At 40.1% G+C, this 71,552-nt stretch overlaps 4 protein-coding genes across 7 annotated transcripts; 3 read left to right on the top strand and 1 right to left on the bottom strand.

Moving 5' to 3' along the window:
• The first annotated feature begins 1,338 nt into the window (after positions 1-1,338).
• mapk4 (mitogen-activated protein kinase 4) lies at positions 1,339-16,947 on the top strand. Its single transcript, XM_035167027.2, has 8 exons — positions 1,339-2,512; positions 3,140-3,315; positions 9,220-9,364; positions 10,915-10,997; positions 12,056-12,134; positions 12,373-12,586; positions 12,672-12,837; positions 13,317-16,947. The coding sequence occupies exons 1-8, from the start codon at positions 2,146-2,148 to the stop codon at positions 14,283-14,285; spliced, it is 2,199 nt and encodes a 732-aa protein (XP_035022918.2). The 5' UTR covers positions 1,339-2,145; the 3' UTR covers positions 14,286-16,947.
• Positions 16,948-17,504: 557 nt separating this feature from the next.
• Positions 17,505-30,338, top strand: me2 (malic enzyme 2, NAD(+)-dependent, mitochondrial). Of its 2 annotated transcripts, none has more exons than XM_035166046.2 (15): positions 17,505-17,662; positions 20,276-20,429; positions 23,874-24,007; positions 24,118-24,267; positions 24,414-24,489; positions 24,724-24,885; positions 24,980-25,193; positions 25,475-25,572; positions 25,909-26,022; positions 26,167-26,275; positions 26,599-26,741; positions 26,876-26,978; positions 27,131-27,201; positions 27,715-27,813; positions 28,047-30,338. In XM_035166046.2, exons 2-15 carry the CDS (start codon positions 20,316-20,318, stop codon positions 28,206-28,208), a joined length of 1,749 nt encoding a protein of 582 aa, XP_035021937.1. In that variant the 5' UTR covers positions 17,505-17,662; positions 20,276-20,315; the 3' UTR covers positions 28,209-30,338. The 2 variants fall into 2 exon arrangements, with proteins under 2 accessions (XP_035021937.1, XP_035021936.1); XM_035166045.2 differs by having other exon boundaries at positions 17,508-17,662; positions 20,273-20,429.
• A 3,949-nt stretch (positions 30,339-34,287) lies between these two features.
• On the top strand, positions 34,288-38,299 carry elac1 (elaC ribonuclease Z 1). The gene is made up of 5 exons (XM_035166313.2): positions 34,288-34,548; positions 35,402-35,602; positions 35,859-35,917; positions 36,219-36,429; positions 36,619-38,299. Exons 1-5 carry the CDS (start codon positions 34,392-34,394, stop codon positions 37,095-37,097), a joined length of 1,107 nt encoding a protein of 368 aa, XP_035022204.1. The 5' UTR covers positions 34,288-34,391; the 3' UTR covers positions 37,098-38,299.
• On the bottom strand, positions 38,155-47,579 carry mier3b (mesoderm induction early response 1, family member 3 b). Of its 3 annotated transcripts, none has more exons than XM_035166310.2 (13): positions 47,476-47,579; positions 46,600-46,624; positions 46,207-46,352; positions 45,529-45,651; positions 45,246-45,369; positions 44,454-44,527; positions 43,926-43,998; positions 43,677-43,825; positions 43,377-43,458; positions 42,408-42,502; positions 42,180-42,307; positions 41,359-41,507; positions 38,155-41,203 (listed from the first exon to the last, which is right to left on the bottom strand). In XM_035166310.2, exons 1-13 carry the CDS (start codon positions 47,482-47,484, stop codon positions 40,728-40,730), a joined length of 1,653 nt encoding a protein of 550 aa, XP_035022201.1. In that variant the 5' UTR covers positions 47,485-47,579; the 3' UTR covers positions 38,155-40,727. The 3 variants fall into 3 exon arrangements, with proteins under 3 accessions (XP_035022201.1, XP_035022203.1, XP_035022199.1); XM_035166312.2 differs by lacking the exon at positions 47,476-47,579 and adding an exon at positions 47,336-47,432; XM_035166308.2 differs by lacking the exon at positions 47,476-47,579 and adding an exon at positions 46,805-47,283.
• Positions 47,580-71,552: the final 23,973 nt, after the last annotated feature.

The following is a 71,552-nucleotide window of genomic DNA, read 5'->3' on the forward strand; positions in this document are numbered from 1 at the left end:
CAGGTCAAGAGTACAGTTTCATTTTCTGTTTTTACCTCCACAACCCAAATTACAGGCTATTCAAACCCAATTGTGTCATTTCTAACCCTGGTCACATTCACACCATATTTCATTGCACCGGATTGAGAAACTGTTAATAATTCTTATTCATAATGTATAATGTCGTTGCATAACCTGAAGAAAGATATGGAGAATAAATGGGAAAGAGAGAACAGCAAGTGCCATCTTCTGTGGTGATGCATTATTTATAAAGTTAGCCCAGTGCTGCACCTCCCACCCAGCACCACTGTCAATGCTCCCGCTCCCTCCCTGTCCTCACCTTACAGCCTCCGACGGACTCAGGCTAACACCAGTATGTTTGGAAGTTTGTTATAAAGCAGGAGTGCGGCTTCTTGGTGCTCGTTCCCCATTTCTAGCAAGAAGGACTATAGAGAGAGAGAGAGGAAATACTGAAGGTGGCCTCCAGGCCTTCGACAGCAACAAGGTTTGTTTTATGGATTGATGGATTGTTTGAGTTCTTGCAGCTCGCGGATCTGAGGGTGCAGGAGGTTCAAAGCTTTTATTTCACACCAGGAGTGGAAATATAAGAGCTGAAATACATCTGTGCAGATTCTCAGTCGTTCGGGTCACGGTATCTTCAGGAGTTGCTTGTGTTGCATGAAGACGTTTCCCCTCTCGTCCAAAAGGCTTCCTCAGATCTGCCTGTATGTCCACTGGTACCACTCCTGACAATAAGAGCTGAAAGGAAATGAACTAATACAAACTTGACTTTCCAATGACACAAATGTTACTGTGCTCCATTGTCTCTCCGCTCTGAAACATCCACAGCTTCATGTATCAGATATGAAAACCTCATTGAGCGGATGTGACTTCCCTCTCTGAGCACATTAAATTACTGGTGTAGATTAGGTTACACTGCCATTCAGTGTTATGCAACGGTAACTCTCCTGCGTCGCAGACCCTCATGACACACAGCCACTGTTGCTGTGTAACTTTCATCTTCCTTTGTCTCTCTGTTCTCTCTCTATTTCCTCCCCCAGGAGCAGCAGCAGATGCACTGAGCAACGCAGCTATTAGCAGCCTTATCTTTCCACGCCGGCCTGATGCTAAAATCCCCACATTCATGAGAAGGCAACAGGAAGCAGATTACTGAGGGATTATACCACAGATTCCGGATTTGCCCGCTGTCCAACCGTGGATCTCACTCTCAATGAACTTGTGTGACTGGGTGCCGACTTACTGACTGACTGAGACACTCTGGTATCATGGAGGAAGAGGAGGAGCCGACAGAGTCTCATTGAATCTAAAACGCACGACTCCGCCTTCTCCCCTCCGATTCTCCTGCCTCAGCATCGAAGGCTTCGAGTGGCCAATGAGGATTACGGAGTTGTAGCAAATAGCAGAGTGTGCAGAAAGGGAGAGGAGTGCAGAGCCTGTTGCTGTCCCATGATGCATCTACACATGAAAGAGCAGGATCAGCCACACAGAGGGCTGTTTCTATGGATACCCCTGCCCTGGGTAGTATTAATAAGACTCACTGATATTCTGACTATCTGTCCGTGAAGGAAGTACAGAGATTATTAGTGTCTCCCTGCAGCAGACTCCAGCGTCAGATAACATCCGTATAGCAGTGAAAGGCAAATTCATTCTTTTTAGAGTTGGACGTTCTGTAGATTCTTGAACAAAATATGTTCAAATCCGTAGGCGCACAATCATTGACTAAAGCAAATGTTAGAGATCGTTCCACTTGGCTTAATATATTTTGATCCTTTCTGAGGGTCCTTTTTGTTTGGGGCCCAGCCACTCCAGTTCAAATGTGAACATTGACAGCAAATGGTTTGATAAAATTGAGATTTAATAGGAATCTGCCCACACAGGACTCGAAGAGGAGGTAAAGTGATGCACAACTTGTTCTGAGGCCTGAGGAATGATTCAATTTCGGGGCTCCTAAAACTGCCACAATCTTTCGCCAGACTAGTCTCTGCATTGTATTTTTGGCCTTGGCTACATGATAATAGATCCATATGCACTCGCTACCCAAAGAAATGTCTAGTTATGATTCTGGACTCACCAGCAAGATGTGGCACCAGACGATAACACAGCAGTTTTAATTAAAGAAATTGTGGAGATCCAAACTGAGCAATCATGGCCAGACAGGACACTCCCCTCTTCCTCCATGGCTTTGACCTCAGTGGTCACTTTGTTGACCTTCGACCTCTCGGCACAGGTGTCACCGGCCTGGTGCTCTCAGCTGTGGACCAGCGCAACGGACAGCGCGTGGCCATTAAAAAGCTGGTGATGCGCGACGCCGTGACGGTGAAACATGCCCTGCGGGAGGTCAAAATCACCCATCGGCTGCACCACGAAAATGTGGTCCAGGTTCATGAGGTCTTGGCACCATATGGACGCCCGCTGCCCCGAGACCCGACCCAGCTCAGCGCCCTGTACATTGTCCAGGAGTGCATGGAGACTGATCTGGCTCGGCTGCTGGAACAAGGACCACTACCCACAGGTATGGGGACCAAAAATCTCACTTAAAGGTTCACCTAAAAGTTTTCCTCAAACTATGAGCTATGCTAAGATGCGATAGACACAATCCAATGTGCTAAAATACACCAAAATACAAAACAATATGATACCATATGATACAATAAAATACAAAAGCTTCAGAAAAGCCACTAAATGGACCTTGTGATTATTTCCTTGATTCCTCTTTCCAACGTCAAGAATGAACTTTGAACTTTGAAATCAATCTATACCCAAAAATATCACCACAGGTCTGGTATGATACACTTGAAACAATACTGGTCAGATAAAAATCTCACTTCAAGGTTCACCAATAGTTTTACTGGAGTTCTGACTCCAATTGACAAAGCAATACAATATGATACAATATGATACGAAACAATACAATAGGAAATTATACAATACGAAACGATACGTTACGACACAAAATGATACGCAACAATTCGAAACGATAAGATTAGATAAGATAACAGAGATAGGATACAACACAAAATGTATGGATATGATTTGTATTTTTTCATTCATTCTCTCATTCTTTTGAGTTATAATCACACGTTATAACTGTAAGAACAAGACGACAGTGTCCTTATATCTGACTTTTGTCCTTGCACAGGTCACGCCACTCTGCTGTTCTACCAGCTGCTGAGGGGCCTGAAGTTCATCCACTCAGCGAACGTCCTGCACAGAGACCTAAAGCCGGCCAACATATTCATCAACACGGACCAACTGCTGCTCAAGGTCGGAGACTTCGGGCTGGCGAGAATAGTCGACCCTCGCTATTCTCATAAGGTAAACGGCGAGGAGCGCAAAGAGAACAGACAAACACATAAACAGATCGTGTGAGGCGTGTACAGTTTATGGTTTATATAGTGTTATCTCTTGTCATGGAAATCTGTCTCAGGGAGGTTTACAGTGTTTTTACATGCATGCACTGCAGAGTCTCCTCTTTTAACTGTATTCTGATTTCAAAAATGTTTATGCATAAAACTTTCTAAAGTGTTAAAACTATAAATGGTTGGCTCAGCTGTATACTGATAATTGGGCGAGTTATTTTTTGAAGTGCTCATCCACAAGAAAAACACTTTTACTAATGAGCAGAAATGACATGCAAGCTGGAGCTTTAGAGTACATGCACAGACTTTTACAGCCGTAACCTAATTACTCTTACTCATCTTTTTTGGGGCATGCAAATGCAGCCCATGTGCCAAGTTCAATTTCTGACGAGAGACCAATAAATCCCTGTGATCGTTAATCTTATTTGGTTCACGCTCTCTTGACAAGTTTCATGTTTATTTTAGAAATGTACCATCTTTAGAGGATGAGCCAGCTTAAATCTTCAGATCTCTGTCCACGTACTGTTGGTTGCATTGATCTTGACATGTTTAAAAACTTTTTCATATTTGTTCCAAAAGAAAATCATACTGTAAATATTAAAGTAAGTATTACACTGAGATGTGTCATTCTCCTCTGCTCTGACACAGTGTGGGTTGCTCTGCTACTGATGAATGAGTCTATAGGGAGATTATTGTCATATTAAAACCTTATCTCTGGAAAGAGATAGAAACTTCCTCTGTAAGCTCTGTCCCTGTGTGGTTATCAGACAGCTGCTCACAAGCCCTTGTGTTGCAATGGAGACAGTACGAGGTGGAAACTGTAGAAAAAGAATCCTCTTGTAGAGAATCAGCAGGCCTGCACATCACTGGTCTGTATGTGACAAAAATAAAAGTTGTATAAAGTATACCTACAGCCTAATACAGTCAGACTTTAAAAATGTCAAACTTTGAAAAGTGTGTGAGTGCTGCAGCTCCTGAAGAGACTGAGAAGCCGTCTTGTTCTCTTTGACCAGTTTCTCCAATTACACATCCTCATGTCTAATGTAGCCGACCGGTGTCTTTCACAATGGGCCTCCTCTCCAGCTCAAACCCTGCTATGAACATCGTCCTCCCATTCCTGGTATCAAGTTCTGTGCTAATCAAACCCTGTGATTAGCCTGTCTAATGTAGATGAAGGCTTGTGAGAGATTAATGGGACAAGTTACTGCTCCGCTGTGCCGAGTCATTATGCAAGGAGATCCCACAGCAGTGCTGTTACACTGGCAGGGAAGGATGTGTGTGTTGATTGTCATTGTTTTTTGTGCTCTCTGGGTCTGTGCATGAGGAGAGGAGCCGTTGTGAAAGGCGATCTTTGTCAGCCCAGAGCACGGGACTGGGGGGACCAGCTGGGAGCAGACACAGGAGGTGCATTTGGAGGGGAGGGGGGAGGTTGAAGGGGAACGACTGGAGGGGAGGTACAAAACAGATGAGGAGCAATGGTGAGAAATTTTGAGTCGTGGAGGGGTGAGAGGAAGAAAGGTGAAAAGTACAAGAAGACACAAAGTGCAAAGAGGAAAAACAAGGAAAGGGAGGGAGGCTTAATACGTCGAGAGGGACGAGTTTGAGTTGTGCACGGCAACAGAAACCAGGTTTACACGCTGTGTGTGTGTGTGTGTGTGTGTGTGTGTGTGTTTGAGTGCACACACACTGTGTACCTACATAAACCCAGTCTGTCAGAGAACACAGTGTCCAGAGTTTACACTGGATAGATAGATAGATAGAGAGACAGATAGATAGACAAACAGACAGATAGATAGACAAACAGACAGATAGATAGATAGATAGATAGATAGATAGATAGATAGATAGATAGATAGATAGATAGATAGATAGATAGATAGATAGATAGATGTGTAGCAGTGTTTTTGATGATGTGTGTGTGTTTGTGTGATGATGTGTGTGTTGTGTAGCAGTGTGTTTTTGATGATGTGTGTGTGTTTGTGTGATGATGTGTGTGTTGTGTAGCAGTGTGTTTTTGATGATGTGTGTGTGTTTGTGTGATGATGTGTGTGTTGTGTAGCAGTGTGTTTTTGATGATGTGTGCGTAAGATGATGCTGGGGCTATTTGTGATGCAGTGTTGACACCAAAGCAGATGCCTGCAGTGAATCTGATAGCATCATTTCTTTTATTTAATAATGCAGAGCTGTGCTGCTTTTTCAGAGGTTTGTGGTAATGGATGAGCAGCTCTGACTACAGCTGAGGAGGATATTCATAAATAGTGGTAACTCTCCAATTGGGCTATAAAACAAGACCGGGCTCATTTATACTGCACTCAGATTGGTTTCAGATTGTGTCGCGTGTGACAGTAAAATTGGCTGGTGTAGATTTATAGTTCTCACCATGAACGATCTTTTTACTATTCCTGTAATTGCCCCAAAATTTCCTTTTCGGGCCTTTGCCATTTTTATACACTTTCTTATTGCCTCTACAGTATCTCACATGGTCAGTGTGTTCACAGCAGTTTTGTCAGCTCACTGTGACTCTGCAGTGAATTGAAATGAGGCTGTTTGACGAGCTGTCTCGAAGAGCGCCTCCGACTACACACAGACAAACATTTACTCAGGTGAGGGGATGATGGAGAGCAGGAAACAGAGGCACAGAAAACATTATTTGTGATGTTGTTTGCAGTCTGCGCTGGTGGGAGCTTATGGCGTCTCTCTGCAAGTGTGTGTGTGAATGTCACCTGCGGAGGTGTCGCTGAAGCCGCCCAGAAATAATTCATGACCTGGATGAAGGATAGAAGGATACGGGGGGGGGTAATAAAGTAGATGAGAAGAAGGGACAAACATAAAGACACAGCACGGTTAAAAATAAGCACAATGGAGCAGAAGCTGGCGAGAAAAGAAGAAGGGAAGAAACAGGAGAGAACGGAGGTGAGGCATGCTGGGTGAGGAAAAGTGAGAGATGGGGGGACGTGTGAAGAAAAGAGGGAGGGTAGCAGAATGAGAAACACTGAGGTGAGGGGGAGTTTAGATTGAGGGAAACGGATGGAGAGGAAAGTAGGAGGTAATGCGAAGACGGGTTCGTCTCTGCAAGACAGAGGAGGTGATGATGGGGCCGAGTAGGACGAAAGGAATGAAGAACAGGAAAGGAGGGGGGGGAAACCAATAAAGCTTTTTTATTCCTAAACATCTGTGAAAATAATGTGTGAAAAATTTCAAGAATATGTTTCTTTTTCTGTGCAAAACACTTTCCAAGCTGTTTTATGACCGACTTTATTATCATCAGTTATATCAAATAATACTCCAGCCATGAAAAGGAGCCATGGAACATTGCCTGTCCTTGAAAGTCACTGAAAGCAGAGCTCATATTTAGACAATGATCAGGAAATGTGGGAGAGACGGGGCGACACAGAAGACAAGGAGAGAGCATGTTTGTCAGACCTTCACTGAGCACTCAGCATCAGTTTCTGCTCTGTCATCTACTGGCACACACACTCACAGAGGAGAAAAGGCACAGTGATGAGGGAGGAACATGGGGGGGGTGCAGCGAGGGCAGAGTGGGCCTGGGGAGAGGGAGAGAGAGAGAGAGAGAGAGAGAGAGAGAGGGAGTTGAGAGCATAAAAGGAGTAGGTGAGAGACGCACAATGATGGGGTGAGGAAAAGAGGAGGCACAAGAGGAGCATAGGTGCGAAGAGACGAGAGAGAGGAGAAAAACTCAGGGAGCTGTCAAAGTGTTCTCAAGTCATAGCTTTTTATTAACACCTTTAATAGAGCCGTGGATCTATCATTCAACACAATGTGGGCCCCTCAAAAAACCTCATAGAACCATTTTTGACATTTAAATAAGAGATAAATAAATAAGTTCTATTTAGGGGCACATTGTTGGAAGTGATTGAAAGAAGTGATGTGTATAAGTGGGAACATTGGTGTGGGTGGCCCACAAAGGATGAAGGCTTTGAGTCATCCCTTAACCTGCTGATTTATATACAATTCACTACTTTTTATAAACCATCTCCGAAGACAGAGAGGAAACTCTCTATTCAGACGTGAATTAAGTATACATCCATTTTTAGGTTAGACCTAAAAATATAAGAATCGGAGGGGCTATGCCCTCTGTAGTGCCCTCATGTTGTGGTGGTGTTAACTGTAATTTCTGACATCCATCTTGAGTATTAAAGCTCATCTGGGCCAGGTTAAATCCACTGATGTCTATACAGCATCAGCCTAAATAGATCAAAGAAGAAGTCCCAGATAGAGCGATAGAGTGATGAATGGTGAGATGGGAAATGGAAAACAGAGGATGTAAGGAGGAGGGGTGATGGGAGAGCAGAAGTGGAGGAGAGCAGTGAGGGTGGAGGTGGTAGAGAGATGAAGGAAACTATTGTAGATACTTCCAAAAAGGAACCCTGCCTCGTTTTTGGGGGCTCATATTCTAACGAAAACATATTTTGGTGTGCTGACAAACGTATACAAAAATAGATTTGTCATCATGAAGCAATTCACAGCAACAAATGTATATGTATAAAATATATAATAACAACAATATACAATCTATGGCGTAAACCCAGTTGTAATTATATTTTGTTATATAGTATCGTGACTGGATAGAGATCCTAGAAACGAGGTCAGAAAACAAATGTGATGTAGGAGGAGTAATTTGTAAGAGGCAACAAGAGCATTGATGGTAACAACAGGCAAAAGCGTCTCATAAATAAATCTGGTTAGCGTGTGTGAGTATGTTTGCCTGTGGCTCATCTCTATGCAGAGCATCATCAGCGTTATTCACAAGGTGAACATTTACAAAAGTAAGAGTCAGGAGGGAGCTGTCTCTAAATGAGAGGCCGCATGTTGTTGTACAGCAGAGACTCAAACACTCAGTGGAACTCAGGGTAACTGCAGGTCGAGATTCAGGGAATACATTTTCTGCTGCCGAGTGTATTCAGAAGCCAGTTTCGCAACATGATGAAGCCTTTGTGGGTGTAAATCAAAAATATCCCCTTTTTAGCTCAAGGTTTTCTTCAACTTTTCTTCATGATTGCGTGCTGTATTGTGAACATGAGCAATCTGAACTCCTCCTGTATGCAGATGACTGTTTTGATGGATTTATTTTGATCATTGTGTCATGCACATTATGCGTCCAGCCTAAAACAGGCTTACAGACGCCATTATTTAGTACAAGAAAGAGAGAAGCCAAATATACAAAACAAATAAACCATCCAGTGGAAGAGTTCCTGTTCCCAGCTTTGCAACTAAAGAGCTTTTACTCGTCCATAACTTTGCTGCAACTTACGATACAGTGCCATAACTGGGCTTGATTTGAATACATGTTTGTAATTTTGGTTTTGACACCGTATCTTGTAACCATTTTTCTCAAATTGTAGCAAGTCAGTTTCTTCTAATTGTGTTCAAGCTGCATAATACACATTTTATTTCCATATATTCTAATTCAGCTTCTTCAAAAACCTTTGTATTAACCCTGTTTTCAGACAAAATAGGTTTTTTGGTTTGGTTTGTTTGTTTGTTAGCAAGATAACACAATAACAACTGAAAGGATTTCCAGGAAACCTGGTGAAAAGATGGGACAAGGGAAGATGGAAGAAGACATGACAATTTGGTGCGGATCTGGATAAGGGGCCAGATACAAATCTTTGTGAATTTCCAAAGAAATAATTCATGGATCCTAAAGAAAAAAATTGAATATATATATATAGGGGACTGTTATCTATGTGGAATTTGGAGCAGCTTGATTCAATTCAAGAGGACTGTTCGGCCTTGATGGAGGCGTGCACTGCATTGAGTGACATTCTAGTTCTGTTGCACTTTCCTTTTTTTCTTCTTGTATTTGATCTCTCACTCTCCACTTCCCCTTCTTCTCCAGGGCTACCTGTCTGAGGGCCTGGTGACTAAGTGGTACTGTTCCCCCCGTCTGCTCCTGTCCCCCAACAACTACACCAAGGCCATAGACATGTGGGCCACAGGCTGTATACTGGCTGAGATGCTGACTGGACGCATGATGTTTGCAGGTACCTTTATACTGTTTGCCATGCAGTCCGCCATCAAGACCTCCACCCAGGTCAGCACGACCGTGATGAACAGAAACATTATGAAATTGCTTATCGTAAATTTGATGGCAAAAAACTATGATCATATCATTAGTAGTCAGCAGAGACATTTCATTACTAAAAGACCTTTTTGGGAAATGTGTTTCGAGGAACTGGCAGGTTTCCAGATTCACTTTCAGGTATTTTTGATTATTTTACCCATCTGTGTGGTCTGGTGTGTTTTACTCTCATTTAAGTACATTTAAGTACATATTATGTAAAAATATATGTAGATATGAAAAGTTTGTTCGGGTGGTCTTACGGCACAAACATAGAAATCAGTCGTCCGTGAGCAGCTACATGAATAGATAATATAAGTTGTATTAAAACACATCCTTTGTGTCCCACATTAACTTATCTGAAGTTCTTAGTTGCAGAGATGCAAAGGAAATTGTCTAGCGACTGTTTCAAAGTATGAAAGGTGGCATCAAATAAGAGCTGAGGAGAAATGTCTTCCCACTGTCCTCCACTAAAGATGCTTCCTTCTCTTGTTCAGCAGGCTGCTTCTTTGTCTGACCGGAATAACAATGATGAAAGATGTAATTTGTCATGACAGGTTGATTTGACCTCCACCAGCCCCACTACACCACAGGAGAGATGATGTCATAAACTCAGTGGCATTATTGCTTCCCTGGTGTTCTGCTACAAAAATGGATTTTTTACTTTCTTCTCACTTAACCACCACAGGTCACATGGCACGATTTATTTTGGTTTAGAGGCGAAGCAATGTTCTCTCATCCTAATACACTTCAACTGCTTGTTTATTTCCTTGAGGGGCCAGTGTGTTGATATAGCCCCACCTGCTGGAGATCTGGGAATTGACTCTGAGCTAAAAAGCTTTAAGCATGTTGCACTCGTTCACTCCTTCACGTTAGTTTTTCTCCATCAGTTGTCAAAGGTAGAACGCACTTCCCCCAGAAGTGAGCTTCATTATGTCCAATTCCTCCCAGGTTGTGGGTGCGACCCTCATCAAACGCAGGTTTAACATTAGGATTAATGTCCAATATTTGTATTTGTATATTTGTAGAATATATATTAGATTTAGGGTTAGGGTTAGGGTTGTCTAACAGGGTTAGGGTTAGGGTTAACCCTAAGTCTTGTCGAACAGATTGAAACTTCCCTGGTGCACAAAATGCTGTGACCTACTGTGGAATCACAGAGACATGAAAAACCCGAAACAAGCTAGAAATTACAACCTTTCCCCGTAATTGGGTTATTTCTTCTTCAATAGATCAATTGTCGGGAGGATAAAAATAAAATGAGGAATTTTAATTTAAACAGCAAATATAATATTTGTGATTTATCATTGCAAATTTTGTAGAAACTGATTTTAATTTGATTATGTCCTTGTCTGGACAGCTCACAGCTCCTAATTATTCCTCTTTGATTTTAACTGGCCTTTTTTTCTGCTTATGTAACTGATCGTCCGTCTCCTCCTTTGCTCGCCTCTCGTTGGCTGATTCCCTCTGCAGGAGCTCACGAGCTGGAGCAGATGCAGCTGATCCTGGACACAGTGCCGGTGCTGAGAGAGGAGGACAGACAGGACCTGCTACAGGTGAGACCTCACATTGAAGATGAATGAGTGTTGTTCAGGGAGACTCCACCTCCGCCATATCTGAAAGACTTTCTTTGTAGAGGTAGAAAACAGAGTGAGCACTGAGGCAGAATAATAATGGTGATAAAATTAAATATATATAGTTAGACATTCAGTTGACACTGCTGCCCCCTGCTGTTCTTATTTAGTAACAACAACAATTTTTACTTTAATACAACAGAGCCATAGTAATACTTCAGGCTTTAAACATTTAATCTGATTAGAAGACAATTAACCTACATGAAACATCGGACATTAAATAAAGGTTATTAAACGTTGCAAGTTGTTTAAGAAATGCTAATCAAAACGCTGCTGAGAGATGGAGAGAATAAGTGAATTTAAAGTCCTCTTTCAGTGAAAATCATGTTTTCAAACATATTAACATGTCCCCCTTGTGCCTTTCATATGATCAAAGACGTAGTGTCTGCAGTGTGGTTGTTTATTTCCACCTTAACACTGCAGTAAACAAATATCAGTCTGAAAAACAACAGATTCAGACAGCCCAGATTTGTGATGTAACAGGGGTCATAGGTCGAAGTCACAGAATGATAATTTTTTCATGACAAACCTTTCGAATGTTTCATTTTGATGAACACAGGAGGGTGTAAGAAGCTGCACTTTAATAAGCGCAACTAGTTGTTCAAACCATGTTATGCTGTGAAACATGTGGGATGAACATAAACACTATACACTTTGAAATTTATTGAATTTACATTTTACAAAAGACAAAAATGAGCAAGTCCATGTTTTTACTGGCTGTGATATGAAATATAAAAATAAAAAAAATTCATGGTTGGCCATCATCTGTACATTTTAAAAGGGGCAGTCAGTCAGGGTCAGTGTGTTTGTGTGGGGGAGAGATGATGAGTGAGGTAAAGATTAAAAAACCACCAAGCGCTCAGCCTGTGCTTTGCTTTCAACTAGAATCTGCTCTATAGTAGGAACAAATTAACAGGGATGCCTTAAAGGTTCCTCAACAGAACCATGCACATCTTAACCCCACTGTCATCCTTCCTCAGGTGATGCCTTCATATGTCAGTCGAGGATGGAGAGTCAAGAAGCCCTTCTCTGAATTGCTGCCTGAAGTGGATGCTCAGGGTGAGCAGAGGGAATCGAGCAGTGCGATGAAGAGGACGGTCAAGCAGTATGAAATAGAAGGGGGGACAAATAAGCGTAATGGTTTCTCTGAGCTGTGAAGGATAGAGAGAGGATAAACTATAGTGTGTAGAGGTTTTGACGCATAACGTTATATATAATGAAACAAACATCACGGTTGTTGCATTTTATTCCTCCTCCTCTTCCTCCCTCACTCATCCCCTCTCCCTCTCCTCTCCAGCTGTGGACTTCCTTGAGCGTATCTTGACCTTTAACCCCATGGATCGGCTGACGGCTGAAGCAGCCCTGTCCCATGCCTTTCTCCAGCAGTACTCCTGTCCAGAGGACGAGCCCACCTCCTCGCACCCCTTCCACATCGAGGACGAACTGGAGGACAACCTCATCACCGAGCAGAGCCTGAGCAACAGTCAGGCCTCCAGCATCCACTGGGACAGGTGTGTAGGCTCGTGTTTTAAATGTACATACTGTGAATAAATGTTATTATAAGACTAATAGTGCTTAATTTCTACCTTCCTGCAGGTATGAGAACAGTTTATCAGCAGATGTGTGTTGGCGGCAGTCGGGCGGGAGGTGCCGCTGCATGCCCCCTGCCCACGCGTCCTCTGACCTTGGGGACACGACGGAGGATGAGGAGGTGCAGAGGGACCCCCGGGCCAATTCCACCTCACTGTTAGAGGAGGCGCAGGTTTTTCTCCTTTTCCTTCTTTCGTTGTCATTTTCTCTCGTACTGACTGATTTGTGCTTGAGGCAACATGATCTTATTTGAATGAAATGCACTGAGAGTTGTGATGAAGCTGATGAAGCTGATAAGGTTAAAGGTGATCAACGAATTAGCTCATGGCTGCAGCCTCAATATCACAACATTGTAAGATTATATATTTTAAATAATTTGACCTGTTTTTGATTTGTTTTTACCATTGTTATCCTGCATATTTCTTGCAACATCCAGCCTGGTCTGGTACACTGTAAATGCATTGTGGGTCTTACCATCACTGTATTTTTTTCAGTGTCTTGAACTTTATGATGTCAAATTTTATTGCTGTTTCAATTAGTAAGAAATCAATATGAGTCAATGAAGTTCATCACATAATACAACCAGAATTGATTCCTCACTTTATCACCATCTTCCTCCCCCACCTGCTTCCCTCTGTCTGTCTTTAACAGGTGGACCCACGGAAATATTCCCACAGCAGCTCAGCTGAACGCTTCCTGGAAAACTCCCACTCCTCTCTGGAGCGGGCCTGTGGTTTGGGGCAAGGGGAACTGGACTGCGGCCGCTCCTGTGACTACAAAGTGGGCTCTCCCTCATATCTGGATAAAATTGCCTGGAGGGAGGGCAAGCCTCAACACTACTCGGAGCCTAAGCTGATACTGGATCTGTCTCACTGGAAGCGCAACACTAACATCCTCCCTGTGCCTGCTGAGCCCATCGGTGGCAGCATGGAAGACCTGGGAGACATGAAGGAGGAGGAGGCAGAAGAGGAGGAAGAGGAGGAGACGGGGGATTTGTTCCAGGAGATCTCTCGCTGGGTACAAAGCACCCAGTCCCGTCTGCACTCGCCCACTCTCAGTCCATGTTTGGAGCCACATTCACCCTCCTGCTACACCTTCTCCCCCCCTCTCCCTCTCTCCCCGACTGATCTCCCAACTCCAGTCTTCCACTACACAGAAGTTGTGCGGCAACCTTCAGCTGATTATGATGAACACAGACTAAGCCCATATCCGGCTCTTACATCTTCCTCCAATTCCCTTCCCTCTCTCCTCCCCACGTCTCCCACCTCTCCCCTTCCTCCTCAGTCACCTCCAACAGTTTCTCCCCCCATCTCTCCCCTACTTTTTCCTCCCTCAGAATCTCAGCCCCTTTCCTCTACTTCCTCCATTTTTCCGCCTGTCAACGAGGACTCCATGGAGTCGCTTCCTGTCAAGCAAAAGGATCGTCTATTTGACCTGGATGTCTTCATATCCCGAGCACTGAAACTGTGCAGGCAGAACAAGGAGAAAGCAGACGGAAAGAAAGGAAGGGAGAAAGATGGAGGGTGGAGGGACGAGAGCAAACAGCCGAACATTAACAGAAAGGTGCCCAGGCTTCCAGAGTACAGGACTCCACCACCACCACACACCCCTAACTCTTGATGTTTAATTTCAGCTTCAGGCCGAAAACATTATTGCATCATGACAGGCAACATTTCCAAATGCTTTACATGGTGAGTATGCTGCTTGAACACAAGACCTGAGTGTTTTCAGCAACTTATGTACTGAAACAATCCTGCAGCTTTGTCAAGATGTCCTCTCAGGTCAGAAGAGGTCAGACAGCATTTGGGGTAAATATAAATAACCATGCTTATAGCAATGAGTTGTCTGATGTGAGGGTATTTAGAATCAGTGAGCTAATTTATGTTTGCGTAATATTTGAATTTCTATAATTTGTCAAGTTTAAGATAAATTTGACTTGATTACAGCTTATTTTGCAACACAAATTTCTAACTAATGACTTCTAGGGAACAGTTAATAAGAGGTATGCAGGCTATTGATAACTAATGGAGAGGTATCACTTGGTTTAGTTTTGCTCTGGTTTTGTTTTTGCTCCTGCTGAGTTTTGCTCTGGTTTTGTTTTTGCTCCTGCTGAGTTTCAATCATTCAGTCATTTCTCGAAACGTCCGGCTGTCTTCCAAAGGTGATGTTCACCAAATAATGAAAGTGACACAAGAAATGCTTCCTCCATGTTTCTCTGAATGTATTAACTGAAAAGTAATCAGTCAAATTATGATACATGGAAAAACCATGAGGCTTTTTATTTGTTGATCCGTCAACAGTAACTTGATGAGCTCTGTCACTGATTCATGCCTTGTAAACTTGTATAAAACTCTTGTCTTATTTAATTCTATAATATATTTCTTAAGACTATTGTCTTGATATCGTGTCTGAAGTATTTTAGTTTTATTAGTTGAACGCTGGAGCAGTTTTATGTTAACTTGGAGTGAGTTGTATTCTGTGTCATGTGAAATGCTCTGTTGTTGTAATTTATGATTTGTTCAGCAGATTGTGCTCTAGTTTGATTGTTAATAGTTTAATATATTTTCTGCCGGAAACTGGGGTCATCATCTGCTGTTCACTTAACTGTGCTCTCCTCTCTGTACCGGACAGACAGTCATCTGTCATCATTCATCGTTGGCCACAGAAATCTCAAACAACATCAGCATTTATTTTGGAGAATGTAGATCCTTTGCAGCTTTTCTAGGAAATGATTTGTACTCAAAATGTCTCAGTGCCACCCAAAAAAATTTGAGATATGGTGGCGAAAATAAATCAAGTATATTTTGGTATTGCTCGAACAAGGCAACCAAATCAGGTAAAAGATACAATCAGAAACTGATGAAGGCCATTGATTTGTGTCACAAAAACTCAATCGTGTACTTCTGACATTCATTTAACTTACCAAAATAATAAGGTAGTGGTTGGCAAATGGAAACATAGAAATTTTGGTTACTCTAGAGAAGAAGTACACTTGAATTCATGTGCCCCTTATTCTGTAGAGGAAACAGTTTCCCTTTTGCTCTGCTGTGGCTGTACACTTTGAGTACATGCAGCCCATAGACAACAGTCCGTGGGCTGTAAATACACAAGGGTACAGCTACTGGAAATGTCAGAGGTCACTGACATGTTAAAATAAACTTCCAGGACAGATACACCGCCCCAAAATAAGAAAACATTCAAGCTTCAGTCCAGCATCTGAGACCCAAATCTGACGAGAATTTCTAGTTCAAGTCTCTCATGACCTCTTAGATATCAGCTAAATTAAATTAGTCTATAGAATCCATGCAAGCCACACTCAGAACACTATGCTTTTGTTTGCAGGATTTTATGTTCTCTTTCCAAGCAGTTTGCAGCTGTTAACAGGTACTGCACATATAACCTTGCGAAATGCGTACTTCCATAATATCCGCAGCTTTTATACGCACTGTGGCCAACAAACACAGGATATTAGCAGATCATCACTTGCACAACATAGTATGACTGCCTAAGGATTGAGCCATATGGGAGAAATGGTAACGGTGCAACTTCTGATACAGCAAAGCCAGGTGTGTTCTTTTATATTCACATAAGACATGAAGCACATTTAGAGTCACTAGCACATTTAGAAATAAAGGTTTTCCTCAGTGAGTACTGATACTCCACCACTGTCAATGTTCATTTTAAGGTTTTAACCAGGGGCAAAAGATTGCTGGACAAACTGACAAAAGGGTGAAGTGCAAAACTGTCCATTTTCAAGTCCAGAAGCTTTTAATTATTTATTAAAAAAAATAAAATCTGTTCTGTAGTTAAACTAATTTAAATAAATCAGTTTTTTAACCTATACAGGTCTAATGATCACATTTTGCATCATACAGTTTCCTCTGCAGGTAATCTAAGCCAGCAATAACACCACTGACTCATAACACACTGTAACACATGTGGTTACTGAGCCTGAGTTAATTCTTTTAAATGTGTGAAGCAATGTAGAAAATGTGCCTCAGTACACCTCAATGCTTCCAGCTTGCTGAATGTAACATATCCTCCTCTGCTGTCTGCATGGCTTTTCACAGATATTCATATCGCTCGAACTCTGTTGTTTTTACTACGTCACTTTGTGAAACTGTCATATTTTTATGGGCTCTGATTTCTTTTGCACAGAGGCTCCAGCTTCTCATTTAAGAAAAGCTGTGAGGTTTTTAAATGCTCAGTATTGATTGATAGTTTCTCTTTTTGCAGTTTCTGCTTTTGCTGGACAATTAATAAACCAATAGTTAAACTATTATTTGATCTCATGTTTTTAATGGTAATTTATAATTGTCAAATGTTCCCTTTTCTAGGGACAGGGTACATTTCACAGACCAACACACCGATTTACTTCGATTATATCGATAAGATAAGATAAGATAAGATAAGATAAGATAAGATAAGATAAGATAAGATAAGATAAGATGAGATGAGATAAGATGAGATAAGAAAGTCCTTCATTAGTCCCACAACAGGAAAATTAGCTGTGTTATAGCAGCAAAGAGGATTGTCAAAAATAGACATTAGTAAAGTAATAACAAGTAAACATGCAAAACCTATAAATGCAAGACAACATACAACTATAAAAAATATATAAATGGAATAGAACAAACAAAAACCTCACTTTCAACAAAAAGATACCTCGAGCAGCAAGAAAACTAAAAAAAATATTAGTAAAAATCAATTGACAAAAAGAAAATTGTCTTTTACAATAATTACGGTAGACCAGCTTCCCGCACCGTAAACATCCTGCGCATGTTGCAGTGTGTACGGTAAGTGTGAAGGAAATCCCGACCTGTGATTGGTCGAGCCTCCTTCTCTCCTCCTCACCGGCGATCCGCTGCATCCGCGGCCGCTGACAGACGCTCAGACCTCCGCGGAGAACACAGCGAACCACACCGGGTGTAAACATGCTCAGTAAAGTCTGACCTTTCCACCGGAAGCAGCCGCAGTGTGTTCATATCCAAGAGCAGGTGAGTGGAGCCGCTATTCTCCTTTTAAAATGAACCGTCCAGAAAGTTTCCTGTTTCAGAATGAATGACAACATGTCAGTCATGGGGCTTAAAGGGGGTTTTCCTCCGGGTTGGGATCGTGTGTCACTTTAGTAAAGAGTTAAATAACCAGTGGGTGTTCATGTCGTTCACTTGTTACCGGGTCTAATAGCCACACAGCCGGGTTTGTTACGTCTGCGCCACCCTGGTGTTAGCTTGTCGCAGGTTGTTAGCCGCTTGTCGCTTGTGGCTGGTGATGGTGCAGGAGATTGCTAGGCTAACTCGTTAGCTTGCCACTGCAGGGACTTGAACACATGCCCATGAGGTTTTTTCTGTGTGAACCTATTCGTCATCTGTTCACACTCAGCAGTGATGAGTTCAACTTCCGCCTCTGAACAGAAGATGGACGCAGTGACAGAGGGATAAACTCTCTGTTGGTTTATTAGTGATGCACATTGAAAACATCAAGATACAAGTGATGGAACCAAATGTTTTACTGTCCTTGTTTTATCAGCATATGAAGTTTTTTACAGAATACATCAGAATAACAGCATTGATTATTAATACACAAATTTGATAAAACACTCCAATATAAAGAAAAACACATCCACAACACTAGAGGATGTGAATTGTGAATCAATGTCAGCTTCTGTACTCCTCTAACTGGAACAACCTGTTAATGCCTGCTTTGTATTTTACACATGGGCTTTGGTTTTTATAAGCCAGACACTATTACTATTGAAGCATGTTAATATCTGTAGGACTATTTGATGTGCCATGTGAGTAGCTTTTTTATTTACTGATCTTGTCACATTAACTGGCTCTAGGTTTGTTTGTTTTGCCACCTGAGCTCAGCCTCATGTTGATCCAGGTCATGAAATAATTCAAAGCCTTTTTTCTCAGCAGTTGATTGTTGTTTCCTTCATGAATCCTGCATTTCAAATGCAGTGCTTCTTTTTTCGAGATCCGCTAACCTCAGTCACTAAAGGAACAAATATAGAAACGGCTGGTCCCCTCGTAATAATTGCTTACAGGTCCAGTTGAATTTCCTCTGGCTTGGGTCTTGATGTTGAGCAAGGCTGAAAAGAATTTGAGCAGAGTAATAAAATGAAAAGGACAAAATGTGAAAACTGTTTATATAGAGTGAAGTTTAGCACGTATGACTGTAGGGTTGAGATAATGTTTGACTACACCTCTGGTCTGCTCTGTAACACGACATTAACATTTAAACTACGTGATATATCTATATCACAAGTGGCAATTTAATTTTGTTCTTTCAGTATTTCCGTATTGTACAGTACATTGGTTTTATAGTCCGACTGATTCATTGGTTGGCAGTTAAAATCAGCCGCTATGAGCCTCTTTGCTTATATGTGTCGTTATGAATATTCTCATTTTACAGAATAGTAAAGTAGTTGCTGTAGTTTTTTATGATACAGTTTCTGGTTAAACTATATAACATCAATTACATTTCTTTTTTGCGTGCAAAGGGTGTGCCAATTTTTATTTTAAGATATGTATATCGACCAATATGTCTCTTTCGAAAATCGACATCCAAACCCCAAATTCCAGATGGGTCAGGCTCGAATTGGTTCTCCAAGTTTGTTGGGAGGGCAGCACTTTCTAGAGTCATAGTCGGGGATGACCCTTTACTCCAGGAACTATCATCAGGGAGAACAAGGCTGCTGTCTATAACACACAAAGGTGTATGAGAGGAGCTGTAAGTGGTCTCTTTGTGCCCCCAATGCAACACAACACAACACAATAGCAGGTCACATGCATGACATGGCTCTTACAATGAGGATAATATTCCTGGATACCAGCTGAAAGTAGGATAGGGGCCCTTGAATAAAGTGAGTGTGCAGAAATTTGCTTCTTTATCTGCCATCATGGTCGAGTAATTCTGCCATCAGATAACATATCTATTTTTTATAAAGGTTTCACATATGATTTTTGAGATTGCTGCGATACATGTTATCAGCTCGTCTTCCCTATGTGCAGGCTGATGTCAGCCTGATTCTGCTTGTTCTCTGTCTTCATGCTGAGCTCTTTGAAAAGGATTATGACAATCTTTCAAGGCTTTGTTTCTCAGATCACGGACTAAATCACTTCTGTCCACATCCAGATTAATGACTGGCCACTGTCGTCAGCGTGTGTAATCCGTGATTTTGCGGCTGTCTGTGCACACTACAGTAAACTCGTGGGTTTCTCTGAATATGCCTGTGTCAGGCAGTCTTCCTTGCTGAAGTTTCATATTGTGCCAAGGTGTCGTGTGTAAAGGTCATGTTAGGGGTTCAAGGTCTTGATTGTAGGAAGCAATGACTTTAACAACCCATTGGCATCTAGGACTTTCACATTCAGACAATAAAACTTTAGATTGACATGGGTGGGTTTATCTTTGATCTCAGGCCAAGCCAACTTTAATAGAGGTGATAACAAGTTTGTTTTACAGTTAGGAGCTCTGTAAGTTGTCCTCGCACTTATTGTACAACCACTCAAGTGTAAAAACTGTCACAAACCTGGTAACGTTCAGAAACCTCGTCTGGCATTTGCAGTTAAGTTTTTAACTCAGTTTCTTTTTTCCTCTCTCAGCAGCTTTCTACCAGTGCACCTTCCAGACCAGTGGACATTCACCATGTTGTCCAGGTTGAGGACAGCCTGGTCCCTGAGGCCCTGTGTCTCCGTTTGCAGATGGGCACACACCAAAGAGAAGGGCAAGCCCCTCATGCTCAACCCTCGCACCAACAAAGTGAGTGGATTCATGAAATGTGTTTGTGTGTCAGCATCTATACAGATGTGGCTGTTTAAACAGATGGTGGCTTGAACACGACTTGCAGCATTGATCCATGCCAATGATGAGGTGTAATAGCATTCACATGTAATGATCACCAAATTAAAAACAGTTGCACCCATTGCATGTACAAGGAGTTACACTGAGCAGTGTGAACTAGACACAGACTAACCAGAAAAACTTGCTGTCAGAGCCACAGATTTGTTGTATCAGCTGGTTGGTGCTGTTTGTGTTCCTCTGCTGTTTGACTCAGCCTCGCCTCTCACACTTGGTTTGAATTGATTCCTGATGCTCTGGCCTTTATGAGACTGAACAAATTAATTATGTCATTTTAATCTGTTCAGCTGTACTTTGCTGGAAGCAGAATTCAAACTAAAAATCTACGTTCCTGTTTCTAGATAGTTTCTTGACTTGTGCCATAATTACTGAGAAGAAGAACCTAACAAGATTTTTGTTCTGAACTCTTTGCCTTACAAAATAATTGCCTCTTACTGCTGGGGTGACCACATTTTACAAATTTTCATGGAACAACTGAATTTGTTAACTTAACTGAAAAGCTGAATTGTCTTTTGGGTTTCTGAGCAAACCTAGCATCACAGTTGGGTGTGGTCAGAAAGGTCTGGGAAATAATCGCTTGGTGCTTTTTATTTCTGCCACAAAAAAAGTGCTTTGTCTTTAAACATGTTATATTTCATTTTGCTCTTAATATTCCCCTTCACTGCTTTTTAATGGTGTGATATTCTACATATAAAGTTCTGCCTTGTCCTTAAAAGGCACTGTGTAAATAAACGTGCCTTGCCACACCCAACAGTGCGGTCACCTCTGCATAACTGCTGCATGATGAGCATCACCTGATCAAAAATCTCCTTTCAGCCATTGGAACTTGCTTCCTGATGTATATTTAACACCCTTTACAGATGAGTCTCACATTGTTTGGTAGCTTAATTTGGCATTTTTGATTCATGCTGTGTGTTCTTTAGATAGAAGGACTTTCATATCAGTTCATATCTCATGACTTTAAGTAACAAATTACATTTGTAAGACGAGCCTGTGGCTGCTAGAAGTGACAGGATCTCACACTGTGCAGGTTTTGCTAAATTTAGTGTCCTGACATTTTGTGCTAATTATAGACATGCCATGCTCCATGTAAACTGGTCACATGCCAGCTGGACCTTGGTCCTAGAAACACTGTACACACAGCATCTACTTTCACGTTGCATTTCCTGTTGTGCTAATTTTGTTTTGTTTGCATCATAGTGACTCACATGCTCACCCGCTCACTTAATCATCAAAGGTCACAGTGTTTCAGTAATATACATTATTTACATTGTAGACATGTAAGAATTCAGAAACTGGGACCAAATCTGTGACACAAATGTCCACAACGTGGTATCACGATAACAGATGACATGAACCCTGACATCCCTCGCTGCTTCCACCAGCTGTCATTACTTTATTAATGTAATAAAACTCATTTTCATTTCACAGTTAAAGGTTCAGTGTGTAAGATTTAGGTGAAAGGGATCTATTCGCACTAATTGAATATAAAATAATCCTAGTGATGTTTTGACTAGTAGTGTTTCACCTTAATTGGAAGAACCGTTTTTTTCTTTACCCTAGAGCCTAGAACTTGAGAGCAGGTCCACTCTATGGAGGCTGCCATGTTTTTTGCAGTAGTCCAGACTGGACAAACTAAAAACAGTTTTTATGACAGGTTCTCTTTCATCTCTTTCAACATGCAACTTCACCACTAGACCTCACTAAGTTCTACTTTTCTTCTATTTTAAGTAAATAAATATCACACATGATATGTGACTATTTTGGTCCAAACTCCGACGAGACTTCTTTGGATGATTTAATTAACACATTATAAATATTTAAGTACGATAACTCAAACCAAACATTTCTTGTCCAGAAATTAAGCAGTTTTAAAACACGATTCAAGTGTTTTGTCTTTTAGAAAGTAAAAAGTGTTTTAATTAACTTCTGACAGATGGAAGCACAAAGCAGATAATTGCATAAAGAGATTTATTTAAGACAAATATTCTCAAATATTACACATAACAACCTTTCATGAAATACATTGCTTAGTTTATACATGAGGCCAATTTGTCAGACCAGTTGAGCACTGAAGATAAACGCTAAACAGAAATCTGAGCAAACCAAGTTTCTAACTGTCGTTTAAGGCTAAAAAGGGAGGAACAGAAACTGGATGTCAGAGGTTTGCAGCATGTTGCACGTATTAAGAGGAATTGAGTACCAGAGATGGGTGAAAGCAAAGGCTGCATCAGCATGACTCAGCATTTTGCTTTGGGAGCCCCCAGCTTTCATATCTCACACAAAGTAATCAGCCCCTTCCCCAGCCCCAGAAGTAATGGCTTCCATGTGTTCCGCCCGTACATCAGTCAGGGCTGGACTGGTTAACCCACATGCACGCTCAGGAACATGAAAACCCTTTACTGCCCTCGCTCAACGCCCCCATCCTCTATTTTACAAATGGGTGTTTCTGCCTACAGTGTTCTTCATTGGCTTCTTAGAGGATACTCCCCTCACTCAACTCCTTTTCCTCCTTTACCCTGCTGCAGTTTATTTCCTCCTGGTCTCCTTCCTTTCACACAGCTGTCAGTTTCTCATGACAAGTGTCAATAGGTCAGATCTGTCTCTCAGACGCCCTCTTGTGACAAAACACAGTATGTGATTGAGTATGTTCTGGCCCAGTTAAAAATTGGTTCAGTGATTAAACTGTCGTTGTGATGAGGGATATTTTAAGTATAAAACCTTAAAGTCGTAATATTTACTTATGCAGCTCATTCAATAATTGCAAGAGGAGTTGCACCAAAGAGCTTTATAGTCATGAGAAAGGAAAAATAACACTATATGAATAAAAATAAAGGAAAACAATTCAAGAGGAAAATGCAGTAAAATAAAGCAAATAAGATAGAAGTAAACAAGATTAAAAAAGGCAGCAAATAAAAGAACAATGAGAGAATCAGGCCTGATTAAATCAAGAATTTGCATTACATTACACAATTGCATTTAGAATTTGGAATTATATCAATATAAAAACCAAGGAACCGCTCTTTTGCCATCGTCAAACAGAGATTGTGTTTTTAAATGGTCTTTTCCCACAGACAGTGAGGTTTACATGTCAACGCCTTAATTCAATATTGACAATTATGTGGAATGAAAATGAGACCTGTTTAGAAATAACAGGCTACAATAACAGTCCGATGACACAACAGCCTCTTTCCACTTGGTGTTTATGCACAACCACAGTACACTCAAACTAAATGAAGTTGCCAACTTGACTTCAGATTATTCTCTGAGAATGAGAGGTAAATGAATACATTCTCTGGTCTCTCCCACTCACACCTCTCTCTGTTTCTATGTGTTCCTCCCCAGGGCATGGCCTTCTCTCTACAGGAGCGTCAGATGTTAGGGATACATGGTCTGTTGCCGCCGAAAGTTGAGACCCAGGACATTCAGGCCATGCGTTTTCAGAAAAACCTCAAGAAAATGACTGATCCCCTCGAGAAGTAAGGCCATATTTTGTTGGAAAGTTAGACTGTAGCCACAAAATACTTTTCTTTGAAGTTAATAATATATTAATGTTAAAATTCCTAAATTATCATTTGTTTCCATACAGGTACATCTACTTGATGGGCATCCAGGAGAGAAATGAGAGGCTCTTCTATAGAGTGTTGATGGAAGACATAGAGGATCTGATGCCAATAGTTTACACTCCCACCGTGGGCCTGGCCTGCACACAATATGGACACATCTTTCGAAGACCCAAGTAAGGATGCAGTAAACAATTCAAAAATCTACTCCAGATAAAAGCAAAATGGGTTCTGCTGGATTAAGCAAAAGCTTTGATTGGAGCAGTTGACATTTTATTATAAAGCTGAAATAGATCTATATTTTACCTTTTTTTTAATTTAGAGGTTTGTTCATCTCTATTCTGGACAAAGGACACATCCGCTCCATCCTGGACAACTGGCCAGAGACTAATGTCTCAGTGAGTAACTAAAAAACCTCATTCACTGTGGATTTTGAGATGGTCACTTATACACATTGTAGAGATATGATAATGACTAGATAGAAATCCTATACCTGTCCTTATTTTCTACATTACCCTGGTTAACGTCCAGTGTAGTATTTAACCACACAGCTGTGCATTTGCAGAATTAGCTGACTAACGCACTTCCTCTCTCTCTCTCTCTCTCTCTGTGTGTGTGTCCCTACACTGCAGGCAGTAGTAGTTACTGATGGGGAGCGTATTTTAGGATTAGGGGACCTTGGCGTTTATGGAATGGGTATCCCTGTTGGAAAACTTTGCCTGTACACCGCCTGTGCTGGCATTAGACCTGAGAAGTGTCTGCCTGTGACGATAGATGTTGGCACAAACAATGAGGTAGGAAGGCTGTGTTTACTGATAAGTGTGTGTGTGTACGTTTTTAGTGAGAGTACGAAAACCTGCTCATCCTTCTCTTATTTGTTCCCATCAGACTCTCCTGAGAGATCCACTGTACATGGGCCTGTACCAGAAGAGAGACCAGACTCAAGCCTACGATGATTTGATCGATGAGTTCATGGAAGCTGTGGTGGAAAAATACGGACAGGACACGCTGATCCAATTTGAGGACTTTGGGAACCACAATGCCTTCCGCTTCCTCAGGAAGTACAGAGAGAAATACTGCACCTTCAATGACGACATCCAAGGTTCACACATAACCACTCACACAGATTTACAAGTTGTACTTTGTAATGTTATGTGTTTTAGATTTTTTCTCTGAGCACATATTTTAGGGAAACCGAATGAAATATTTGATTTGCATTATTTATAGTTTTCCATTCAGGTAAAATCAACATTTGAATTACGTTGAGTGCAGTCCTCATGGTGGTGCTTGTGGGCTCATACTATAGATCTTGCATGTGTCAGCCAATCCCTACAATTTCATTTCATTTTAACTGTTTACTGTTCTGTATTTGCATATTTCCAGGCACTGCTGCTGTAGCTCTCGCTGGTCTGTTAGCAGCTCAGAGAGCTGTTGGCAAACCCATCACTGAACACCGGGTGCTCTTCTTGGGAGCTGGAGAGGTAAGATAACATTTAATTGTCAATCTTGTTTGTCTTGGTTCTGCTTTGTTTCTTAACTTTTTTCTCGTTTATTTTGATCTGCAATTTAGAAAACAAAATCCCATGTGTCAGAAAAATAGGTCCATTTGTAAGAGTGATACTGCCCACTACTGACCAGAGCTGGAGAAACAAATGAGAAATAGTTGTCCAACATTAAGAATTTTGAAGGATCAAAACTGTGCTCAGCATTCAACAGAACATTTAATGGAAAATGAGGATTTCTTAAGTCATTCTCTAATTAAAATATAAGGGTTGGATTCACTGTCTCAACACTTAATGAGGTTATTTTCTCTACAGGCCGCCCTTGGTATTGCCAATCTGATTGTCATGTCCATGATGGAGTCAGGAGTGTCCCAAGCTGAAGCCAGAAACAAGATCTGGATGTATGACAAACATGGCTTACTAGTAAAGGTTAGTGTTTGTGGCATAGACATTGAGCAGAACACAGATGTCTGTATGGCTTCCTGTCTGGCTCCTCACTGTTTGTACAACGTGTAATTGGCCTACAGTGGTATTGATTTATTGTCACCATTGCTGTACTGTATGTGTCTCTAGGACAGACCGGAAACAGACTCCAATCAGGAGGCGTTTCTCCACGACAGTCCAGGAGACATACAGAGCTTCCTAGATGCCGTCAACACCATTAAACCCACAGCTATCATTGGTAAGGAACTTTGTCTTTTCTGCATTCATGTAACTTTAAAGCTTCTTAGTGCAGTCTGCATTATAAGGATTTAAATTTAAGAGCTGTTAATCAAGAATCATAAAAAATGTATGTTTTTACTTAGTACATGCAATCAAATCTGGTTAACTGAATAATTAGATGTTTATTATTTTTATTGTTTATGCAGAATCAAGCTGTTAAGACTTACTTGTTGTAATTTTGGGATTGTTATCCCCTATTGCAAGTATACTGTCTATATGTTGGTGCTTTTATTAGTAGATGATAAGTCTACAGCAATTATTGTTTCCCTCGCCCACATTCAGGTGTCTCAGGAGCTGGACGTCTCTTCACCCACGATGTCATCAAGTCCATGGCCGCCCTGAACGAACGACCAATCATCTTTGCCCTGAGTAACCCAACCACTAGAGCAGAGTGCACAGCAGAGGATGCCTACACTCTCACTGATGTACACAGTTCTTTCTTTGTGTTTGTATAACTCGTAAACCAAGAATTAATCGTTCCTGTCAAACCACTGTTTGTCTTTTTGTTCTTTTCTTCGTCCCCTGTCATCACTCTTCCTCTTTGTTTTCTGTCCCACAGGGCAGATGTCTTTTTGCCAGTGGGAGCCCATTTGGTCCAGTGACTCTGAGCGATGGCCGTGTCTTCACTCCTGGACAAGGGAACAATGCTTACATCTTCCCAGGTGAAAAGACAGTTGAAGTGATATGACGACTTGCAGTGGTCTATAGTGTGAAGAATGACCAAAGCCAAGTGTTTAAGTTTTCACAGTTGATTATACTGATGGACAATATTCACTGCAGTGTTGTTAAAGTACATGCTGTGTGTACGTTGCAGGTGTGGCCTTGGCTGTGATCCTGAGTGGAGTGAGACACATCAGTGACACCGTGTTCCTAGAGGCTGCCAAGGTCTGAAGTAGTGTGACGTATCTGTCCATCCCATCTTTGAACTTGCCCTCTCCCCATTCTGCATTCTTGTCGTCTCTGTCTTGTATGCATTTGCTTCGTAAACTCCTCTAAATCCTGTTTTAACCCTTTGCTGTCTCCTCCTCTCTCTCTTTCTAGACTCTGGCCTAACAGCTAACGGATGAGAATCCTGCTTTGCACTTTTTCCATCTGTGTTCTTCCCCCTTTTGCTGAAATGATAAAAATTACAACAGTCTGTTTTTTGCGAGTGCTAAACATGTATATTAATGACACTTTCATTTGCATGGTGTTAATATTAGTAGCAGTGATTTGGTCATTTCTGTCACTTGAGCTAACAACTTTTATTTTTCATAAATCTTATTATCCTTATTCTTGTTTCATATCTCTCAAACAGCAGGCTGTAGATATATCATAGCGGTAGTGGTCATGTCTGTGATGTTAAAACCACCAAAGAAATGTATCTTGTGACTAAAATTGATTTCATACTCCTTCCAGACTCTTGCAGAGCAGCTGACGGATGAAGAGCTGCAAGAAGGTCGACTGTATCCACCTCTTTCCAACATCAGAGAGGTTTCTGTCCAGATGGCTGTCAAGGTACGTCTCTGGAAAATGATCAGACCTTAACTGTTCCTGGCTTACGTTACCCTCTTCATCTGATTATCTGAATCCATGACCCTGACAAACTCAGCAAGCCCAAACATTAACATGCTTTTAACAACTTCTCAAGACAACATTTTGATAACACGACTCTGCTTCCCAGTCGGACTTTGTTGTAGTTGCTTTTCTGTTTCCCTCTGTCACTCTAAACGCTCTCTTTCTTGCTACAGGTGGTGGAGTTTGTCTATGCTAAAGGCATGGCATTCCGCTACCCTGAGCCCGAGGACAAGAACAGCTTTGTACGAGCTACTGTCTGGGACATCAACTACGACTCCTTCCTGCCAGACACCTATGACTGGCCCGCTGTCAGCTTCAGCCCCAAGACCAAGTAGAAACAGAAGAAATCCTCATTGTTACCATGTCATAATGTCACTATCTTTCTTTGTCTTCCATTTTATTCTTTATCACAGATCTTCTGAGATGATCATAGTTATGTTAGTGCCATTGAAAAAAGAGCAGTAGTAACTCCTTATTGCTCTCATGTCACTGAATTTGCACTGACTCAGTCTTATAAGATCTGTGAAAAGCTTGAGTGGGAGGTGCTACTCGGAAAGATTGGGACATTTGAATGGGAACAGCCACAGAACAAGAGGGCCATCTGGTGGTGGAAAAAGGCACGGTGGAAATCTGGTTTCGATGTTAAATCTTGTACATTTTACACACACAACACAATCACTAGGTAAATAACATAATGCTTTATCGTAATTCAAACACTGTCCCTACAGTGTTTGAATACTCAGCGTACACTCCTTTTGTTAAGAAATGCCGATAATATCTTTAACCTATATTAAGAGGTAGTATTTCACTCCAGGGTTATTTATTTTAGTTGTGTTCACTCCTAATTCAACCCCATTGTTTATTTCTCGTCCCCTTCTGATTAAATGTGTCTACCTAGATACTGCCAAACTTAGTACACTGGTTTAAACATGAAGAATGCCTTTCCACATTGTTTCACATCAGGTGGTCCTCTGGTCTAAGACACAAAGACCATGTTTATATTATGCTTCACTGATCATCAGTAAGAGTCCAGTTGAACAGAATGCTAAAGAGAAGAGGGAGAAAGAGAGAAAACAGTATAACTGAAAGAAGGAATTAGACATGAAGACACTTTAATGGAAGATTTTCCGATTTTATGGAGGAAAATTAAATGAAATTTATATCTTAAGAACGCATCCACTCCAATATCTTTTTTTCTTCAAACATTCTCTCCTAGAAATTATTTTGTTTCATTTTTGTGGGATCATCGGATGTTTTTGCAAAGTCATCACCACTATTTTGCTTCAGTGTGAAATACAAATGGATCTAATCTATATCTGAAATATCTAAACAAACAGTGTGCAGTATCAAATAATTGGATAAACATTATTTTCTACCTAAACTATATTTTACTTACTGTACAATGCACTTTTGCAGAAACTAAGACTGTCCGCTGAAAGTGTATTTATAAAGCTGTGTCCTTGTGTGTGTGTGTGTGTGTGTGTGTGTGTGTGTGTTAGCAGGTTGTGTGCGAGTTCTGCTCAAGTCAACACACTTCTGTTCACTGTTGTGGTCGACCATGATCTAGAAGAAACTGTGACATAAAAGTGGTTAAAGCTTTGCTCATGTATCAAGTTATGAATTTTTTTTTCTACATTTAGAAATGGAAATTGTTGCTTGCTGGTCATCTCCGCTGCAAGCTTCTCAAAAATCATATAACTGTCATGAAAACATAGCGACCAAATAGCGGTGCTAAGAAAGGTCACAGACCATATTAAAAGGACCTTTTGAATATGGTTTTAATTCTCAATCCATTATGATAAAAACAGTTTCTGCACTCGTCCATACCTTAAACTCATGCACTGTTTTGATGCAAAGGGGTACTGATGCCTAAAAGATGGATTGTTAGTCAATATGTATTTGTATGAAGTAACAGATTACAATAAAACAGCTAAGTAGTCGATTTCAGTTGTACACACTGTTGTCAAGGGCATTACAGAATCTGCAATATGTAAACATATATATATATATATATATATATATATACACTCCTCCAGGATGCTGTTTAGGACCTCCCTGCACTGAAGTGCCTGCACAGAGTTCAGTGTCTATTCAGTCACTCCATGTTCCACACTGTAGACAAGATGAGGTCATTTTGTAGTATTCAACGTGCAGCTTCTCCTCACACTCAACTTATGTAATAGTTTTATTTTTATGAAACTCTATGTAGAAACTGTTACACCCCATCAAGTGTTGACTTGGTCGGTTTAGCTGTTGTTGTTCTAAAGTGTGTAATGAGCTGTTACTGTGTGACTGGTCGGCTCATGTCATTCCTGTCGTCCCTCCATATTTCATATGTGCATTAGTTTTGTGCAGCGTCCGCAGTGTTCCTGAAGTTTGTTTTTGTTAAATTACATCAGTGTTTGTATGCAGAGAGCGGCTTGTTAGTGATGTTAAAGTGCAGAATAAAACCTATTTTACACTGACTCCCTTGTCTGCTGTATTTATTTAAGTTTTTGGGGGCGGATTCATTCAGATTTTACTTTTTGTGTGAAAAACTAGACTAAGTAACAAAAAGTAACAAAGTAACGAAACGTAAAGTTACGTAACGTGAAGTAACGTAACGTAACGTGAAGTAACTAAAGGTAACTAAAAGTAACAGAGTAACGAAAACTAACAAAGTAAGCGTAAAGTAATGTAAATGCGTAAAGGATTCGTAGCTTGAAGTAACTAAAGGTAAGTAACAAAAGAGCTAACGAAAAGTAAGTAAGTAACGAAAGTAACAAAGTAACGAAAAGTAACTAAAAGTTACAAAGTAACGAAAAGTAACGAAAAGTAACGTTAAGTAACGAAAAGTAACAAAGTAACAAAAAGTAACGGAAAGTAACGGAAAGTAACGTAACATAAAGTAAGGTAAAGTAAAGTAACTAAAAGTAACGAAAAGTAAAAAAAAGTAACTAAAGTAACTAAAAGTACAAAAGTAACTAAAAGTACAAAAGTAACTAAAAAGTAACTAAAAGTAACTAAAAGTACAAAAGTAACTAAAAAGTAACTAAAAGTACAAAAGTAACTAAAAAGTAACTAAAAGTACAAAAGTAACTAAAAGTACAAAAGTAACTAAAAAGTAACTAAAAAGTACAAAAGTAACTAAAAGTACAAAAGTAACTAAAAGTACAAAAGTAACTAAAAGTACAAAGTAACTAAAAGTAACTAAAAGTACAAAGTAACTAAAAGTAACTAAAAGTACAAAAGTAACTAAAAAGTAACTAAAGTACAAAAGTAACAAAAAGTAACTAAAAGTACAAAAGTAACTAAAAGTAAAGTAATAAAGTAACTAAAAGTACAAAAGTAACTAAAAGTAACTAAAAGTACAAAAGTAACTACAAAGTAACTAAAAGTAACTAAAGTACAAAAGTAACTAAAAGTGCAAAGTGACACAAAAGTAACTAAAAGTACAAAAGTAACTAAAAGTACAAAAGTAACTAAAAGTACGAAGTAACTAAAAGTAACTAAGAGTACAAAGTAACTAAAAAGTGACTAAAAGTACAAAGTAACTAAGGTGCGAAGTAACTAAAGTACAAAGTAACTAAAAAGTAACAAAAAGTACAAAAGTAACTAAAAGTACAAAAGTAACTAAAAGTACAAAAGTAACTAAAAGTACGAAAGTAACTAAAAAGTAACTAGAAGTACAAAAGTAACTAAAAAGTAACTAAAACTAAAAAGTAACTAGAAGTACAAAAGTAACTAAAAAGTAACTAAAAGTACAAAAGTAACTAAAAAGTAACTAAAAGTACAAAAGTTACATGACGTTACGTTACGTTGTTACTTAGTTACTTTTCGTCACTTTACGTTACGTTACGTTACGTTACGTTACGTTACTTTACTTGACGTGACGTTACGTTACGTTACTTTACGTTACGTGACGTTACGTTACGTTACGTTACTTTGTTACTTTTCGTCACTTTACGTTACTTTACGTGATGTTACGTTACGTGATGTTACGTTACGTTGTGTTACGTTACGTTACGTTACATTACGTTGCGTTACTTTTTGTCACTTTACGTTACTTTACGTTACTTTACTTTACTTTACGTTACGTGACGTTACGTTACGTTACTTGGTGCTTTGCGTCACTTTCGTTACGTTACGCCATTACGTTACATGACGTTACGTTACGTTGTTACTTAGCTACTTTTCGTCACTTTACGTTACTTTACGTGATGTTACTTTACATGATGTTACGTTACGTTGTGTTACGTTACGTTACGTTACATTACGTTGCGTTACTTTTTGTCACTTTACGTTACTTTACGTTACTTTACGTTACGTGACGTTACGTTACGTTACGTTACGTTACGTTACTTTGTTAGTTTTCGTCACTTTACGTTACTTTACGTGATGTTACGTTACGTGATGTTACGTTACGTTGTGTTACGTTACGTTACGTTACATTACGTTGCGTTACTTTTTGTCACTTTACGTTACTTTACGTTACTTTACGTTACTTTAGATGCGTGGCGTGGCGTGGCGTGGCGTACGTTGCGTTACGTCACGTGACGTTACGTTACGTGACGTTACGTTACGTTACTTTGTTACTTTTCGTCACTTTACGTTACTTTACGTGATGTTACGTTACGTGATGTTACGTTACGTGATGTTACGTTACGTTGTGTTACGTTACGTTACCCGCGGGGGTCGCATTGTTTTGCACACAGAGCATCTGCTCCACTTTTCTGTCAGGGCAGGAGGAGAGGAGGAGGAGGCCGCTGATTGGATGGATCCATTAAGATGTGTAGAGTAACCTCCTCACTCTGGCTGTGATAGGAGGTGGTGTGAAACCCTGGGCCTCTCTTGGTGTGAATGAGAGATCCGATGGTGAGGATCATCCCAGCAGTCACAGTGCACAGCTGCAGATGGCTGACGTCCGTAGAATCTGTGTGATGACATGTAGGCCAGAGAGAACAGCGCCAGAGTGAGGAAGAAGAGGGTGCGTCTCCTCTTGTGGTGCGTGGCGTAGTAGTACCAGAGGACCAGGCTGGGCAGAGCTGTCAGGATGATGATGCCCAGCAGGTAGTGCAGCGCTGCGGCCCGGAGCAGCAGAGGCAGCAGCACCAGGGCCGGGATCATGGAGATCTCCAGGTTGTCAATCAGGGCCCCGAGAATAGGAGAGTGACATCCGCTGTGAGGGGGTTTGTGTCTCAGCCACCTGCAGCGCACACATTCAGGCAGAGTTACAAACACTTGAAAATAAAAAAACTTAATTAGGAATGATGCTAATACACTTTCATTGATCAAACTAATAAGATGATATGAGGAAAAATCACATGTGTTTTCTTATTAGAAGGGTCAGACCCTGTAATTTTAATATTGTGCTTTGGTGTGATGTCACACGTGTTTGGTTTTAAATAAACTGTAAAAAGACAAATAAATGGATAAAATAAAATGAATTTATGATTAAATACATTGATACATCATGAAGTCTCAGAAGGATCTGGGGCCCTGGGACATTTCTTCACTCGGCCTGAAGTTTATTGTACTAAAGCAGGGATTCCAAAACCTTTGAGTCCTTGATGCCCATTATCCCAAAGGATATTTTAGCTGAGCTTGTTCACAAAAAATCTCACATGTGCAATGTTTCCTGTGGTGCTGTAAACTGACCTGCTGCAACTGATGCTGTCACTCATCTGTCATAATCACCATGCATGGTTATTTACATGGTTTTATTCTAACAAGTACTTTTTTTAGCTTTTGGAACAATTATGGCTAAAATATGATATTGAGAATTGCATCTAAATTGTATTTGATGTCTGTAAATCACCTTGTGACCCTTTTGTGTCTCATTAAAGGTCATACTTCTTCTAACATGTTAGAAGAAGTATGGCCTCGTCCAGATCTTCACAGTCACAGCAGCATCCGTACTGGTAGATATCACACTCGCAGCAGCACATGGGATCATCTGGCTCCGGAGGCTTTAACTTCTCCCATTTCATTATGGCTTCCTGAAGTTCACAGGGCAACTTCGTTCTCTGGAGCGATGCACAAATGAACTACACCATTAAAACAAACTATTAGTGCAGGGAACATATCTATGGAAATGTACTGACAGAATCTATAACACAAAAACACACACATACGATCTATAACTTTGAAAAAAGCACATATATACATACATATCAACATATATATAGGAGCAATTATCGTAATTATACTTTACATCTGAATTGGCAGCAATATTTCATCTATCTTACTGTCTATAATGATATAAAACCATGCCTGTGCTCGGGCCCGTTTGTGCTACAACGTAGCCCTAGTAATCCTTACAATTTCAATAGGGCCTCCCACCGTTCGGTGCTCGGGCCCTAAATATCTTAATAGAGAAATTTCGGTGCCATCAGACCTGACTTGAACGCCTCAACGTCGCTCCTCTGACGACATCACTGTGCGACTGTGTTTACAGCCAGCACGGCGCTCTCCTGCCTCAGTACGAGGATCATTTGAAAACAGTTTTCCAGCAGGTTTCCCTGTAACTTCCGGGGAGGATGACCATGGATGTGACTTTCCTCGGGACCGGCTCGGCCTACCCGTCCCCTCACCGCGGGGCCTCGGCTCTGGTGCTGCGGACAGAGGGGGACTGTTGGCTGTTCGACTGCGGGGAGGGGACCCAGACTCAGCTGATGAGGAGCCCGCTCAGAGCCGGTGAGTCCCCGCGGCTCCAGTCCCTCAGCAGCCCCGCCCCCAATTTACTGCTTCTCAGATAAAGTCTTAAATGTACTTAAAAAAAGATCTAATAGGAATGAATGAACTCGTGTTGTACTCTTGTTTTATACATGATCAAAAACTCGAGTTATCTGAGTAATTGACATTTTAAAATAAGATTGATATTGCAGTGATTTCTTGGTCCTGAAAATTTCCCATGTAAATGTTTAACATAATCATGATAGTTTTCATTCTAGTACAGTCAATGTAAAAATTAAAGCAATTTAACCTTCTTTATTTCATCTATATAGTACAGTATAGTATTTTTTTAATATTGAACTTTTGTTTACTTTATTCTACTTTCTATTCTCTGACTATTTCTCTTATTGCTCTGCTGAGCTGACCTCTCCTTGTCCAACACCATTGACCCTGTGCAAACTTGAAACTTGTATTTTACTACATTAACATTAACAGGAGAAATAACGTAGAAACCTGAGAGAGCCACATGTGAGGGATCCCTCTCCCAGGACGGACAGAAGTTCAATAGATGTAACTGAACACATACAGTATTTACAACATTGATTAGAAGAAACACTTTGTAACATAATGGTAGTATTTATATATATATATATATATATATATATATATATATATATATATATATATATTTATATTTATATGAGAATGTCTAATAGAGATGAAGGGAGCAGCAATGACAAATGAATTGAGGATATATTGTCAGTATTATTAGAATATGTGAGTAGATGTATTGTATATATATCAAGCAGTCTTGATCATAGTCCCTGATCAGCTGCCACCACGATCATTATAATGTGTCATGTTTTCTACCCAGGGCGAATCTCCAAGGTTTTCATCTCCCACTTGCATGGAGACCACCTGTTCGGTCTGCCCGGTCTGCTCTGCACCATCAGCCTCAACACCAACCCCCAGCAGAACCTGAACTGTGTGGACATCTACGGGCCCCGGGGCCTCCGGCACTTTCTCAGGGTGACACTCGGCCTCACGGGGTCACAGCTGCTCTTCCCTTATGCAGGCAGGTTTGAAATATCAATCTATGCATGATGATTTTTAAAACTGTAGTTCAACTCTTTCACATAAATAGAAAATAGCTGTGTTTCATTAAAAACAATAAACTTCATTTAAATCTTTTACCACCTGCAACTTAATCCACTAACTAAGTGTTTTCATTGTACTTTCAATTGCACTTTACATTGTAGGGTCAAGACGCTTCAATGTCATATCATATTAAATCTGCTGTGACGTTCACCTACATGTGTTTGTTGCTGCAGTTCATGAGCTGGAGCCCACCGCTGACCAGAGTCCAGAGGAGGGACAGCTCAGTCTGGAGGTAAGTGACTGGTTGTGGTGTTTTCATGTGTGGTAAAAATCATACTTCACCACTCACTGTTAAAACAGCACAGTATGCTACACTACACTTCAAGGGACTGGAAATATGACAATGATTTTAGACATTCTTAAAAGGCCACTAGCTTTTATCCAAAGATTTGGCCCCTCGCCCAAAAAAGCTCAATCAAGCCTGGATTCTGTTTACACCAAACCCCAGAATAGCGTAAACCACAGAATATACTGAGCCCAAACATACAGTTTATTACCTCTGAAAATTGATTGTGATTATTCTCTCTTTCCAGATGACAGCAGAGAGCGGACCTCTGCACCCGCAGGAGCGACCGGGCAGAACGATCCCTCTGGACGTCTCTAGTGACTCCTACCTCCTGTTTGAAGACAAGAAGTTTGTGGTCAAAGCGTTCAGGCTGTTCCACCGTGTCCCTTCCTTTGGTTTTTGCATTAAGGAGCACGATCGTCCCGGAAGACTGAAAACTGAAATGCTGAAGGAACTGGGTAAGAATCTCTCTGTGTGGTTTTTGACAAAGATATAAACTGTATGTGAATTGTGTCTATTTAATTCAGTTGATTTTCTATTCTGTATTGAAAATAACGTTGAGGTCCTGTAGTTTTTGGATTCCGAATTACACACAGTTCACTCAGACTATTACAGAAAGGTGACTGGTCTCTCCTTGTGTCTGTCAGGCCTGAAACCAGGGCCTCTCTACGGCCGTCTCAAAGCTGGCGAGTCTGTAACTTTGGGAAGTGGGCGTGTGGTGCTGCCTACTGACGTGCAGGAGGAATCCATTCCAGGCAGGAAAGTCTGCATTTTCGGAGACTGCAGCTCAGTTCTCGGGGAAGGAGCGCTGAGTCTGTGCAATGGAGCGGACGTTCTGGTTCACGAGGCAACTCTGGGGAACGAGCACCGGGAGAAAGCAGTGGACCACGGACACAGCACGCCCGAGATGGCAGCGGCGGTGGCATGTGCCTGCAGTGCACGGAAGCTGGTGCTGTACCACTTCAGTCAGAGGTACAAACCCAGCTCCCTGCAGAAAGAGGGAGACGAGGACGACGTGTCAGAGCTGAAGCGACAGGCTGAAGAGGCTCTGCTGGACAGTGGTGTAGAAGTGACTCTGGCTGAGGACTTGCTGACTCTGCCCATTCCTGTCAGGAGACCAAGATGAGGAATAACCAGTTGTCAGCACTAGGGAGGCCATGGTGTGGAAATGTTCCCACTGAGTAATAAACTCGTGACAACACCAGTTTTACTGATTACACTGGACATTTAACAAGAAAAGACGTGTGTTGGCTCAGTGTCTCTACAGCGTTCCCTGAGTGAGATTTAAGGAAAATGAAAAGCATTAGAATCAGAACAACGGCTTTTTAAATATAGGCGTCAGTAGTGATTCAGTCAGAAATGTTTGTCTGTAGACAGCCATACAAGCCAGTAGCCAGTCGGATTCATCTTTAGCCTTTGCGATCGTTACTATTTTTTTGTTTATTGTTTTGCTGGCTGTTTGGATTGGCTCCCAAGGGTTTGGATCTCGATCTCGCTCTCTCACAAACCTGGATCATGTTAAACATGCAGCTTTTATAAATGTCTCTCTCGAACAGGCAGCAAGCACGAGGCATTTCTTGGCAGGAGGAATTTTCTAGTTATTTTGCTCACAGAGTACTCCTTAGATTGAATTATTCAAATCAGAAAAAACTCATCAGAAAAAATAAGGCAAATTCTTACTTTAAATCAAAAATATTTAATTTCCAACAAATATCAGTGGAAAAATTCTGCCATTTGCAGAAACTTTCCCCCCAATTTTGAACAAAATGTCTTAAACTTTTCCAGAACATTTTCCAAAATATCTCCATGTCCTCACCTTCTGCTGCTGTCTGAGTCCTGTCTGTTAATCTTCAAGTCATTTTTTAAGTTTCTTTAATTCCCTGACATTTTCTGAAATATTCTTGGAAATTTTACAAAATAAAAATAAAATCCCTAAAAAAACTCCTAATCAGATTTCTATGAAACTTGGCCAAAGGATGGGACATGGGCCAAGAAAGTGTGTGAAATGTTGTGTAGATCCAAATAAAGATTTAAATTTGTGCCTTGGCACAGTAATGTGCTATTTTGAGTGCCAGTCTAGATACATCAGTTTTGAGTCTTTGCGTCTGTTCATGTGAGCTTGTAAATAAAACCACATCTTTTCACAATTTCCTTATGATGATAAAAGAACATGCGTTCATCTCTGAACATTTTCCAGAGCTTTATTTCTGGATCTGTACACAAGGTATTAAAGTACAACAGAAAATACAAAATAATGTTTAACAAAAGAAAAAAAAAAACTCAATGTTTATGTACAATTCTTATAAACAATAAAGATAGCTTCTTGAACAATTCTCATAGTGAAGTTTTTGATTGTCTATATTTCTGGATATACATTTTTAAGTTTTGTAGGTTTTTATTCACAAAGGTGTTTTTGTTTTCGTCAAAGGACTGGAGTTTTCTTTTTCAAAACAACTGCTATATTTTGTCTTTTTAAACTTCAAAACACAATACAAAATATAAAATAAATTTGTTTAGTGCTTGCTTGCACACACAAGTCTCATATCAATAAAATATCACATTTTTGAGAGTTCACAGGGTGGTGAAAAACCTACTTCTACTACTTAATGGCCTTAACATTCTGACAGGTTTTCTGAGTCTTTGTACAAACCACAGGTGAAATAAATATCACTGCACTGCTAAAGCTAGAAGAGCTTGGAGGACCTACTGCATTATGCACATTGCATTCAAAGAGAAATGAGCTCTCCACATACATTAAGAGCAGCAGCCATCCCTTTACCATCAAGACAAATAGACGACATGTAAAAAGAGTTTTTTCAAGGAAAGAAGAAGATGAGCGTCTTTTACACACGGCTGCAAGTTTCAAACGCAAAACTGCAACACTGAGTAATATCAATACGTCTTCGGGTAAAGCCGTTTTGAGTGGTACACTTGAGAAGCGGACGCAGCTGGCATGCGTGGTTTCAGCCATGTCCTAGTGTGTGGGTATCATGACTTTTCCAGAAAGAAAGAAAACAAAATTCAAACACCAAGTCAACCGGTAAAATGCGGAACTCAAAATATATCTGTACATATCTACAAATTATTGCCTTTTTGACAAGGAATCAAATTAAAAACTTTGTATCAACACAGATTCACAAGTGTAAGAGGTCAGTTAATAGACTTTTAAAGGCTATTTGCTAATTATTTACATGAAACGCGAACGTGAATATCTTCTCTGATGATGCTGGGCTTGGAAACTGAATTTACTTGAGCGAACCTAAAAGATGACGTAGAGGCGTGAATCATGTCTGTACATACAAAACGGTGAAATACTACAACTATGGGCACGACGAACATGATGAACCCCTGAAACAAACTAATTTGTCATAGCACAATGCATAAATTAAGTAAACACTACTACTGCATCCAACTCAATGACAATGACCCGCTAAACATTTTACAGTTCACAATTATGGACTCAAGTCAAGATAAATACGGCTCCATCTCTGCTACTAGACTCCGAGAAATTGTAGACCCGATTATACGAGGTGTTCTACACTCAGTACATGTTAGGCAGAGGTTGAATACAAAAATCAGAAGTGGCTTTAAATAAAGAGATAATACTGCTAGCTGGCTTACCTAAGACTGCTAAGTGGTCTGAAAGGGGCGCTATGTGATTCAGGAACATAATCTAACATTTAACTTATGAACATACACAGCTCAAGTTGCCTAAGAATGACAACATGAGCTGAAAGGATTTAATTAAATCTCAAAGGTAAAAGTACTTTACTGTGCCAGTTGATGTCGGTGTTTAAACCCAACTAATATGCTTGCATTGCAGTATTGCCATTATGGTTTGTCGGACCAATAGCCTCCAAGGAAGAGGCAGGATTTATATTTAAAAAAGAACTTGATATCCAACAGTAAAACAAGATGACTCCCATTTTACTCTGGACAAGTAATTTTTCACCCGTTTAGAATAGAAAATATATAAAATCGTTGACTATAATTTGGGTTTGACTAGAAGGATTAATAATATGAACTGTAGCAAACATTCAGATGTTCCAATTTGGCCACTTTAAACGATTTAAAAAATAAACTAAAGAAAAGCTTCCACAGGAGATAAGAAAAAAGAAAAAAGAAGGAAAACCAAGTTGGAACGTCTCAGCAGCTGAAGCCAAAAACATCCTGGTCTTCAAGCTAATCTCTGTGCTAGTGTTGTTCTTCATACAATATCTAGCCATTTTATTTGGAGACAAATAAAATCATTAGGACTAGTCTGGTTACTGAAAAGTACCTGTAAACCGAACACTAATTTAAAAAGGAAAAGAAAGTACCACTTCAAAAAACAAAGCAGGCAACTACATGCTAAAAACTAGAGGCAGAGAACTAAGCCAGTTTTGGCAGCTGGAAAGAATGGCAGGATAACATACTGTAGCTGTGAAGATGTGTGTAGATGTCAGGGAGGAAGATACACAACTCTCCGACTGCAGCCGCTGGGCCCAACTGTACATGGACGTTCCACATCTCAAGACCGCAAAAAAATAAAATAAATGGCTATATAAACTCTTGAGAGAAATCAAGATTTTAGTTCTATATGATAGACATCACTGATGTCATATTACACAAAAAATGAAAACAAAGTATATTCATATACATATATATAGATATATATATATATAATAGAATTTAAACAAATTGGATTCTCCAGTGAGGTCAGTCTTATGTACAAGCAAGATAAGGGGTTTCAAAAGGGAAGAGCAAGGGAGGAAGATCACTCTGATTGAAGTGCTGCAGTGTGCTGTGTGTGATGCCGTGCGTGTGCTCCCAGAAACCCATTGGGCTCGCCGTTGCCAGCCAAGCTCCCAAAGTCTGTGACGGATACTGCCATTTTGGCGCCGGTGATTCGGTGGTGGTGCGTCGTTGTCCGTCGCGCCTCGAAGTCAACTCCGAGGTTACCCACAGACACGTCATTGATAAAGGAGTCAGGCAGCGCCATCTTGAGTCTCTTTGAGGGCCGCTCGCAGTCCTTGTTGACGCACACTCCTCCTAGCTGGCCCAGGTCGGTGTGGTAGAAGCCGGCGTCGAGCATGTTGAGGCAGTCGGTGTCTGCACCGTTGGAAGGGAACCCGAGGGATTCGTCGTGGTTAAGGGACCCACGATGGAGACTTTCCAATGGAGGGAAGCTGTAGGAGTCGAGACAGCTAACCTCGGCAGGACTGCACACTGTGGCTACACTGTTACTCAAAGCTGCAAGGAGACAGGACACTCAATTAACACTCAAGAAGTGGAAGACTTTTGGCAAGAAACACATTGACTCCCGTGAAACGTTATCTGACAAAGGAGGAAAATGAATGCAATAGTTTCAAGTATTTCTAGCTTCTGAAGTTTGTCCCATGACTGACCTGTGAGGTCGCTGGCAGTGATGGAGTTGAGCAGGCTCAGCTGGTCGGTGGTCGTCTCCAGTCTTCCTCCTCCACCAGCTCCCGAACACACTGAGGAACTGTCCACTGCCAGTCCCTCTGCTTCATCCACCAGCCTGTCCATCAGGTCACTGAACACAACAGAACATTTATTAAAACAAGTTCCTTGACAGTGAGTCTCACACAGTATGACATGCATACAAATAGTCTAAAAGTACAAAAGAGAAATTTCCAATGCAACGGCATAAGACATGTAATGAGTTGAGGGGTTACATTCATATTCCAAAGTGCCCAAAAAAAAATACTACAAATAGATACAATATGTTCACTTTGCTAAATACCTTATGACAGACCACCATCTCTCTAAATAAATGTCCATCCGGAATTGCAGTTTCGCTGTTATATTTCACATACAGTTTACAAACTAGAGTCTTTGGGTCCATTGGTCCAAGGTAGGCTGAGGTAGGGGGAGCATCCCCCATCTTTCTAGGTCATTTTTTTATCTGAGAAATGAGTTTATCATAATTAGCTTTGTATAATTGAGAAGAGTTAGGACTCAGAATGACCCCCAAGCACTTAAAGCCCTTTTTTGGCCATCTGAATTTCGTCTCTCCGTCTAACTGTTGGACCAGTCTCCTGTGATCATCATTGCTTCCGATTTCGCCTCATTGACCTTGTACCCTGAGATTTACCCAAAGTTCCTCAGACATTGCATGAGAGCAGTGTTTTTTCAAAGCTCATTGTATTAAACATGGGCACAAATATGAACCTAACACAGATGGGTGTCTTCCCCTGTCACTTACGTTACACCGGGATAGCTGCTGTATTTTTTCTTTCCAAACCGATTCTGCTGCACAAAGAAGTCAAAGCGCTCCGACTTCTTCCACATGTAATAAAACGCCACACATTCTGCTACAGTTCGTGTTGGGACCTAAGGGGGGAAAGGAAATCAATAAAAAAGGAATGAGAAACTCTCACAGCTTTATATGCATCGACATGCATTAAGAAATCAGGTAGTAACTCAAACTCACTTTGTGTTTCTGTATGAGGTGGAAATTTTTGTCATACATCTGTAGTGCATGTTCAAAGTTCTTGCATTCCTCTTCCGACCAAGGAGGAGATTTTCCTGAAAGGAAACCAGAAAACCATTTATATATTGATGCACAATCGTGTGATGCAAAACAAAACATTAACAACATCAGGAAAATTATATTCAATCTATATTATCCCCAAACTGTCTTTTTATACAAAGAAAAACTAATTTACCAAAGTCTTCCTTGTGATGTCTGAGGATCAACATGTTCTTGTAGTATAACAACAAAATCCAAGGAACCCCTGGGTCTCAATCAAGTATTTTCTGATCATCATTGCAAAATCACACGTCAAAGAATGAGGAGGTGAAAACTGTTACATGTGACTGAAGGATTTCCAAGTAGTCTTCCAGTGGGATGAGATTTTCCTATTGTTATAAAAAGGTCACCAATTAAAATTGTACAAATTTGATTGCGGACCCATTGCCATGGACCTAATACGTATTATATTCAGGAGTGCACAATCTCAAAAAGAATAGAAATAACATAAAATCTGAAATTAAAAGATGACTGGACACAAGTACTAAAGGGGATTTGTGTCATATTACATTTTCTTAATTTAAATATTAAGTGTATTTTACTTACTGATTTAATTTTTTTCATTTTCCTTGAATCAAGATGATTAAGAATATGCAATAAAAATCCATTCTAAATTCTCGCTCCATCTGAGCTCATGTGTGACTGACAAATCCTGACAAATAATCATTGGATGAGTCTGATGCTTACTGTGGACATTTATGATCCAAAGGTAACGAGTGAGCATAGAAAACTCCCGAAACTTCACCAAGTGGTCACTCAAATCTACTTCTATTGTCATCTACCCAGTACAATGTTGACTGTTAAGTGATTTTAGGTTGCCTGCCAACAAATCTACACAAGACCCATGACACCACCATTTTCTTCTCTTACCTTTCGAGGACTTAATGCGGCTGCAGTATCTCTCTAGTGCTTCGCGTGTGTTGTAGTTGCACTTGAAAAGCTCATGCAATGCCTATGAGGAAAGAGTGGAGTGGTCAAAACCGAAATATTGTGTGTACCTTAGAAACAAATAATCTGCAGAACTCAGAACAAATGTGAAGAATTCAAAATCAAATTGATACAGGACATGGTAATTGGGTTAATGATAAAACAATGTCGACACTCACATACATTGTTTATCTGCTCATCACTAAGGTTAAACAGGAAAGGTTTGATAATGACATGACTGACCTGCTCATCGTCTCGAACGTGCATCCCTGGTTTGTCAAATCCTATCTTTTCATCTGTTGTTCGTGACAACACTTCAGACAGAAAACCCCTGACCTTGTTTTCTGCCATTGTACCTGGGCTCCACAATAACTCATCTTCATCATCATAAACTGCAAAAGAAAGTACATCACAGTGAGATTAGTCACATTGTGTTGTTACATTAAACAACATATTAGGCGTAAGCTCTAAAAACAGAAATGCGGAAGTTACCTTTCTCCCCATCTTTGTAGTGACAGATGCAATAAGGAACCTCTGCTTGGTACTGTGTTCCCACCATTATTTCCTTTAATAGAAAGACAAAAACATTATATTTGAACCCACAACTAAACTGGTACAGAATCAGCATGAAAGATGAAGTTAACTTAGCCCTAAGGCTTTAGGAGATTATATTCAAACAATACTTTGGTTTTAGATGCTTTTTACAAGGGTCCTTAGGTTTTCATGGATAAATGTGTTCCAAGTTGAAATGTGTGGTTTACATTCATGACACTAGGGGGAAAGTAGAGCTATATGTCAACATTTTCTTTGATGATTTGGTAAAGATTAGGGGTAGGACAATCATGTTGGTTGGTTCGGATGGAAAACGAAATATGAATCCACTTATGTTACTGAATATGGTTATTTTTAACAAATGTACTTTATTTGACTTTTTAAAAAACGTTCTGAATAATCTGAAGTAAACCATGTAATTTCAGATTTCATGGATAAATGTGTTTCAAGTTGAAACGTGTTGTTTACCTTTCTGGAGTCTTCTGGGCTTGGGCCATCTTCATCACACTCCGACTCTTTGTCACCATCCGAGATGGCGTTGGCTGTACAATAAAATATAAACAACGTCAGGTGAATAACTTTACACACAAAGGGGCACAACTCGGACTGGGTGGCCTGATGTTTTAACTGTCAACTGTAGTACTGTAACAGTTGATCTTGCCATTTCCACTTCTATAATAAAAATCCCTGACACATTAACTACTTTTAAATCTCTACTTCCTAAATAAAATTAAGACAAATCTGAAATAAGACTGGGCTATTTTGTGCAGTGACACATCGTTGCACAGCATTTTTTAGCCCGCCCAAAAATTGTCAGATCATAAATTTAATGCAGCTCTTTGTGCATGACTATACTTTGGCGAGTTCAGAAATTATTAAAAACGCAATTTTAAAAGTGGAATTCAGAAGTCTTGAGACCACTTTCCCCTTCACTTGAATTCAACCGTTGGATCCGGTTTCAAATAATTCAAGTTTGCAGGGTTTTTCCTGCATAGAGAATACGGAGGCGCCTCCGTCAAATTTCGTGCTCGGTCAGGAAAAACCCTGAGTTTGTGAACGTTAAACTTAGCTAAAATAGTTCTAATTGCAGAGTTTACTAGTTCACAAAAGGTATTAAGATGTATAGATATTACATTTTCATATATATATAAAAGATAAAGAATTGAGTTTAAATAATTTTAAAACAGGTTCTGCATTACAAGATTTAATCTGGCAAAGCAACAGACAACAAGCACTTCGTTTGTGTAACCTATCACTTACATCGAAGTGTTCTTGGGAAGAAATCAGTGGCCTCATGGGAGGTGACTGAAGGGGTCAGATCATCAGCTGAGGACTGGGTCTCCTCCTCGTAGTCTCCAGACAGCAAGTCTTTAGCTATTTCTTCCTAAAGAGAAAAAATAATATCCACTGTAAACAGAGGGAACGTATGTGTACAAAATATCTAAATTACAACTATGAAAATTAAATCGGTTTTCTTCTCATATTTCCCCCCAAAACTCTTTTAATGGCTGGGTAACATTACAGTAGAAGAGCAGAAGTTCACCTTGTCCAAAGTCATGTCAGGCAGCTCATCAGTGATGTCTCCTGAGGAGCTGTCTATACTGGAGCCTGCTGATGCCTCATAGCGATAGATGGCCAATAGTTCTTCCAAAGGCATGGTCCCCTCCTGGTGGGGAGAGAGGCAAAATCATGTTTACTTAATATACTTCATAAATTAAGTAAACATATCACAGAATCATCCATCACAATATAAATTACTATACAACATTCATATTGAAAACTATTACATATTTCACTTAAACGGACCCAAAGGTTAAGGACTGCTAAAAACTTTGAGAAAAACAAGATATCTTTTTATTCCAAATGTAAATATATCACAATAAGACAAATATCTGAGTATTACCGAGTAATATATATTTTTAACTTAGTTGACCTTTAGTGATTGTACTATCAGCAGCTATGAATCTGACGAGTTCCCCTTGTCCTCATAAAAGCCACAAAAGCAATTGTCACAGTCTTAAAATATTAACCTTTTTTCCTTGTGACAACTCAGCATCAATATTTACAGCCCTACGTACACGACAGAGCACTCTGGCTTCCACTCAAATTAAATGATACATACACAACTTTCATAAGCACAAAAATGCAAATTCAAATGCTTAAATGTACACGTGTTGCATTTACACAGGTAAAAAACTGTTAAGGGCATTTTGAAGTTCACCTTTTCTAGATCTGCAATCTCAGATCTGAAGTTCCTCCCTCCATCTAAAGACTCTTCCTCCTCCAGAGTCCTCTCATCATCGTACTCATGAACTAACATGTCTGCTGTTGGGTCAAAGTCATGGTCCTCTGACGATAAAGAGCCAACTGAGTGAGAGAAAAGGGGGAAAAGAAAAGAATAATCAACGTCTCGTTCTTATTACAGCGTCAATTCACAAGTTAGATTACTTTAACCTTTAGTCAATTTCAAAGCCATTTCCTTAGACAACATACTCCATGTGCAAACACCATCATGTCATCTTGAAATCTCTTCTTAATTAAAATAAACTTGAGTAGATAATCAAAGTTAATTAAATACGTTTGCAGATTCAGTTTATAGCAGAGGTTTCCTTACCTGGACTTGAACTCCCTAGGGAAGCCTGCAAAAGAAGAAGACCAGAGCATAAATGAGCGCTGTGGTTGAAACATGAGTTCAACTGTAAAGCAGGAGGTTCAACAGGATACAGGAAAATCAGGAGAAGCTAAAATGCCTCTAATGTCCGGCACTACGATCAGGGACACTACTCGGACAGGAAGGCAGGTTCTACCGCTAACGTTACCTGCAATAGGTGGCGGCTAGTGTGTTGAGTCGCTAATAAACGCTCCACACAAGAGGACAACTGTGACCGAAACATGGTTTAAAACCCCGGCATTGAGCTGATCACAATGTGTGGGACTCGATCCGAGGCAACACACAGAGATACTTTCAGGCAGTGCGATTTAAAGCGGTGTCGGCTCCACAAACTGTTAGCTAGCCTGCATGCTAACCCCTCCACCAGAGCCTGCTGTTAACGCTATCCGTCGAAAAATGTAAACACTAATTTCGTTTGCGCGGCACCGCGGTCCACGGAGCCGGCTCGTCCTGACAATACAGGAGTCGCCGGTTGAGCCCAGCGAGAGAAAACAGTTTTAATTAATCACACACGAGACGTAGCCGGTTGTTTCCTCCAACCCAGCGCGGCTAACGTTAAATTTACGTATCAATTTACACCGCCGCTACACCGGAGCAGCTGAGAGAGCGAAGGCGCAGCGGCCTGGTAGTGAAGGATCAGCCCGGACATTCAAGCAGATTTTAGAGGAATACAACTGACATTCCGGACGCGACACACGCTCCACGGACGGCAAAAAGCGCCGTGGCCCCAATCGACGGCACAAAAGTGAAAAATACCGGACAGAATTTTCACAAATATCGATTTAAGATCGATTGCTTCTCCCCTGTTTTCCCTCTTACCTCCGCCATATTGGTACCTTTAGCTAATGGGCTCGTTCTAGCGCAGTACCCGGATCTTCGCTCTCAGCCAATCAGAGCTCCAGGTGTCCGCTCGAGTCGTGACGCCGTTCAAACCAGCCACTGCTCACACTATAGAAGCAGATCATCGATATGTAAGCGTGAGAATAAAACATGCAGCAGTGGAACAAGACAATCTACAGTATATCCTCTGTTTATGGTAGTTTTCCCATCATTATTGTTGAAGCTTAAGCACATTGTTGAGCTCTATGACACGAATTGTAATTTGGGAATATGGGCTTTAAAGATAATATGTGATCGATTGATTATCAGTGTATCACACAGTGACATTGTGCTTGAGTGTATGAACGTAACAGCTGGATTTATGTATGCAGCTGTGTCTCATTTAACCCTTTGATACACAACATGGGTCAAAAGTCAGTTTTTATTTTCTGTATCTTTGCAGTGAATGGATTTCATCATTCAGTATTTCAGGAATTCATCAATTAACTTGTGTTTGATCATCACAAATCCTTATTCAAATGTTTCCTTTGTTACTTTTTGAATAGGAACCTTTGTTGTATCACTAAGATTGTATTTGAGTGTTTCTTTGCTATATTTTCGAAATAAATTTATTTTATCATTTAATTTTCTAAGTATTCATTAAATATCGTGTTTTTGCCAAAAATGATTACCAATAATCATTATTTTCCTTTATGATTTAAATAATTAAAATTTAGCAGACACATATTTTTACCATTAGAGATACATATATTTTTACCATTATAAACAAACACAACAATCATTTTTACACACAGAAATGACCCATACAGTATATATTCACTTGTGCCATTCGTTTCAAACAGCTGCTTTTGTACATCTGATGCACGTAAGTCTTATTTTACAAACCATAGTGAGAAAAAGAAAAATGTACAATACTAACAGCTAGTTTTTACCCTTGTTCTGTGCATTAAAAGGGGTTTGCATACCTTTTTTTTTATCAAGGATTAAAGCTGTGTTGTGTCCACACCAACATTTTGTCTTTGTATGTTCCTGTAATAATGGTCACAGCACCTTCAAATAAAAAATTGCTGCCCTCTAAAAATGGAATCACAATAATTCCATTTTTAGAGGGCAGACATTTATTTGATCAATTAATTGATTTGTCATATATAAATAAATACAACTATAAAGCTTAAGCTTTGCAATTGTTATTCGTGGATGTGGAAATTACCAAAAAAATTGGGATAATTAGTTTGGTCTGCTACAGCCACCAGAGGGCAAAAGAACACTTCAAAAGTAGTCCTACAATCCCAACAACATTCATACTGCTCCCTCCCTTCCTGTTTTTGATGACTGTGTAACTTATTTTGATATGTTATCATCAACTGTCATTGGAAAACAGGTTTGCAGCTTTGGCTGGAATTGCAAGAAGTAAAAGTGGAATAGAGGCACAGTTGCAGTTATTATTATGAAAACGATTTACTGTAACTTATCACTGTGAGCAGCAGAGGTTGAGGATTTGTGTTACCACCAGTTCAAGGCAGGTCAGCTGTTTCTTCCTGCAGACTTGCACACGTTTGTGCACAAGGTGCTGGTGATAAATTGTTTTCTGAGGCTGGGAGGTGGACGTCCATGCAGTGAAATGCACAGCTCTATTTATTTATGTACTTAATTTGTCGTATAAAATCATTGTTACAGTAATAACTAGAACTGTAATCCATTTGATTTGAGTTTGTTTTGTTGGATGATTTTATGTATGGGGAGCAACATTGTGGTTTGTCCTCAAGCAGATTTTCTCTTTGTCCGGATGGGCATTCAGCTTGAAATATAAAATCTAGGTTGATATAAGACTTGCTAGAATGACGTCTAATTTCTGCGGTATTACAATAAAAAGTTTATTTCAGATTTTTCAAAGAAAATTAAGAATTATAACTCGACTTTCCTCCTGGTGTTCATCCTTCCACAACATCATTATTGTCTTGTCCTCTTACATATGTTCTTTTCATTCCTCTTATTGTTTTTTGTACCATATTTCAACCCCCCTCAAATAGTAACATTAGATATAGCAGAGATAGCAGCAGATTTATTTCTAAATCAGCATAGCGTATACCCACTTCTAAATCGCCTGTTGTGTGCATCATTAATTCGTGTCCTGCAAGCCATTTCTAGGTAAACAAAAAATGCACGTCACTGTTTATAACACTGTTTACATCCTTTGCTGGACTGCCTGAAAAAAATGAAAATAAGAAGTATAGAGTATACCACTTCTCCATGCACAACTACACCACTAGGTTCAGACAACTTGACTGCCTGTGTTTAATTTCATCTGGTGAGTTGTAATTGTCATATAAGTTTGTTAGATTTGACTTAAAACCTCATATTTATAGGAACACACGTTAATTTACATCAAAAACTACAGCCACACCAGTGGAGTTCACTGAAACTAATTCAGAACCTTTGTGGTACTGTGTAATCTTTACACACTTCTTGCATAAACACATCATATCTCCTGATGTTGACTTGACAGAGCAGTTTAACTATTAGCCATGATGACTGATGGGTTTCAAATGGTGGGTGTTTAACTCTTCAACTATAACAAAGAGTCACAGGGTTTTGTTGTTGTTTACTTATTGGTCAAAATTTGTTATTTTATTTGTCACTGCAATTAAACCCTTGTGCGAATTCCCCATAAAGTGTAGGAAGGGCAGCGTGGGCTTCTTCTGGAGGACTCTGCAAACAAATGAGTCACTATCATCAGATGGTCCGGAAGCAAGAAGTAACTTCTCTGGTTGGACCGCAATAAGGACCATAAACTGGACCAGAGTAAGATTCAAGATTAGACTATGCAGCTATAATAATCCTTAATGAGGAAACTCATTTGCCACCTAAACAAATTATAAACAGGTTACAATACAGTACACAACCATACTGTACAAACTAATCTAAAAATGTCTAATGTCTAAAAAAGTCAAATTGCTGTCCCAACAACACTATTGCTTCTTCTTCTCCTTTTATTTCTTCTCATCATTAGAAGTTCTTCACTTTTTACTGTGGTTGTGGAGGCTGTGTTTGTGTGTACAAGTCCATCCATTACTTTCTCCGTCTCTCCTCTCTCTGTGGTTTATTTAGGATTACCACACTCATTGGAAAGTCCACTTAAAAGCCCACTTTTGCAGAACAATGCATTCAGGAAGATGTGGGCCCTCACCTAAGGAGTGAAGCTGTCAGGTCATCGTGTTATCCTCTGACGTTGGTTGTGGAGAGGCGGCTGCCAGAGAGTCACAATCCATTGTTGGAGTGTAAAACGGATGTGGCTGATTAACACTGGCCCACACCTACACTGGGTTCCGCTATTGTCCAGTAACTGCCCACTCAGCTGATGTGGCATCGGAGGCAGAAGAGAAATTGGAAAACTGACAATTTACTCATAACTATCAATCGTATTTGAGGCCAAATGGACTCATACGCTGCATATCTATTGATCTTGATATGTGGGACACGTCACCACACAATATCGCACTCACAACATCTCCAGGTCTGAGGCATTTAGTATTGTTAACATCTGCAGTTGATGGTGTCAGGGCAGGAATAAAGCATTATCTCACCTTGCACATAGAGTACTTTACATTGTTCTGAAAATCCTTATTGGAAAACACTTGTCAGTATAAGGGGAATTGACGTGTTCATACTAAAACAGGATAATGAGAGATGTCATCATGAAGCTGGACTATTGATAATTCCTCAAGTTGCACAAAGGAACGATCACAGTGAAGTTTTTTGACTTTAACACAAAATATCCATGGCACGTTGTAAGACAGGCTTGAACCTTCTGGCCGACGAGGGCCTCTCTGTGTATGCGTATGTTTTCTCCAAGTTTATCAAAGGAAAAGCAAGTACACATATTCAAAGCACATAAACATAAACATAAATTCATATCATAGTGAGCTTACACTGTCGCAACTGTAGCAATGTCAGATGAAATTATTCACTATACACACATTCACTTCTCAGTTTATTAGGAACACTGAAATACTGACTAATAACTACCTTACCATACCTTCATGAAGTGTATAATGTTCATTTTTTGTTGAAACTTTGTTAAATAACTGTATATAAACATATATATCTACACAAACCACATCCTCTGACATTGTATTAGCCTATCTTCTGATTTGAATGTACATAATATTGCAGTTTGATAGAACCACAGGCTGCAGCCTCCGAATCGATCATACATATGAATCAACATGTCTCTACAACAACTTCAACACAAACTGCACATTCATGTAACCATCATGAAGTCTGGAATAATTGCTGTTAAACTGACAACTTCTTATATATGTATATAAATCAATTTGTAGAGAACAAATTGATTTCACTCCTTTACATGGTATACAAACCACTAGGTGGCACTGTGTGACAGCTGTGGCTTCTTCATGACTCAGCTTTAGCACTGTCCATGTCCTCTATGCTCTGAGCACCACCATCAGTCAGGCTGCAACAATGACTGCGAGTAAACCCACTGCCTGTTGTGTTGATATTCTTGGGAGAATCATGTAAATCTCCACCACGTGCTTTGACACAGATTTGTATGTGTTTACATGGAGCCGACAGTATTCATCCCCACATGCGGCTCACTAAAACAGTAAAGCAGCTGCACAGCAAGTCCTACACAGTCAACAAACCTTTCTGAAGGACTTCGTCATTTAACAGTTTATGTTACTGGTGAGTAACGTAAACAGGCTGTTGATTGTTAAGATGGATAATACAATTTCAAGGAATTCCCAGAAAACCGATTGCACACATCAACATCGATGTGACACTATGACATGTAGTGATGCAAGTAAATATTCTGCCACTGTAAAATGTATTATTAATGACAAAGAATCATTTCCTGGAATAAACACAGTTTTAGGTTTTCAGTAAAAGTAAAATGAACACATAAATAGACACAAATATACGTAAAATGAAAAGTACCAGTCAAAGTAAGTACTTGCTTTTAAATATACTTTTAAAGTAGTAAAAGTAAAAGTACTAGACGAGTGTATCATATTCCTAATGTAATAGTTTACTACATCATTATGGCTGAGTCTCAATGGAGGTCTCTTCCTTCATTGAAGGAGGCGGGGTCAAATGTTACCTGTCCATTAGATCAGTGGACCGAGTCCCCTCTCGTTATTGATTATTAAAAAACAAACAAAAAAAACAATGTGAGTGTAATGCAATGCTTTGTAAAAATGTAGTGGAGTATTTACTGATAAATGTGGTGGAGATGAAAAGTACCTGAAAAAAATCTATTCCAGTATAGATACATGAAACCTTTACTTAAATATAATGAAAAAATACTTTGTTACAGCGAACACTGCAAAATTGCTACACTTTAGAAGACAGAATGGAGAAGTGAGACTTTCCATGAAAGGTCTTTGCTCTAGAAAAAAATCATATAAATCCCATCATGGTCATAAGAGAAGCACGAATAAGCATTTGTTTTAAAACATCCTTGACACACTGAAAATCCCAGCAATACAAATTCTTTTGTGTCAGTGGCATTCAAAGACATGTATTTGTGCATTAAACAAAGTGTGTGACACTCAGAAAACAGGAGAGTAAGCGCTGATGCTCAGGCATAAACATCTCCTTCGCCTCTTTCGAGTCGCTGAGTGTTTGATTTATTTTTAGGCTTAAAATTGAGTCAGGGTTTCTCTAATATAACAGCAAGAATCATCAGCCTCTCCATGATTCAAAGATGTTGATTACAGAATAATGTTCAGCAGACAGTCTTAGAGTCACAGTTCTTTGAGTATTTGGAAATTCAGGCTTCAACCTCAACATTTAACGTGTTGCAGCACAAAAATCTGCTCATTCAAATGGGCTGTTTGACTTCACCCTTTTCCTCCATCACACATTTGTCAAAATGAACTTTAATGTGAGACGGCTTTGTGTAAAAATAGAATGCGACGTGAAGTCTCCCAAAATAATTATTTGTCTAAATTTAACTGCACCCTTTCAGCTCTGTAGAGGGTACATGAAGTAGGTACGTACATGAAGGATATTACTGTAAAAGCTGCATTGGACTCTTTCTGCTGGATGTTAATCAGGTTTTCTTAGAAACAGGACAATGTCTCCTTACTCTAACTGGCTCTCAAGTCTGCCTAGGTCCTTTCAAAACACCTAAACCATTACGCAAATTACATCCTAATGTTGTGCTTTTTTTGTGAATGAATATTTCTGAGAACTTGAATTGTTCTGGGAACTACGGTGGTTTATTTCGGTGCAGGTTAAAAGCACAGAAACCACAGAAGAAGAATATTAGGTTATGTTTTCACCTGTCTGTTGGTTTGTTTATTTGTTTGTTGGTTCATTTATTTGTTGTCAAACCAATTTCCACCAAATTTAGTGGCGGGATGACACTTGGGTCTGGAAGCACCCATGACATTTTGGTGCAGCTGTGGAATAAGGGGCAGGATTTTCATTGTTTTTTCTGGAAATAATGCACAGATTTAGATTTTCTATTATTCAGGGTTATGGTTCATGACAAATAAACCATTCACATTATCACACCACTTCCTGTTTTCTTTGATATTTAAGAACCAGACGATAATTTGTAGGTTTGTTCGGCCTTGGTGGAGGTATGTGATCCATTGTTTTCACATTTCTAGTTTGGAAATGGTTTTCTGTTTTTTTTAAGTTGGTTGAACAGCTGCTTTGGCCTCTGTTACAGAACTGTCCGATCGGGGTGATCAGGGATGGATGGTTCATTGCCTGTTAATGCATTTTGAGTCTGGTCTGGACTCACAATGACCACATTAAGAATTCTGAAGTAGCATGAGTATGGTCATGGACACTGCTAATGAATGCTTGCAGCTGTATTCCTTTTATCATTATTCAAATTAGTCAGTCAACCACAAAAAATATACAACTGTATAAAATAATAATAAGTAATATGAATTCCATTCCATCCTTTGCCAAATACACTGACTAACAGTGTAGCTTGACTGAGAGCTTATTCATCAGCCTGTAGAGCAGCTGCCACAGTTCGTTCTAATGCAGCAATTATGAAGCTTGTGTTGAACTGTTTTGGTTCTGTAGTGTCTCCTCAGGTGATGCTGGGGTTAGTGAGTTTGAGGACCTGCAATAACCAAGAGGTCGGCTCCTTACTGAGCTCATCACAGCACAGCAGGTGCCACCTTTCACTGATGGATGGATGGATGGATGGATGTATGACTGTATACTGGATAGATACTAGAAAGATGATAACTAGATACATGGATACTGGATATATACTAACCAGATAGATACAAACTATACTACGTAGCTACTAGAAATATACTAAGTAGATAGATACTAGAAAGATACTAACAAGTTAGATACTAGATACATACTTACCTGATGGATATATATTCTGACTAAATAGATACTAGATGCATTCTAACTAGATACTAGAAAGATACTAACTAGATAGAAACAAGATAGATACTAAGTAGATACTAGAAAAATGTGAACTAGATAGATACTAGATAGATAGATAGATAGATAGATAGATAGTAGAAGATAGATAGATAGATAGATAGATAGATAGATAGATAGATAGATAGATAGATAGATACTAACTACAGAGATACTAATTAAATACTAGATACGTACTAAGATAGATAGATACTAACTAGATGCTGGATAGATAGATGGATGCTTGATGAATGTGTTTTTTTTTATCCATCCCACTACACTGTTTATCTGTGCATAACTGCTGTGAGAGGCCGGAAATGTTGTAGAAATCCTGTAGTAAAAACTTGGCAGTTCAGCTCTGTTCATTTTTTTTTCTACATGCTTGGAACACTGAGAGGCGAGAGCTCACTTCAAGGCGGAGTAACAGTGAGTGGGCACAGCAATTTCCTGTCTTGCTGTAGTCAGACGCACTATCTACTTGTGTAGGTGTTTGTATATATCCATAACCTGCGTCATGCAGTGGGCTCGCGTTTAACATGAGACTCGTCCACTTCCTGGAAATGACTTGTTTTAAACGGCAGCTGTGTTGAAAATGACGCAGGGTGAAAGTTGTGTACAGTTTTTGAAGTGTTTTAAATCAGGGAAATAACAAATTGTCTCCCACAACTTTGTCCAGAATAGGAATCATCTTAAAGACCTATTTAATCTCCAAACAGGTAAACAAAATGAGATGCAAGGTGGTTCCAGCTCCTGTAGCAATAAACCTTTATACTACTTGTTATTTATCTTATATTAAATCCTCCTTTTTCTGAATCTCTCCTAAACTTCATCTACATGAGAGGCCACCATGAGCATGTAGATGAATCGCTCAACACCAGGTGACCAGTTGTCAGAACCACTTATCATAGTAGCAGTGGTGAAGGTCTTTGAGCAGTTACATGGGGGGTGTGGAGCTCTGAAGCTCTTGTGATTCCACGATTTTGCAGAATATGCAAAGTGATGAGCCCAGCACCAAATGTGAAATAGCGGAAACAGCTGTGTTGTCATGGATAAGAGGCTCCTCATGACAAGACATGTGGGTGATTCTGTCTCCATGGTAACCTACGCTCCTACCACAGGAACAGTTTGTGGAGAGGACAGAAGATGTAGAGGCTGAAAACTTCTCACTTTTTTTCCCCTCTTGATCACACATGATTTCAGATGTCACACATCCGACTCCCCCTTCTTACACTGACATTCTTGCTGTTGGCAAATAACAAAGGAGTGCTGTCGCTCTGAGCCACCTACACACCGGCTCCCGAAACAATTAGAGGGATTAGAGAGACTGTGGTTTTCAATAATGAGTTCATACAATATTAAAAGAGCATGGATTGTCTCCTGTTTAATACAGTGCTGGTTTTCTGACAGAGGAGACAAAAGATACAATTGGAGTTATTAACCGTTATAGATCATTAGATGAACAAGACTTGTGCAGTTTGTCTACACTGATCAGTTTTAGTTTTTAATAGCTGCCTGAAAAAACAATAATTAGACTTCGGGCTTAGATTAATTAAAAGATGAGAAGTTCCAGTTAAAGTTCCCACCAATTTTTTTCTTTGAATTTTACTTCCAGGTAACGTTTCAGGCACAGGCCCTTTGTCAGACATGCCCGAAACATTATCTCCCTGAGAGGTAAAATAAAGTTTTCAGGAGAATTAAATGGTGTATGGACATTTCTCTTCTTGTGGTTTTTATGTCACATCTGTCCAGCACTTATTCTTTATCAAGGTTTGGATGTGCATGCGTTTGTATACTTTCTGAATAACTTAATTCAAATGTAAAAGCCATGCAGGTAAACCCTCAGAGTCATTTGAGCCTGAAGATCTGACGCTGGGAAAACACCAGATTTAATGGACTCTATTTTAACACTTTGACTTTCAAAGCTGCACTAATTCATAATTTTATGATGGAAAAAATGACTATATAACATGGATGGGGTTCTTTGTTGCGATTATTGCCTGGCCCTGTGGTTCCCATGTGGCTGTATGCTGCTTATTAGCATCTTTGTGCTCATTGTTTTGGTTTTACAACCAGTAACTTTACTGTTTTGGTTCAGTGTCACGGAATAGTCACAAGTGACTAGCTATAGTTAACAAGGCAACGTTTCCAGAAAGCTAAATAACCAGATCTGTGATGATGTGTTTTTTTTTTAGAGCAAAGTAAACAGACAAAAGAAGAAAAAGAATTAATACAAACAAGCATAATACATAATGACCATAACACATCCCACGTATTAACAGTCGCCACACACTGTAATTAAGTTAAGTGCAAGGCAGTTTTTCTTCTAAAAAAACTCACTAAAAATACATAGTAAATATAAAAAAGTAGTATACTCAGCGAAAGGGCTCTACATTGGACAACACATATTAAAACCTACTGTGACAACATGTCCGTAGAGGGTCTCAGCTCTTATCGAACACCCCCCATTTTTCATACTTACTGGTGAGGCTATAGAACAGAACATAGTATTTCCATCTGTTGACCAGAATTTGTTAGAATTTTACTTTCAATACGCAACAATGAAATGAGGAAACCACTTTAATGATTAGAGATTAATATCAATATCAAATCAATCTGTTGATGGCTGAGGTTTTCAATAACCTGTTCATTCTGTGACTGATAAACTTGTACATGAAAATCTCCAAATCATTAGTGTATATTTTCAGTGTCTGGCTCTTTGCCAAGCTCAAGCTAGGTCTGGTTGATTTAAACCAGTAGTTTTTAAACATTTTTCTTACATTACAGACTGATACTCCAACAGTAAAGCAGTGATCGTATTAGGTAATTCCGGTTTATGTGTTGTTATATGCATAGCTTCCAGATTAGATATGTGATTATGTGTTCCTGTTAACATTTTCCTTGTGCATTTTCTTTTCTGCTGTCTTACATCATGTGGTTTCTTAGAACCACCTTCACGGCTGGCCTCCCAATGACTGGAATCATCAATATCACTCACATCATTAGTGTTTAGATATAGATCTATTTTACCTGGAAGAAGATAGGGGGTTATAAAAGCACCAGCTTTAAACATCCTTTTTTGGTTTAGAGAGACAGGGGCATGAGCTAACATTAGTTTATTATGGAAATTGCATTCGTCTAATGTTGTAGCAAGAAATATTCAGCTCTCAAGTGGGTTTTGTGGAAAATAAGATAAATCTTTTTTGTGGGGTAGAGCAGCCTCCAAATATCCACTAAATTATAGGATTTGAAGAGAATTATTCTGATGTTGAAAGAGCTGGCTTCAGGGCGCTGAGATGGTGTTGAAAAGACGATGGGATCATCATTGTCAAAAAGTCTGCAGCATTCACTGATGTTAATCCTAAAGTTTAATGTTCCACTGACTCTTAAATATCTAGTAATAAATGGTATCGTTTTCCTTATCAGTATTGCAACAATATCTAGTTTTAGTGGACCCATAGATGTATATAAAAATAAACTCCACTTCTCCACAGCGATCATGGGATGGAGCTGAGGAAGCAATGTCCCGATATATGTGCTCAACCAATACCATCAAACTACTAAATGAAACCAAATTTACCATAACAATGAACGTTTGAACATCAGTGTGGAATTATGAAGGCTAAATCTACTTTTTTGCACAGATAGGTCTTCATCACTTACACCTTTCTTATTTCAGGGGACTATTTATCCTCTGTATATTCCATTAGTTTCATAGCCATATATCTCGATGTTTAGGGAGTATTGGACTTAAATTTGGAAACAAACAGAATTTCAAATGAATGCCAATGTTTTTATGTAAATAAGATAGCCTGATGTTTATATGCTAATGTTAACATATACGCCCAAACACCTCATAGTGATGACCATTGTGTTTACAGCTTGTGGTGCTGCCACAAAGTGTCTAAAAGATAATTCTATGCGTATGACTGAACACTCCATATTAGTTTAAAACAGCAAATTAAAGTGTTCATTTACAGGATATGATCTTAGTATTAAAGGTGGGTTCTTGTCTTGAATGAAACCAGTGCATTAATACACATTTGTCCTTACATTTGTCGTATTGTGCTTGTATTCATTTTGCAGGGTGCAATCTGCACATATAATGTACATGTGTCTGCATGACGCAAGGCTGAATTAATCAGGTTGATGCGAGTTAAAAGCAGAGAATGAAAACAAACCGTGCCTTTGCCCCCTTTGTTCTTTCCTTCCTCTCCCAGAATGCATTCCTACCTGCAGGCATCATAATAACTCTTCCAAAGAGGGTGATTTTGGAACCGAAAGATTTTGGAAAGCGAAAAGTTGACTGTATTATTCAGTCATTTTGTGTTTCATGCAGTGTTCTCATTTCAAACGGTTATCTTTATTTCTGTTTGGGACCTGCGGTCACGTCTCTTCTTGCACCACAACATAACCTATAAAATTACCAAAAAAAGAGGTTAGATAAATAAACACGTTACTGCAAAGTCATGTTCATGATGAAGATAAACTTATTTGCACGGCATGAAAGCTTCTTTCGGTTTGTAACATGTCAAAGTAAGAACACTGAGAAATGATTTAATGATATAAAACAGCTGTGTTGTTCTATAACACCATGAAACAAATGTAGGATGGTGTTAAGCAACTTGAACAGCTGAAGAGAACATTAGGACCTAATTTCCACCAGATAATTAGTTCTGGTTGACTGTAAGTTTTGATGTCTGCCCATCTGGCTCTGTTTGTGTACGCGATGACCTTTCCTTAAAAGTAAACTTTTATTACAGCTCCCAGTATCTAATAATGTCTCATTGCTGCCAGTTGAACGGATATGGATGAATTGAGTTGCTTGGTGAATTAGAAAAATTTAAGAATTTGCCTTTAAATGAGGCAGAAGTAATTTTTCCTATCTCCTCAGCCATGCGTTCTACATTCAAATCCCACTTATCTGCACTGAGGGGGCTGCCTTTCATCATTTTTTCTTTTGTGTGCCAAATAGGGGGCCAGTTATATAAAGAGAAAGCTCCGAGGTGTCCATAGGTGTGTGTGGAAGTTAAAACCATCTGTGAACTATGATAAGGACAAAAAAAAAAAAGTGTCTATAACTACAGCACTTCCTCTACTAGAAAATGTTACTCCCTGGGCTTCTCAGCCAAGAGAGACAGTCCATTATTCTGATGTCTGATCAGGACGATTCTGCAGATTTCTGATTATTAATATGACGAAATGCATTATCGCTGCATCCTTTAGTAGTTTATCTCTGTCACTATGGTTATTTTTATATCTTGTAAACCTTCAAAGAGGAGGACAGAGTAAAAAATATGACATGGACTTATTTTTGCAACATTAGCTCCTGGGAAATTTGGCTCCAAACGTGTGGGAGTAAAACCAGAGTGTCCCTGAACTCTTTGCACTGTAGCGGACCAAGAGACACTATCACAAAAAGTCAAAAATTTCCAGCATTTCATTGACAAATCAGTGATAACACTCAAGACTGGAGTCTTTGAAGATAAACACAGTGTCCAAAAAGAGCAATCTCCCTCAGAGTCTTCTAATCCTGGCTTTATCACACCTCAGACTTATGTTTGAGGCCATTATCAGGAGGCCATAGGTGGTCATATCGGAAAAAAAGGGGGAAAAAGTCCATGGAAATCTCTGGTGGAGTAGAATGATATAACTCAAAGCGGTGAAGTAACTTGGCCAATATACCTCCATTGTCTAAACTTTCCCACTGCCTCCATCACTAATGCACCACTGGAAATAAGGAGGTATAATTAAGCTTTGAATTTGGCACTTAAATGCCAAATCTCCTTTCCAGTTACTATTAATGTCGGTTATTTGAGAACAAGGCTCCGGCCAGTCAGAGAACAGTGGCAGGGACATCTCACAACAGAAGATACAAAACAGGCACAAAGCAGATTATAATATCTCTAACGGACTAAATATAGTTCCTGTGTAACATCCTGAAAACAAAGACGAAGCTGTAAACTTCCACCCCCCCCCGTGCTATTCTGATCAGTTTTGAAACGTGAGAATGCTCATGACAAAAGTCTTTTTTTGGCCGAGAGCCTGAATTCTCTGTGACACAGAACGGCCGTGGAAGGAAAATGTGAGTGAATGTGTGTGATTGTTCTCTGGCCGCTTCATTATTTTGTTGGCTAGCAAGAATGTAGATATATGCTCTTTGTTTTGGTCTTAGCAGGAGTTAAAAGTGGCTCAAAAGTCTGTTAGGTAAGTTTAAAGGTAAGGCCAATGCCACAACGTGCAGGAATGCTCAGACAACTTTTGCCTCTTTGTATAATAATAACTGGCTGTTATTAGTTTAAATGGCTTTTTGCGCATTGTTTTGGCTTCATTGTAATCTTATAGACCTGTATGACAAATTTTAGATTAGATGTTCCCAAATTTTCAGCCCGGACCCCCAAAATAACTATAATCCTAGAGAGGATATGGATTAAAGCTGGTTCACGAAAAATCTAAATTTCTTCACATTTTGTGGTGATATAAATGAACACATGTCACTAATGCTATGAATAATCTGTCACATTACCTCAGGGGTCATCAGGGGACAAAGAAAATCACATTGTTAATGTAATTTTTCATTTCTTAAGTTTAACTACTTTTCTTACAATTATTGCAAAGATATGCAAAATATGAAATCATTTCACAACCACCCCTCTATGTCTCACGACCCTTTAAGATCTCCCAGTCCCTAGTTTGGGAACCAGACAGAGCAGTTTCGTACTATACTTTCTGTTTGTATTTGCACTGGCAGCTTAGAATCTAAATAATATCTAAATATTCAAACATCAATTCTTTTAATGTTATTTGGTTAACATTAAGTTTGATATTTTTCCAACATTAATAGCAAAATATTTAAAACCTGTCTTGAAACACCTGGAGTTTCACTTTGGATCTTTACCTGCAGTGGAAACTGTCTTGTTTGAATTGGACACAAAGGCCTCTGCAGGGAGGGTTTATTCCCACATGTGGTTCCTGCAGCAGTAGTGGGACGTGCTCTGCTCACCTTTCTGCCCCGTGTTTCACAAGCAGCTCGCTCTCCTAACCTGGGTGGTGGCTGACTTTCACAGCATTGTTCCAGGCCTCCCATTCTCCGCCATTTTGTTTCCTGTGCAGAACAGGAAGTCCTGCCTGCAGCTGTTCCCAGCACTGTGAACTAAAGAGCTTTTGCAGACGCTTGCACATACACACACAGAAAAAAAAACGCAGTAGAAACACATCCTTTTCCTTCGTGCTTCCCCTCAGCCTGAGTTGAGGATGCCCCTCTCAGATGTGAAGATGACCTCCAGGGATGATGGGATGAAGCCAAGAGCACGTCTGCTTTCCTTTCCAAGACAAAACGCCCCTGCCCGTGTCTAACCTGCACGTGCACTGAACTATTCCTCAAAGGATATTGCAACACACAGGTAATTTTGTACAAGCTCAGAGATCAGAAACATTTACAGTTATAAAGCAATATAACAGAACTAGTGTAACATAAAGCACAAGCTCAACTAATCGCATTAAAATCATATTAGTATTCAGGGGATTTTGTAGCTTAACTGCTTTTTAAGCTGCATCGACTCTTAATGTATCCAGTGTAGTGGACACATGTGATAGACAGAATTCACCAAAGACATCTTATTCTCACAAACATTACTACTTTTAGTTTTTCGTGCAGGTGGCCTGGAACAAACAGGTAGTCTGTTTGTTTCCATGTCGACAAAGCAGGGATATAAGTGAAAGTATGTTTCTCATCCATAGTTTGTAGGACAGATCCTCACATGACGGCACTTACACAATCGTGGGAAACCACTTAATGACCTCCGCGTGGAGAAAGGGTCTTGAGAATGGATGTTGACATTGTTTGGGCAACACACATAATAGAATACAGACTTATCTTCTCCGGTTATTGTTTCTTTGCAGTGATCCTGATAGTCCTTTGCCCATTTAGCAGATATGAAGACCACTTAATAGCCAAGCAGTCTGCAAGTACCCACAAGAGGGTGGTCGATTGTGTAAATTGTTTCATGCAGATGAATGTTAATCAATCACAAAGTATTTTCCTTTCAATTCAGAGAACGTCGAAGCAAAAAGGCAGTAATGGACACTGGTGCTAATCTGCTGCGTATTGACACTCACGTAGCAAATTTTCCAGAGACATATCAGTTGCTCACAGTTTGCTGGAGCCGAGTGGAGCTGTATTATTAAAATGCTGTGTTGATCATTGTGCTCTGGTCCTCCCTCTGTTCACCCGAGGTCACAGTTGACAGGAGATTATCCCTGAGTGTTTCAGGTGGGAGGCCGGAAAATACCCAGCACAACTTTGTGCAAACATACACCTTCTCATTCACCTGTGGGCATTTTAGAGAGCAGTCCATCTGATGGCGTGTGGGTGGACGAGAAACGATTTAGTGGAAACCCATGAAAACACAAGGACAATTATGAAATACTGTACAAGGGATTTTAATTTTGTTTTTTTTAAGATTACATAACTTTTAAAGATCCCCACTGAACATTTCAGAAGGAGTTTTGATGTGAATTAACTCTGGCATTATTCTGTCCCAGAAGAACATGGATGATTACTCACGCACCTCAGACATAAGCTGTAGAAAATACATTATTCACATTAACCAGCCCCTGGTGGTTGCAGTAAATGCTGAGCAGTGCAAGGAGCTAATGTACAGGAGCGTTTCGAGGCCCTGTGGGGGCCCAATGCGGGCAAAAGGGACTTGGGGGCCCCGATACCGACACATGATACTAAACCACACAATTCAAATCTTCTAACAATTCTTTTATAATAAAAAACTATAAACAAATTGCACCTGTGTGTAAAAAAAATTGAAAAGTAGTAAGTGCAAACCTCCACCACCATCACAGAAACATACACATGCATTGACACATTGTTGTTTTTAACCAAACCTCTAAAATTACAAAGCGTATGGAATAAAGTTACAGTGGCATGGGGCCTCATTGGTGTCTCCTGTACGCAGCCAATCAGAATTTAAGGGGTTCTTACAAAATTGGCATTGCTGTAGACTAACATTATCAACCGTTCTCAGGGGCCCTCTCTCACCTTGGGGCCCCAGACAATGGGCTGCTTTGCCTACCCTGTTGCAACGCCTCTGCTATTGTAATGAACTGAAAGGGTAAAGCTATTTAATATTTCTCTAAGATGCTTCCCATTTAAATACACTGTCTTTAAGATACCGACCCATAGAATGTAAATAAATCTCTCACATTCCTGTAATTAATTACGCTTCCTCTCCACATCCTTTGCTCCACCCTCCAGAGGAGCTGGTTTCCTTTCTGCAACCATCCATATGCTTCCTTTAAGGAAGGATGCCATCACACCTCCTCCACTCGAAAGGGAGCCACCCTTTCCTCACTTTAAACCCAGTCAAGTTCAACTGTGACGTCCGGATTGGGTGTGCAGGGTTAATGCGCTGCTACGTACACTAAGTCTCAGCACAAAGGGGTTTGCACGTATGTGCAGTTTTCTGTGTGCGTGGACACTGTAGTGATTTCTGTGTGTGAAAGGCCGTGGGAAGAGAACCGGAACCTCCGAATTATTAAAAGCAAATTACCTCTGAGACAAAGCAGTGTCTCTGTATTGTTCCCGACTAATGTTATGCAACACAGCCTGAATTTTATGCTGTTTCACCATAGTCCAGGGACCAGGAGATTTAATCTGTGCATTGGTGTATGAAATTACACCTGTAAAACAATTTCTTGTTTGTTGACAGACACAAGAACATAAAAACTTATGGTATTGCAGACAATCCACGTTAAACATATTTCAGTTTCCATCAGGAGAGTGTGGGGGTGCTTTCCTGGATGAGCCTCGTAGATGCAATAACAGCAGTTGAGCACGGGGGGCACCATCCACCCACACAGGCCAGCTATATCTGTGGACTGGATTGTGACTCACTGAGGAAAGAAGCGACGGCTCTCTGACTCAGGGGGGAAGAGGAGGTGGAGTGTGAAATCTTGTTCGGCTCAGGCAGAGAGAGGAGAAGTTGCTCGATAGCGAGCAAGCTCAGTGAATCATTGTTGGAATTCCTTGAACCCACAGGGTGGTGAAGCCTCCCCCTTAACAGGTCCAGAGGAAGCCTATCCCACAAAGTGAACAGGTTAGAAGCCAGGAGAACTTCCTGCAGCACGGGAACATTCACCCGTACAGAGGGACATTGGGAAATCCGGATTTAAGAAAAGGTGTGCACCAAAATGGGGCAACTCTCATCAAGCAGGACCACAATACGTAATAAATTGCCCAAAGGTGAAATACATTTGAATTTTGGTCGATGAAAACCAGTGGCCTTCAAAAAAACGTGTAGCTTTTAACAGAAAAAAACCCCCATTACCAACCCACATTTTCACCATTTTTCAGCAGCTATGACAAAATTTCTGGCATATTTGAGACATTACTTCATATTCTCTGCAGGCTTACGCTGATTCTTCACACTTGTGTGGGAATGTCCCTGTGAATGCGCCTTGGCTTGCACAGCCTTCATATGTGTGAACACATAGTTCTCACATACCTTTATATGTCAGTGTCGCAAGCCAGAATTTGTAAAAAAAAAAAAAGGTTTTATGTCATTGGCAGCTTCAGCTAAACATGACAGCAGCGGATGTCGGAAGAGGAGTGAAGACGTCTGTTAATGTCAAGGACTGTGTGAATGGATTATTCAACAGGGACATGCAGCCGGAAGTAGCAGCACACACATAAAAGGAGTAGAAATAACCTAATGGTCGTATGAAAGAAGAATGAAATCATCAGTATTTTGGCGAATAGGGCCGTATGAACTGCTTCTCGTTTGCAAAGAATACTCCATTCTACTTTTTGAATGAGTGTCAGGTGTTACAGGTGTACCAGTGACCAGCATTGCATTGCATTGCATAAATGGAGGGAGAGTCCCCTTTGTATTGCATGAAGATTGTGTCACTCTATTGGCGCGGATACAGTGACATTCTTAAGGCTGCAGAATGTTGAGCCGCCTGTTTGGTCTGAACAGGTGGTGCATCCTCCTCTGATTCACAAGTTTCGTCCGAGGTAACTGCCCTGCTGGTGCGGTAAATAAACTTACTGTGTAAATCTGGGAAAATGGTGCACATGTACTGTAGAGTTTTCGAATGACCCACAATCAAATTGAATTGTATTTTCCACAGCATGTACATTATATAACCACATGATAACCTGTTGTGTTACCTTGTAGGACAAAAAGAAAATGTGAGCAAGGGAATGATGTCAAGCACAGTTTTCATTACAGCTTATGCTAGAATTTGAATGGGACACTATACAGGAAGTGATGAAGTGCTTTCCTGTGATCTCTATCCTCAACTCAAGCAAACTTTAAATGTATATTTATATAGCTAAGACACTGTTCTCAATCCCTACCATAGACTGTATATGAAGATGGACAGCTCCCACAAATGAAGACAAATTGTCCCCTGGTGGCTGGTTGAGGTTGAGGTCATAATTCCCATATCCTCCATGTTAGTGGATGAGACATGGGCCACACTAAAGATTCAAATAAAAATACATTTCTCTCAATGGTGGTTTTAGGTGGTTCATGTCACATGGATGTTTGTCCAAGTGCAAATTTTCTGGTCAGTTGATGCAATAAAAATGGGGTGAAATGTCATGATTGACAGCTCAGAGAGGCTAGCGATTGGTCGAGCACGTGTACCGGTGGGATCATGCTACCACGGCTCCATCCCCTGGTTGCTAAAGCATTATCCCAGATACACTCGCTCAAGGGATATGAAGGATATTTTGGCGACATTTCTTGATAATGAGACCAAGTGAAAATGCGTCACCCATCTTCATATACAGACTACGATTCCAACACCGACTGATGACTTGTCTGATCCTATCTTTGTTATTGTTCCTTTATATTTCCTCTGCATGACATGGTTACATTCAGGAGGAATCGTGTAGAAGGGATATCAAAATATGAGCAGCACTGATCAACTGCAACTGTTCAACTACAGTGTTTTGTGTTGTTTAAGGGAATTTGCTATTCCGGGCATCAAACACACAATCCAAACACAAAAAAGATAAGATATCAGTTTAATCTTGCAGCACAGAGGCTGGGTCAGGATGTGGTTAGCCCAATCTAAAATCAACAGCTAGCCAGTGTTAATGTGAAAAATCCCCCTAAAACTCCACAATGGTTATTTGCAGGCAGTATCTTGTACATTAACAAGCAGTGGTAGAAAATAACACACTCTGGTTGAAGGAGAATTTAGTCTTTTGCATTATGCTGCATCTCATGACCAAGAGCAGTAAGGCCCAATTACTGCCACAGTGTCTCTGGGTTTATTTCCACATAGCGAGACTGCCAGGTTTGTAAAACCCCACTACGAACCTCAACCTTTGCTTCAGAAAGTCCCTATAACTCCTGGATGACAGGTTAGATGAGAGAGAAACTGAAAATATAGAGATAGTGTTGTTATGTTTTTTAAAACAGAAACCAAAGGGGCTTACAGTCTCTAAAGACGGGCAAAAGAACAAAGGAGGGCTAAAACCCAAACAAGAAGGAGGCCAACTGAACAGAGTAGAAGCACAAGGTGAATCCAGTGTAAATAGACAAACTGACACAGAGGACTGGGAGCTCAGAGACAGTTCATACTGTATATATTGGAGGAAGAGATACACAGGTGAAACACAGGTACAGCAAATAATATAAGAGACACACAAGGAATGCAATTTCATAACAAAACCCGAAAAGAAGAACTAAAAGTCCAAACACAAAGAAACTGCAAGTCCACAACACAAATCAATATGTGCAGCTAACAGAGGGAGCAAATCTCACATTTCAATGATTTATATTCAGAGTTTATGGGCCTGAGCCTTTGCCAGCAAACATTGGATGGAGGACTAGGCTGCATCGTGGATAGTTTGAGAATCAAAGTGCATTTAATTTTTCCTGTATACATCTCTTACCACACATTAAGATGGTGACCCACATTTATTTCTTTGGATTTTCTCCACGCACCAATTCCCAGTTCCAACACTGGGTTTTCTCTCCTATTTACAAGCCACAGTCTGAGGTAGACGTCATCTAGTGTGTCATTGTTTAACGGTGTTGTAGCATTAAGCCTGGAAAACAATGGATGAGGTAAGGATTAGAGGCAGAAATCGCCTTTCTTCTAGGGATGTTTTGACACAGAGGAAGGGGGCTGGTACCAGACAAAAAAGAGTAGATGGAGGAAAGGAAGGGGAGGAAGGGGCGGACCTTTCAGACCCTGGTTCCCACTGACTGTGTGCAGCTGGAGGAGCTAAACAATAATGTGAAACAAACAGTGAAAGGAATAAACAGGACCACACCCCCAGGAAAGTCCCCAGAGATACCTGCAGGGTAATATGACAGCCTGTGTTTAAGCACAACTATCACTTGAGCCTGTCATGACATCAGAAATCATAAACTTCAAAGTGTGTTATTATTAAAGAGCTGAGTTCACAGTGCAGCCCCTGGAGGCCATTTGTACTGCCGAAAGAGGAAAGATGTGCATTTTTAGCCATGAGGCACAGATCTGGGTCATGTCAGTCATTCAGTTGATCTGTCTACTACAATGGTCCAGACTGAAATAACTATCCAAATAAGCCATCAAAATAAGAATAGTAAAAACGCATAATCATCCTTCCAGTCATGCATTTCAGTGTCTGAAATATATTGCTGATGAAAAACACAAGCATGTTTTGGGTCCTCTGCGTGTCACTCAAGCAGCAGATCTACTTCACATTAGTTTGGCACATGTGGATTTTTTTGTGAGCGCTACAAAGAAAGAGAGAGAGGACACACCAGTAACTTGTCCTTGTCGGCTGGCGCATGGCGAGTGAGCTCATTCACTGAGGCCAGATTTGAAGGATGTGGATATAAGAGGCTTTTTCAACAAGAAAAAAGAATGAAGGTAATCAGTGGAAGTGAGGCTGCTGCTGCAGCACTAAATGAGTCAGGACGTGAGAACACAGGGTGGTGAAAAAGTTAGGAGTACCTAGCCAGTGTAGCACAGTGGCTCTCAAACATCAAACATACACCATACATGTATATGAAAACAAGTATGGTGCATCTTTACATATGACTGAGAACCATCATAAATAAATAAGTAACAAATTCAAAGTAACACCAGTGTATGATAGAAGAGACCAGCGATGTTAACTGACACAATGGTTAGAGAAGGGGGGACTTGGGGTCATCTGCTAACCAGATGGTTGCTGGTTCGATCCCCTGCACCTCCAGCATTTCCGAAGTGTCGTTGGGCAAGATACTGAACCCCAAATTGCTCCTGACTGCCGTGCCGATGGTGATTGAATGATGTCAATTTGAGAGGTTGATTGGTCTGAAAAAACATGATATAAATACAGTCCATTTAGCATCTACTTGACAGAGCAACAAGGAAGTGATGATGCTATAAAATGTTATGGAAGACAGATGTTATCAGAACACATAATCCCCTGATTACACTGTAGTAGTGGGGAAATATAAAGCTGCATCTGCTGCTCCATTGAGTATCGGCCTGTAGCCAGTGCTGGGTTGTTGGACTCATATGGAATAATGAGCACTCAGTAATTATTAAGACAGATATTTTGTATAATCGAATGATTAAGTCTACATCTATCTAATAATTCTATAAATCTGTGTCTGTCTGTCTATGTGGCTGGAGAACTGTTCATCTTATCGGCTTCTCTCTAAGCTTGTATATAGTTAAGAGCCCAAGGAAGTGCATTGTTGAATTTGGTGATTTGGACTCACAATTCAATATTAATAAACGTTGAATATACAGGGAACCAGCGCGCTGTAGCATCAGCGGCTGGGACTCATCAACATAAGTGATGAATTCAGATTAACAGGTGCGTTCACAATAACGGCAACGACAACTGATTCTCTTGTTCTTGGTTCGAACTTTTAACAAACACTTGAACAGCTCTTTGTGCAGCAGCGGAGGTGCAGCTTCAGGGTTCTTTGGAGTGAGTGCCACAGTCTGTCTTTACTTGCCATGGCTAAATTACTTTAGATCACTGTTACAGTTTCAGAAAGAAAGCTGCAACCAGCATCACCACGGGCCAAGCAAACAGCCCATTCCAAACAGATATGTTTAGATCAGGCACTGCACTAGTATAAAGTCAATTTAGCGAGTTCGTACCTCTGCCAAGGCTAATGCCCTATATCGTTAAAGAAATAATAAAAAAATAATAACTGGATCCATCCCTTTATCCAGATCCACTCCAAATGTTTAAGAATTATTAAACATATAAGTCATGCCTGACAAAATTTCATTGCAATTTTAAGTACTTTTTGTGTAACCCTGCAATCAAACAAACAAATTCTGATCGCGGTAATAATATATGTTTATCATTTGAAAAAATTTGATTTAATTACATTTGGTTGGAATATATTGATAGCAATCCTTTCATGGTGAGGAGCGAGGACAAGAGAACAGCAGTAGAGAGCAGAGGCGATGAGACAGATAGATGAAAGAGAGACTGTAGAGGTGAAGAAGAGGAGGGTTACACATTCGTCACCGTTCAAAAGGAGCCCTTTGTCACAAAATAGATGCAGGAACCATTAAAACTCTAGAGACAGTCAATTTTCTAAATTGAGCGAGGCCTCTGGTAACATACAATTTAGCAAATGACAGTTTCATCAGCATGGGGGCTATTTTTGTTTCTCAGTTTTCTACTCCTGCTGCTGGAAATAAACTCAATAATAATGTTGAATGGGAGCTCAGATTGCGCTCATTCTGTCTATTTTGGTTTCATGTTGTGAAAGCCGGCCTACACACCTGACTGGAAACTTTTTGGCAGTGCGCAGTGTCTCGTCTCATATAATCAATTTTCTCTGAATATTGAGACTGGGCTGAAATCCTGGTCTGTCAAGATCCCCCGAAAAAACACCTTGGCTAGTCAGAAATCACCAGCAGCTGAAGTGACCCTTATTAATAGCCATTGTTCTCGTTATTATCTGTCAGTATCCAGCGGAGCTTCCGGTGCGCTGTGAGTCATCAGGCATAACGATCGTGGAGAGGGAGAGAGAGAGAGAGAGAGAGAGAGAGAGAGAGAGAGAGAGAGAGAGAGAGAGAGAGAGAGAGGAGGGGGGGGTGTTGTTATTTTAATAATATCACAACCTGCCTCTATTCTACATAGACTATAATACCAATTAATAAGCAGTACATGTCTTTAAAAAGGCATTTGAGTTACCAAAGAAAAATGTAATTAATCCAACACCTAACTGCAACATGGCATCACCTTTGAGATGACTGGAGGTGAGAGGATACTTTTTTTTTTTTAAGGCAAAGAGGCCAAATAATGTTGCATCATCTACTTAGATGATTAATATAACTATTACAACAGAATTAGCAGGTATACGTAGGTTAAAAGGCAATTAACTCCTTTCCCGCTGTCAGTGGGGGAGTTTCTCTTTCTGTTTCTTTCTTCAGTGAGTCATGTTCAACGTCACAGACATGAAGGAAGCTGAGGAGCTTTGTCCCCTTTTGGTCTTGCCTGTGTTGCATTTTGCACCATACGCGGAAAAGAATCACTATTACACATTGTTCCCAAAAGAATAAGCACACAAACGTTCATGGTTATTTAAGTGCTATTTAAGTTATTTAAGTGCCAACCCCCAGAATTTCAATGCATCTCATAACATCAA

Source organism: Hippoglossus stenolepis, chromosome 9, assembly GCF_022539355.2.
Source record: "Hippoglossus stenolepis isolate QCI-W04-F060 chromosome 9, HSTE1.2, whole genome shotgun sequence".
Classification (NCBI taxonomy): domain Eukaryota; kingdom Metazoa; phylum Chordata; class Actinopteri; order Pleuronectiformes; family Pleuronectidae; genus Hippoglossus; species Hippoglossus stenolepis.

Bases quoted from the DNA above. Each gene is read 5' to 3' on its own strand.
- mapk4 (XM_035167027.2), top strand. From the start codon at position 2,146: ATGGCCAGACAGGACACTCCCCTCTTCCTCCATGGCTTTGACCTCAGT. The intron at 2,513-3,139 runs GTATGGGGACCA...GTCCTTGCACAG, and splicing joins ACAAGGACCACTACCCACAG to GTCACGCCACTCTGCTGTTC. The intron at 12,587-12,671 runs GTGTGTAGGCTC...ACCTTCCTGCAG, and splicing joins TCCAGCATCCACTGGGACAG to GTATGAGAACAGTTTATCAG.
- me2 (XM_035166046.2), top strand. From the start codon at position 20,316: ATGTTGTCCAGGTTGAGGACAGCCTGGTCCCTGAGGCCCTGTGTCTCC. The intron at 24,008-24,117 runs GTAAGGCCATAT...GTTTCCATACAG, and splicing joins ATGACTGATCCCCTCGAGAA to GTACATCTACTTGATGGGCA. The intron at 26,023-26,166 runs GTTAGTGTTTGT...ATGTGTCTCTAG, and splicing joins AACATGGCTTACTAGTAAAG to GACAGACCGGAAACAGACTC.
- elac1 (XM_035166313.2), top strand. From the start codon at position 34,392: ATGACCATGGATGTGACTTTCCTCGGGACCGGCTCGGCCTACCCGTCC. The intron at 35,603-35,858 runs GCAGGTTTGAAA...TTGTTGCTGCAG, and splicing joins GCTGCTCTTCCCTTATGCAG to TTCATGAGCTGGAGCCCACC. The intron at 35,918-36,218 runs GTAAGTGACTGG...CTCTCTTTCCAG, and splicing joins AGGGACAGCTCAGTCTGGAG to ATGACAGCAGAGAGCGGACC.
- mier3b (XM_035166308.2), bottom strand. From the start codon at position 46,879: ATGTTTCGGTCACAGTTGTCCTCTTGTGTGGAGCGTTTATTAGCGACT. The intron at 46,353-46,599 runs GTAAGGAAACCT...TCTCTCACTCAG, and splicing joins CCTAGGGAGTTCAAGTCCAG to TTGGCTCTTTATCGTCAGAG. The intron at 45,652-46,206 runs GTGAACTTCAAA...TCTCCCCACCAG, and splicing joins AGATTGCAGATCTAGAAAAG to GAGGGGACCATGCCTTTGGA.